The sequence below is a fragment of the Bos taurus genome, chromosome 15 (genome assembly GCF_002263795.3).
Source record: "Bos taurus isolate L1 Dominette 01449 registration number 42190680 breed Hereford chromosome 15, ARS-UCD2.0, whole genome shotgun sequence".
NCBI classification, from domain to species: Eukaryota; Metazoa; Chordata; class Mammalia; order Artiodactyla; family Bovidae; genus Bos; species Bos taurus.
The window spans coordinates 73,972,543-74,043,833 of NC_037342.1; the positions used below are offsets into that span (position 1 = coordinate 73,972,543).

General features: G+C 45.7%; 1 protein-coding gene across 5 annotated transcripts; it reads left to right on the forward strand.

Moving 5' to 3' along the window:
- Positions 1–3,040: 3,040 nt before the first annotated feature.
- Positions 3,041–44,557, forward strand: ALKBH3 (alkB homolog 3, alpha-ketoglutarate dependent dioxygenase). Of its 5 annotated transcripts, none has more exons than XM_005216455.5 (10): positions 3,041–3,207; positions 4,826–4,971; positions 5,071–5,174; positions 5,984–6,018; positions 8,368–8,415; positions 15,493–15,596; positions 17,181–17,269; positions 26,199–26,408; positions 43,369–43,467; positions 44,199–44,557. In XM_005216455.5, the coding sequence occupies exons 2-10, from the start codon at positions 4,893–4,895 to the stop codon at positions 44,289–44,291; spliced, it is 861 nt and encodes a 286-aa protein (XP_005216512.1). In that variant the 5' UTR covers positions 3,041–3,207; positions 4,826–4,892; the 3' UTR covers positions 44,292–44,557.
- The last annotated feature ends 26,734 nt before the right edge of the window (positions 44,558–71,291 follow it).

A 71,291-nucleotide genomic window follows, 5' to 3' on the forward strand; every position in this document is an offset into this window, starting at 1 on the left:
AGGGGTAAAGGAAAACTCTAATATATAGCCACTACCTACCTTGATGTTGAGGAGAACACGAAGCCAGGCACAAATACGGAAGCACTCCCAACCCATCAGGAAGCACAGACCGGCGCTGTATTTTTCATGTTGTCTGCTCCAGCTGAGGGTTTTAGGGGGCTTTTAAGCAGAGGATGACCAGGCTCCTCACACACAGGAGGTCAAACTGCTGCCATTGCCAAGGGAGGCTCAGGGTGGCTTGGGAGTTCCATATGGTCAATTTTACCTGGGTCCAAGCAGATGTTCCCTATTTCAAGTTTTGGGATCCCATTTCTTCCAGTTGAAGATGATGTCAACTTCACAAGAGTTAACAAGGCTGTAAATTCAACTAATTCAGTGCAGAGAGATGCCAATCACATCAGGCTACCATGTACTGAAGAGCTAGCTAAGAGAAGCACCCTGGAATCGGGGGAAAGAGCTCCTTCTCATTCTAATGTTCCTCCAGCATCCTCTACTGATGAAGCTTAACACTGGGCCAAATGGCAAGAAAGAAACGTTCCAGTATTGCAAGCACGGCAGAAAGGATTGGGGCTGAGATCAACACTGGTGACTGGCAATGCACCCCTACCTTTATTGTCTCTCCCATGGTCTCCACTACCACCCACAAAAACAAAAACACAAATACTGCAAATAGAAATGAGGAAACCCAGGATGCCAACAGCCATCAAGAACATCTTTTGAAAGCTATATACTCACATGTATCTAGGGTGACCTACCATCTGTTTGCCCAGGGCTCTTTGCCCAGCTTTAGCACTTAAAGTCCTGCATCCTAGGGGCACCCCTCAGTCCCAGAAAACCTGGAACATATTTGTCACCCTACATGCATCCCAAAGGTTTTCAAACATTCTGTGCATCAGAATTGCCTTGGGCACTTGGTAAAAATACAGGTGATTCTATTAAATCTGTTAAAGGTTATTTTGGGTGCAAGCAGACCATGGAGTGATTTTTAAGAACTTTTACTTAGAGGACAGTCCAGGACTTCTTTCCATTCTAAAACCACAATCATTGAAAAGAAAGAAATGACACCCTTTGGGATTAGAGGCAAGGTTCCTGAGCCAGAAGAAGACACTGACAAGTTGTTTATTGACAGGGCTGTCACTTCAATTGCATCTGGTTCTTTTTGACCCTATGGACTATAGACCGCCAGGCTCCTCTGTCCATGCAATTCTCCAGGCAAGAATACTGGAGCAGTTTGCCATTTCCTTCTCCAGGGGATCTTCCTGACCCAGGGATCAGACCCACATGTCTCATGTCTCCTGCACTGGCAGGCGGGTTCTTTACCACTAAGAACCTTAGTTTATGGGTAAACTAATGGCATCTGGTCCCATCATTTCATGGGAAATAGATGGGGAAACAGCAGAAACAGTGTCAGACTTTATTTTTTGGGGCTCCAAAATCACTACAGATGGTGACTGCAGCCATGAAATTAAAAGACGCTTACTCCTTGGAAGAAAAGTTATGACCAACCTAGATAGCATATTCAAAAGCAGAGACATTACTTTGCCAACAAAGGTCTGTCTAGTCAAGGCTATGGTTTTTCCTGTGGTCATGTATGGATGTGAGAGTTGGACTGTGAAAAAGGCTGAGTGCCGAAGAATTGATGCTTTTGAACTGTGGTGTTGGAGAAGACTCTTGAGAGTCCTTTGGACTACAAGGAGATCCAACCAGTCCTTTCTGAAGGAGATCAGCCCTGGGATTTCTTTGGAAGGAATGATGCTAAAGCTGAAACTCCAGTACTTTGACCACCTCATGCGAAGAGTTGACTCACTGGAAAAGACTTTGATGCTGGGAGAGTTTGGGGGCAAGAGGAGAAGGGGATGACAGAGGATGAGATGGCTGGATGGCATCACTGACCTGATGGACATGAGTCTGGGTGAACTCCCTGGGTGAACTCCGGGAGTTGGTGATGGACAGGGAGGCCTGGCGTGCTGCAATTCATGGGGTTGCAAAGAGTCGGACACGACTGATCGACTGATCTGACTGATCTGATCTGAAGCCTTAGTTTATGGGATGGGGGGAAAGATAAAAATTATAGCCTGCCCCTACCACTTTTCTCTCCTCTCAGTTCAAGGATAAATCCTTTCTCCTTCAATGTCATAAAGTATAATAAACAGTAACGGATGCTGTGAAATTAGATTTGATAGTAGCAGCAATGTAGGGTTGTTGATGGGGTATACTGAGCTTCCAGCAGGTTAAGCACTATATAACACAAAGTTCATTTAAATACTTCCACCGTATAACTTGCACCGGGTGTAGTTAATTTAGCACTATTTCTGCTATTTTCACACTGTAAGATACATGATTTAACACGGCCACTTAAAGATGTGTCTCAAGAACTCAGAATTGAAGACACTTAACATTTATTTTCTATTGTGTTTCCAGGCATCGTGCTAAATTCTGTAAATACATTATCTCATGTAATCCTCCCGACAGAAAAGCTATGCCCATTTCATAAAAAAAGCAGGGTACCCGACCGAGATTATACACCAAGTAAAAATGTGCATAGCGTGAAACTCAGATCTCTTCTCTCAAGCAAACTTTGTTTGCAAATAGGGCGCGGTCCTATTCTCAGTGCTATGACAGAAGTCTGCACCGGCTGCAGGGAAAACAAACGAGGTGCATCTCAGACTCTCAGTGGAGTTCAGGATAAAAGTCAAACCCTGTTGCTCCGTGCATCATGACTAGGTTCCCCAACGCCTTCGCCCTTCCGCTGGGGCTCGGTCGCTCTTCCGGCACGGACCAAAGAAGCGGGCGCTTGGATGTCTCTTGTCTTTGCTTAGGGGTGTGGGACTTCGGCCGAGGAAACGTCTTCATCCCCACCATCGCCACAGCCGACCCTTAACAGGGCTCCACCGCACCCTCAATCTCTGTGCTACCCTAGAACCCCGGCGCTGCCGTCTTCACCGTCAGAGACACGGCCCTTTCGGCTCGAGGGACACCGAGCCGCCCGGACATCCGGGCTGTGGCTCCGGAAGAGGCGGTGGCGGCGGCGGCGCGTGACGTCAGGGGACGTGCCTGCCGCCGTGGGCCTGCGGTTGGGAAGTGCTGGTGTCAGGCCGGGGTTCGGAGACCCCCACATACCGCCGGCGGCAGAACAGGCCCGAGGCAGCCCGGGGTTTGCTTTAGGAAGAGCGGCTTTAAAACCTGCGCGCCCGGCTCCTCTGGCAGGTGCGGCCTCCCGGCCTGTCGCTGCGACTTGTGGGGACCTTCCTGAGGTCCCTTCTTCAGGGGACTTCAGTCAGGGCCTCCCGGGGGTGGGGCGGAACGGGTCTAAAATGAAGTTGCTTAAGCCTTATTGAGAGGACCAGGCTCTCTCACCTTCGAGCATCGCTTAATTCTCACTCGGACCATGAGAGAGGTATTGGCTCCTCTGTTGACAGAGGAGGAAACTGACTCGGAAAGGGGAAGGCATTTGCCTCAGGCCACGCCGCTGGGAAGGGTCAGATTCGGATTCAAAGCGAGTCCTTTGGCTGCCGCAGGAGCGCTCGCTCTTGGCCTTGGAAGCGCAGTTCTCGTGCTTAATTCGGGTAAAGAATCTCGGCGTGGAAGGTAGGAGTTAGTTAATAGTTTCCGAGACTCCGCAGATTTCTGGAATCTGTATTTTCAGCAGCCGTGCGGTGCACATAACACATCGCTGCCCTGTGAACACAGCAAGAATGATAGCTGGTTTTAAGGCCTCAACTGAGAGAAAATATCATACGAGAGCTTCCTCTACAAATCATGTGGAACTGGAGAGTAGATACTTGTTGTGCCGTTAACTCTGTGGGCAGATGGCAGCCTCTGTCCTCTGCCCACTTATTAAATAAGAAAACTTACATGCTTACCACTTGGGAGAATTTGTTAAACATACAGGTTCCCAGGACCAGCTTAGTTCTCCTGAATCAGAAAGTCTGGGAGTGGGGCTGGGAATTTGTAGGCTAAACAAGCTATTAAAAAGAGCCTGTTAACCTTTGAGAACTTTGGAGTGAAGTTGTCTTGGACCTATGAGAAAATGGACTGTAAGTCCGTACGTGCCCCCAACGTTCCCGTTTCGTTTGTTTGGTTTTGTTTTGCGGATGTGTATGCTCTGTATTTGATGTGGGCTAGACTTTTATTGGCAAAAATGTCAAATTAATATTACTGGTCATTATGGTGTGGATTTTTTACTTAAGACCGGAATGTGGTAAAATTTGAACGTTAATTACCTGTTGATTTCCTGAGTGACACTGGGTGAACCACTTAACCTCGTGGCCCTTACATATCTGTTTATCATCACCTTCTACAATGCTTGTTTCAATGACAGACACGTGTATCCATCCAACATCAAATCTTCTGAGACGGGCCATAGGTGTTTTTAACAAGCTTCAAGGGAAGTTTGATGGAGCCTGTGATGATGGAGTATGGAAATGCCCGGGGAAACTGCGTTTTAGCCTATTTCTGAATCTTCATGGAGGTGGCATATCACAGTTCCGTCATGTTGTCATCTTGGGGGACCAATAAGAGTAATGTGGTTCATGGGAGATCCTGGTTATAGAATTTCTTAGTATCTACTTTCTTGTGAATGAAGTGAAAGCACCGCGGTAAGCTAAATCATTAAAAGATAAGCATTAAAAGCAGCATCCCCAAGTAACTTAGTAGGCTCCTGATTGAGATGTTGTGATCTCAGAGTTGATTTTATGTAGACGCACTGATTGCTATTGAGTCATCTCATCTACTTGAAAGGATTATAGTCAAAGCTTGGTAGTCAAAGCTTTCACAACCCCAACTTAAAGCATCTTTTTTTTTTTTTTTCTTTCTCTTTAAACAGATACCATTGTGTAGTTTGAATCAGGAATGAAATTTTCTGAAAGCTAAGAGTAGAAGTCTTGGTCAGCATGGAGGACAAAAGACGGCGAGCCCGAGTGCAGGGAGCCTGGGCTGGTCCTGCTAAGAGCCAGGCCACTGCTCAGCCAGGCAAGGACCTGTGGGGATCTCCTGTTTTTGTGTGTATATGTGTGTGGACCAGTATCCTCTTTTAATTGATGTTAAGGTTTGAATCTTGTCTCTTTTCAGCTCCCACTGCTGAGAACAATCTCCAACAGAGACCTGGTAAAGCCTGGATGAACAAGGAGCAGCATCTGTCTGACAGACAGTTTGTGTTCAAAGAACCCCAGGAGGTAAATTCTTGTTTCTTCTTCAACAGTGACAAAGATTTATTTATAAAAGCAACAGTCACATGGTAGACACTCAAATAAATAGTGATTGAATAAGCTCACTAATAGAGAACTGAAAGGCCTGTAATAATAATGAAATGTGGAGTATTAGTTTCTTAGTATGTCTGAGAATTCTTAGTAGTCTTCCCCCAATTTATAGGCATTTTTAATTCCCTTTTTTTTTTGGCCAAGGAGATGTACTGTGACGAGAGGTTATACCATGACTGGAGTTTGCATTAGTTATCTAAGTTCTAACAGTCGTAAAAATGCTAGTGTATCAAGTATCTGTGGAATTGGATTGAAATTTTAGCTATTGCATTGCTTAATCTTGCTGGGAAAAATGTAAGAAACGGGGAAGAGTTGCTGTTTTTAATAACATGGGAAAAAGGCGCTAAAAATCAGGTATCTTGCTATAGTAACGATTGCATAAATAATGATTAAAACCTCCTATTTCCTAGTATGTCTTCTGTTTTTAAAAATCCCTTGGAAAGAATGTTTTTGTTTTTGTTTTTGTTTTTCAGAATGCTTACTGCTAGGAAAACATATTAATTCTAGTTTTGTCATCCTTTACTGCCTACTAGTCACTCTGGAGTAGTTCTAAGAAGAGTAGAACCAGAAGTTTCTGGTGGGATACTAAGAGCTTAGAATAAAACAGGGATAGTTTTAAACCTGCTTTATTTTAACTAGGAATGAGAGGATACCATAATTCTGCAAGGAAACCTCCCTGAGGATTAGGAATCATTCAGAAATAATATCTGACTGTTTCTCTGCAGGGGGTACGCAGAGCCCCAGAGCCACGAGTGATTGAGTAAGTACACTGCTGCCCTCCTGGGACCGTTGCCTACAGTGAATGGAGAGCCCCAGATCTTTCCCTTGGCCTGGTGTTTCCATCTGGAAAAGATAATGGTCAATTAGTGTCTTAAATTTTAAGCTGGGATATCCCTGTCTCAGATATCTTTAAACCTGGTCTTTTGAGAAGCCTTTCCGAATTTGCTGATGGTGTGGAAAATGCAACCAGATATCTGTTCCCTAAACTCTGACTGGTGTAGATTTCCTGGCTCTGTTTGACTAACATATATACAGATAGCAGCTAAAATATCTCTTAGGTAAAGACACAGAGGAATTTTTTTCCTGAGTCATTGAAACATGATTCTTCAAAAAACCTTTTAGTATCAATTTACTAGCAGTGCTATGAAAACTGCTAGAAATCTAGAAGCTTTTACAGTTCATTTATTAAAACCACAGAATTGTTCCAGAGCAATTAAATGATAATAAACATTTCTCTTATATTGATCTGTGTCTAAAAATATTCTTTTTCAAAATGATGAAAGATGCTTTGATTTCTCTTGTCCTGCTTCTCAATTTCCATCTAATGCAGATAAATTATCTGTAGAAAGCATGCTTTTATTTTAGCAAATTAACATTAAATGTGTACTGTTGCTCATGAGCAAGTATTCAGCTGTTTGGCTATTTGCAGGTCAACTTGTATATCTTAGAAAAGTTTGAAACTAACACAAGTATCATCATATTTTCAGAGAGGGTGTATAGTTATGGCCTGGCCACTAGTCAGCTATGTAACTAGTCCTTAGGTAAGTTATTATTGTCTCTCTGGACTTGTGTTTCCTTGCCTGTAATATTAAGGGATTGGACTATATAATCACTTAAGACCCAGTCTGGTAGCTTTAACAGTCTTTGTTTTGCAAATACAAATGTGATACTGCCTCCATCGATGGTAAGGAAAAGAAACAAAGCCAAGAAACCTGTTAAGCTACAAATGGGACATTCAGGTTGAAAAAAAGGGACAATTGTGAATTTCCCAGACAGAGACAAAAAATGATGGTACGCATTCCTACTTGACCATAGGGTTTGTTAATTCTGTTTATCTAAAATTAGCTATGCTAGATTTTTTTAATAGCCAGAAATATCCCTCATATTTGGAATGAACCATTTTCTAAATATGGCCCAAAATATAGCACTGAGAATATGAGCACTCTAGGCAATTTTATAGCCGACTAATATTTTGAAACATGCTATGTGTTTATGATAATAACTGCCTACATTTTGACTCAGAGTGGCTTATACATCCACCTAAGGGCCCAGGTCAGAGATTATGAACTGCTAAGTCACCTGGAAAAGGATGACGTAAATACTATCCCTTTATATTATTCTCCATAGCTTATCTCCGTGAGAAGCGTCTGACACAGCTATCTGGATGGAAACACCTGTCCAGTCTGGATCACATTTCTTACCATGACGTGCCCTTCTGTGACAGTTTTGTACTTTCATATATTGGGTTAAGTTCAATAAACTTTTTACTGTTCATTTGTTGTGTGCTAGGCACTAGGAGACAGAAAAGTCGCCCATTCCAGCCCTTCAGCAGCTCATAGTCTAGTAAATGAAATAGACATGTAGTCTGACAAATTGTGATCCTGACTATCTTGGAACAGTATACTTCTAGGTGAGGTGCAGTGGTCACAGAGGATGAGATATGTAACATTATTTGACTGGATCACAGGTTAGGAAAGGCTTAGACAAAGTGATACTGAGCTGAGATTTTGAAGGATGAATTAGAATTTTCCACTGGACCAAAGCTGGGGGCAAGTTGGATTGGGGGTGCTAGATAGTGGGGACACATGCCAGCATGTAGAAAAGCATGGGATCAGACACATGGTGGTGTATTCAGGAGATTCCAAGCAGTAATTACCCTGGAGGATGCTGAGTCTGTGGCAACTTCTAGGAGGTGGAGCTCTATCATGAGGACCTTCTACTTTTGTTCCGTGTATCTCTATTCCAGGCTCCAAGGGGATGCTCAATTTGGCACCCCTTTGTGTGATAGATTCCTATGCCACATCAACCTGAATTATGGGTGAAATATGAAGGTACAGAATAAGAATTTACTTTATTGTGGCCTTTGCCTTCATGGCCTGATTTTGTTAGGATTCTATACCCAAGGCCAGTAATGGTTACCACCATCTTACCCTTTATCTCAGCGGTAGAAGAAGGTGGGGCTATATTTCCCTCATCGTGCACCCTCATCGGGAAGTGGTTTTGGTGAGCTGGAACTTTGTGCACTCCGAAGGACAACTCTTCCTTCCACTACATGCAGTATGTTGTTTACCTTGGTACTAATAAGTCTTTGTTTTCTTGGTTTCTTTAGAAAAGAGGGTGTGTATGAAATCAGCATGTCACCCACAGGCATATCTAGGTAAGTGAATTCTCACTAGAAAGGGACTATAATTAATCACTTACTTCAAGTCTTTTGAAATATTTAGAATGTTTTCCTTGTAGAATGTTAACCTTGATTAAAGTAGGTAACATCTGCCCCTTAAATTCCTGGAGAGCAAATATGTAGTAATACCTCCTTTTATACTAGCTTCAAAACATTTTCATAACCTCTCTGTCAGGTATAGTGTAACTATTACTTCTCCAGTTTTTCATGTGAGGAAATGAGGTCCAGGGAGATTCAATACTTTGTCCTGGGGCTACGTAGTAGTTTAACATTAAAGTTGAGTCTGGTCTCAACTTCTGTGCTGTGAGTGCTATATTATTGTTAGATTGTCGTAGTTGTTCAGTCACTAAGTCAGGTCCGACTCTTTAGAACCCATGGACTGTAGCATGCCGGGCTCCTTTGTCTTCCACTGTTTCCCGGAGTTTGCTCAGACTCATGTCTGTTGAGCTAGCGATGCTGTCTAACCATCTCATCCTCTGCCACCTGCTTTTCCTTTTGCCTTCAGTCTTTCCCAGTATCAGGGTCCCTTCCAACAAGTCAGCTCTTCACATCACATGGCCAAAGTATTGGAGCTTCAACTTCCGCGTCAGTCCTCCCAATGAATATTCAGGAATGATTTCCTTTAGAATTGACTGGTTTGATCTTTTCATTCCAAGGGACTCTCAAGAGTCTTCTCCAGCCTCACAATTTGAAAGGATCAGTTCTTTGGTGCTCAGCTTTGTCTGTGGTCCAGCTCTCACATCTGTAATGAGTACTGGAAAAACCATAGCTTTGACTGTATGGACCTTTGTCAGCAAAGTCGTAGTCCTGCTTTCTAATATGCTGTTTAGGTTTGTCATAGCTTTCCTTCCAAGGAGCCAGCGTCTTATAATTTCATGGCTACAGTCACCATCTGCAGTGATTTTTGGAGTCCAAGAAAAAAAATCTGTTACTGCTTCCGCTTTTTCCCCTTCTATTTGCCATGAAGTGATGAGACCAGATGCCATGATCTTAGTCTTTTGAATGTTGAGTTTCAATCCAGCTTTTTCACTCTCCTCTTTCACCTTCACCAAGAGGCCCTTTAGTTCCTCTTCACTTTCTGCCAGTAGAGTGGTATCATCTGCATATCCGAAGTTGTTGATATTTCTTGTGGCAATCTTAATTCCAGCTTGAGCTTCATCCAGCCCAACATTTCACCTGTTGTACTCTTAATAAGCAGGGTGACAATATACAGCCTTGATGTACTCCTTTCCCAATTTCGAACCAGTCCATTGTTCCATGTCTGGTTCTAACTGTTGCTTCTTGATCCCCATACAGGTTTCTCAGGAGACAGGTAAGGTGGTCTGGTACTCCCATCTCTTAAAGAATTTTCCACAGTTCGTTGTAATCCACAGAGTCACAGGCTTTAGCAAGCATAATCAGTGAATCAGAGGTAGATATTTTTCTGGAATTCCCTTGCTTTCTCCATGATCCAGCGAATGTTGGCAATTTGATCTCTGGTTCCTCTGCCTCTTCGAGACCCAGCTTGTACATCTGGACGTTCTTAGTTCATGTACTGCTGAAGCCTACTTGAAAGATTTTGAGTATAATGTTGTTGTTATCATGTGAAATGAGTGCAATTGTATGATAGTTTGAACATTCTTTGACATTGCCCTTCTTTGGGATTGGAATGAAAACTGACCTTTTCCAGTCCTGTGGTCACTGCTGAGTTTTCCAAATTTGCTGACATACTGAGTGAAGCACTTTAACAGCATCATCTTTTAGGATTTTAAACGGCTCAGCTGAAATTCCATCACCTGCACTAGCTTTGTTTGCAGTAATGCTTCCTAAGGCCCACTTGACTTCATACTCCAGCATGTCTGGCTCTAGGTGAATGACCACACCATCATGGTTATCCTGGTCATTAAGACCTTTTTTATATAGTTCTTCTGGGTATTCTTGCCACCTCTTCTTAATCTCTGCTGCTTCTGTTAGATCCTTACTGTTTCTGTCCTTTCTTGTACCCATCTTTGTATGAAATGTTCCCTTGGTATCTCAATTTTCTTGAAGAGATCTGTAGTCTTTCCCCTTCTATTGTTGTCCTCTCTTTCTTTGCACTGTTCGTTGAAGAAGGCCTTCTTATCTCTCCTTGCTGTTCTCTGGAACTCTGCATTCAGTTAGGTGTGTTTTCGCCTTTCTCCCTTGCCTTTTGCTTCTCTTCTTTCCTCAGCTGTTTGTAAAGCCTCCTCAGACAACCACTGCCTTCTTGCATTTCTTTTTCTTTGGATGGTTTTGGTCACCACCTACTATATAAAGTCCGTAGCTCTGCAGGCACTGTGTCTACCAGATCTAACGCCTTGAATCTATTCTTCACTCCACTGTACAATCATAAGGGGTTTGACATAGGTCATACCTGAATGGTATAGTGGTTTTCACTACTATCTTCAATTTAAGCCTGAATTTTGCAATAAGGAGCTCATGATCTGAGCCACAGTCAGCTCCAGGTCTTGTTTTTGCTAACTGTATAGAGTTTCTCCATCTTCAGCTGTAAAGAACATAATCTGATTTCAGTTTTGACCATCTGGTGAGGTCCATGTGTAAAGTCCTCTTTGGGGTTGTTAGAAAAGGGTGTTTGCTATGACCAGCGTGTTCTCTTGACAAAACTAATAGCCTTTGCCCTGCTTCGTTTTGTACTCTAAGGCCAAACTTGCCTGTTATTTTAGGTATTTTTTGTGGACTTCCCTGGTAGCTCAGCTGGTAAAGAATCTGCCTGCAATGCAGGAGACCCCAGTTTGATTCCTGGGTTGGGAAGATCTGCTGGAGAAGGGATAGGCTCTCCACTCCAGTATTCTTGGGCTTCCCTGGTGGCTCAGCTGATAAGCATCTGCCTGCAGTGAGGGAGACCTGAGTTTGATCCCTGGGTTGGGAAGATCTCCTGGAGAAGGGAAAGACTGCCCACTTCAGTATTCTGGCCTGGAGGATTCCATGGACTATATAGTCCATAGGGTCACAAAAAGTTGGACACGGCTGACTGACTTTCACTTTCACTTTTGGGTATTTCTTGACTTCCTACATTTGCATTTCAATCCCCTATGATGAAAAGAACATCTTTTTTGTGTGTTAGTTCTAGAAGGTGTTATAGATCTTCATAGAACCAGTCAACTTCAGCTTCTTCGGCATCAATTGTTGGGGCATAGACTTGGATGACTGTATTGTTGAATGGTTTGCCTTGGAAATGAACCAAGATCATTCTGTCATTTTTGAGGTTGGACTCAAGTACTGCATTTGGGACTCTTCTGTTGACTGTGAGGGCTACTTCACTTCTTCTAAACGATTCTTGTCCACAGTAGTAGATATAATGATCATCTGAACTAAATTCACCTGTTCATGAATTTAATTCATTGTAGTTCACTGATCCATTTTGGTTCACTGATCTGTAAGATGTCAGTGTTCAGTCTTACTATCTCCAGCTTGACCATGTCCAGTATACCTTGATTCATGGATCTAACATTCCAGGTTCCTATGAAATACCATTCTTTATATCATTGGACTTTACTTTCCCCACCAGACACATCCGCAACTGAGTGACATTTCTGCTTTTGCCCAACCAGTTCATTCTCTCTGGAGCTATTAGTAATTGCCCTCTGCTCTTCTCCAGGAGCATATTGGATACCTTCAGACCTGGGCAGGGGGAGGGGGCTCATCTTCTGGTGTCCTATCTTTTTGTCTTTTCATACTGCTCATTGGGTTCCTGCAGCAAGAATGCTAGGGTGGGTTGCCGTTTCCTCCTCCAGTGTACCATGTTTTGTCACAACTCTTCACTATGTCCTATCTGCTTGGGTGGCCCTGCACAGCATGGCTTATGGCTTCATTGAGTTACACAAACCCCTTCACCATGACAAGACTGTGATCACGAAGGGGATTGCTTATTATTGTATGCATTATTATGTTAATCCTGCATTATTATATATAATATATGTTAAGTTATATTGTATTGCTATATAAAGGTAGATTTCAATAACATTAAAGCATATGCGGTTTAGGGTATGTTAGGCGGTAGTAATTATTTCATTTTGAAAGCATCACCTTAGTGCATGTTCAGTTCAGATCAGTCACTCAGTCATGTCCGACTCTTTGAGACCCCATGAATCGCAGCACGCCAGACCTCCCTGTCCATCACCAACTCCCAGAGTTCACCCAGACTCACGTCCATCAAGTCAGTGATGCCATCCAGCCATCTCATCCTCTGTCGTCCCCTTCTCCTCCTGCCCCCAGTCCCTCCCAGAGTCTTTTCCAATGAGTCAGCTCTTCGCATGAGATGGTCAAAGTACTGGAGTTTCAGCTTTAGCATCATTCCTTCCAAAGAAATCCCAGGGCTGATCTCCTTCAGAATGGACTGGTTGGATCTCCTTGCAGTCCAAGGGACTCTCAAGAGTCTTCTCCAACACCACAGTTCAAAAGCATCAATTCTTCAGTGCTCGGCCTTCCTCACAGTCCAACTCTCACATCCATACATGACCACAGGAAAAACCATAGCCTTGACTAGATGAACCTTTGTTGGCAAAGTAATGTCTCTGCTTTTGAATATGCTATCTAGGTTGGTCATAACTTTCCTTCCAAGGAGTAAGCATCTTTTAATTTCATGGCTGCAGTCACCATCTGCAGTGATTTTGGAGCCCAGAAAAATAAAGTCTGACACTGTTTCCACTGTTTCCCCATCTATTTCCCATGAAGTGATGGGACCAGATGCTATGATCTTCATTTTCTGAATGTTGAGCTTTAAGCCAACTTTTTCACTCTCCACTTTCACTTTCATCAAGAGGCTTTTGAGTTCCTCTTCACTTTCTGCCATAAGGGTGGTGTCATCTGCATATCTGAGGTTATTGGTATTTCTCCCGGCAATCTTGATTCCAGCTTGTGCTTCTTCCAGCCCAGCGTTTCTCATGATGTACTCTGCATAGAAGTTAAATAAGCAGGGTGACAATATATAGCCTTGACATACTCCTTTTCCTATTTGGAACCAGTCTGTTGTTCCATGTCCAGTTCTAACTGTTGCTTCCTGACCTGCATACAGGTTTCTCAAGAGGCAGGTCAGGTGGTCTGGTATTCCCATCTCTTGAAGAATTTTCCACAGTTTATTGTGATCCACAAAGTCAAAGGCTTTGGCATAGTCAATAAAGCAGAAATAGATGTTTTTCTGGAACTCTCTTGCTTTTTCGATGATCCAGCAGATGTTGGCAATTTGATCTCTGGTTCCTCTGCCTTTTCTAAAACCAGCTTGAACATCTGGAAGTTCACAGTTGACGTATTGCTGAAGCCTGGCTTGGAGAATTTTGAGCATTACTTTACTAGCATGTGAGATGAGTGCAATTGTGCGGTAGTTTGAGCATTCTTTGGCATTGCCTTTCTTTGGGATTGGAATGAAAACTGACCTTTTCCATGTTACTGTAAATTAATGAGATGTTTAAATAAATCAGAATTTATGTCTAAGTGAATTGCTTAGAAAGAGTTGCTTTTGGATTTGCAAGTCTCTATAGTTAGTCCAGTGGCACTGCCATTGTTACAACCCTTTTCAGAACTTCCGTTTTCAGAACTTCCCTTTTAGAGCAAGTTTAATAGTCACACAAGAAAACCAGTTGCATTCTTTTTGTTACATGTCATTGTTAACCTGGTATGGCTTCAGGTGAGCTTTGGCTCTTTAAAATATCAACTCACCGTATGTGTAAGCCAAATTATTATGCTTTACACTGAAAATGGATATAGTGCTGTATGTCCATTATATCTCAGTAAAACTGGAAAAAATAATAATTCAGATCAAACATTGTAAATTGTACAGCTGGTTAAAATTAATAAATTCCTTGTTAAACTGTTAAAAAAAAAAATCAAACGTACCTTCAAAGAGTGAAATTTTATTACCAGCAAGGCTGTTGAAGAGCATGTTCCTATCTTTCAGAACATTTCTTAAGAAAGTTATTCAGAAATCCAAATGCATTGTTAAAATGAAATAGTATATTAGGGACATTGAAATCAAAACCACAATGATATACCACTTTATATTCACTAGAATTTCCACAGTCAAAAAGACAGTAATAAGTGTTATTATAAGAGAGAATGTGGAAAAACTAGAGCCTTCCTGTATTCCTGGTGGAATGTAAAATAGTACAATCCACTTAAAAAAAGTTTGGTGGTTTCTTAAAAAGTTAAGCATACCTTTATCATATGACCCAGCAGTTTCAGGCTTAGGTATCTTATTCAAGAGAAATGAAAACATACATCCATACAAAGACTTGTGTGTGAAGGTTCATAGCAGCATTCAAAACAGACAGAAGCAGAAACAATTCAAATCTCCATCAGCGGGTGAATGGACAGACAAAAGGTGTTATGTCTAATAATGGGATATTTTATTCCACCATAAAAAGAAATGTTGCTTTGATAATGTGGTACCACATGGGTAAACCTTGAAGACATTACACTACGTTGAATTTTACAGTATATTATATTATACCTCAGTAAAGGAGAGGAAAAAAAAGATATCCAAAACAATTCTGAGCTGACTTGGCATTGTTGAAATAAGTGTATATTCAGTGAAATAAAAAATCCTCTTTTGGATATCTTTAGTTTGTTATAGTTATGAATGATTGCTTTCCCTACGATTGGCATAGTCCCGGAAGACTCTCAATTGTTACAGTAACACAGGGCTAAGCATTTTATTATTCTGCTTTTCACAGTGATGCTGTCAGGTGAGATCATCTTTGTGTTACAGATGAGAAAAGCCAAGGTTCCGAGAGGTTAAGTAACCTGTCCAAGGTTTCACAGCTCAGCAGTGCTGGGGTAGTATTTGAACCATGTCTGTGAAAGCCATCATGTACCTCCTCATCCTTCATTGCCTGTTTTATTGCCTGTCTTAACTTGGCAGAGATTGGTTTTTCATCTGGAGCATCATGATCTGGGTGATATCACCTTCTGGGGGTGTGGTAAGATGATTTCATCTACCCATGAAAGGAAGCTTCGTCCAGATTCATTTACTCTGCTGATGGTTGGAGTCCACCCCATCTTCTGTGTTCTTTAGTTAGTAACTGTTCTTTCTGCATCCAGGGTGTGTTTGTGTCCTGGCTTTGTTGACTTGAAAGAGGCCGACTCAGTGTTTGAACAGCTTTGTCGGGATGTTCCCTGGAAGCAGAGGACTGGCATCAGAGACGGTAAGTGGATATCTTGGGATCACAGTTGTTGGTGTTTGGCCCTCCTTTCCAGATTGTTTTCCAGTACCCTTGCTTCTTGGCATCGCAGCCAGACTTACACAGATTTTCAAAGCCTAACTGGAACCCAAGCATGGGCAGGAACTCGCCAAAGGGGACAGGGAAGCGTGTTCCTTGCAGAAGACACAGCACGTGGTTCTCAGTGTGTGGCGGAAGGTGGGCCTTCAAGGAGAGGAAGGAAGTTTGGTTTGGCTGAGCTGTGGTTGACATGCTTATCTCCTTTGGTGTTTGATCACTGTTCATTACTTCAGACAGTGCCAGCTTCCCTCTTTCTTCATAGAAGCTTCCAGAACTTATTTTTTTCTGATTCTGTTCAGCATACATTCTTTTTATCATCTTTTTATTGTCACTCTAGTTTCACTAGAAGTCTCCTTTAGCTCCAGCATTTGTAGTCTTCTCCTGAGCTTGTCAAGATGACCTGGCTTGGAGTGGGTACCACACAAGCAACAGTACCTGCTATACCAAAGGTGGTCACTAGGGGGTGTCGGTGCTCTAGCATAGACTCTTTCTTTTTTTTTCCTGGCACATTGAGTGATTTTAAATTTTCTGTGGAGAAAGAGGCAAAGTATACTGGCATCACTTTTGTAACAGGCATCATAAGGAGAGTCGGCTCTTTGAGGGCAGGCTTCTAATTCCCAGCAATTTCTATAGCAGGGCTTTCGGTGACAGACTTGGCTTCAATTGCTGGCTCTTTCAAAGTGATTGTTTATTTTAGACAAATGATAGTTAAATAATTTTCTGATTCTTAATTTTTCTGATCAAGAAAATAGAGCTAATAATAATACCTATCTTGCAAGGTTGTTGTGATAATTAAATGAGACAGTGCCTAATAACATACTTAACAGAATGCTTGGCACATAGTAAGCCTTCCGTGAATAGTATAAAGCCTTCCATGAATGTTAACTGCTTTTATTATTATTGTTATTGTTGTGGTGGTTGAAGTCAATTGTAGGGAAAAATAGCAAATCTGCGGGTAGCTGCTTCTCTAATTATAAAGTGGACATCAAAAACTTCTGACTAAAATTAACTATGTGCTGTGGTGGGTCAGAGCACCTTTTTCTTTATTTGGAATTAAAAGGGCTTAGATAGTGGTGGCACGTGGGTGAACAGTTGGTTTTGTTTCCTGTATGGACGTTCATGCCACAATTTCCTGCCTACCAGGGTTCAGACTCCATGTCCTGCATCTTAGACCCTCCCTAATGTGAATCCTTCTGTCCTGCGGTGTGACTCCTTCACTCTGGTTTGTGTCACCACTAACACAAATGGGTCACACCCATTCTCACCCCAGAGCTGCACCCGTACTGGTTCTGCCATATACCCTCTCTTGCCATCCTTTTAGCTGTCCCCATGCCACTCCTGAAGTCCCGTGCCCTTTATGAAGGTGGAACCTTGGGTCAGAGCCCATCCTGCCTCTTCCTTTGTATTTCTCATAGCTCCTTATCCATTACTAGGCAGGGTGTTGGCACTCGGTAGGTACACCTAAAATAGCATTGAACCCTTTCAAAGGCCCTGTATTTTCTTTCTTAGATGTAACTTACCAGCAACCAAGACTTACAGCATGGTATGGAGAACTTCCTTACACTTATTCAAGAATCACTATGGAACCAAATCCTCACGTATGTTGGAATGTTGTTATTGGTATGGTTTTATAGACGATATACTGTGACTGTAGAGTACTGTGAAATAACAATAAATGACCTTGCAGAGCTGTGCGGTGGATCCTAGTTCAAAAAATCCTCCGAGTTCAAACACTGAGTCTTTGTGCTTATCACCATTGGTGTGCTTTTGATCCACAGATGAAGTCAGAGGATGAGGAAAAAACTGGAACTAGAGTAAACTAGAGCCAGACGCAAGGATTTCAGAGAAATGAATGGTCTCTTTTCCTGATCTCCCCCTTCCCCAAGCTTTTCCGCCATAGCCCTTGTGTGTCTCCTGGTACGTATTTGCTCTGGTCCCAAATCCTTACGACTGACCAGTGAAGTCAGAATGTTTGCTTCCATGTCTCAGGCTCTTTTCCCATTTGTGAGAAAAATCTGTTGCTTTTCTTGTTGACTTTGTATTCATTCTGTGGCTGCAGTTCTCATATTTATCATTGCTTTGGTTTGTCTCTGCTGCTTCTTGTGTTTTTAAAAATGTCCATGAAAGACGAAGTATAATGTATAAATTAAGCTTATCCGGATGATGGAATTAAGATCCAAGAAATAGCTCTCTGTTTAGTCCTTGGAATTTTGCCTTTGGCAAATAATAATATGGTTTTTGTGGGTTTTGTTTTTGTTTTTTTGAAGGAGACTTTGAAGAAAATGGAGTTTTTGCTTATGGCATTGGAATAAAGAGAAATGTGACACATTTAGAACTCCTAGTAATTTCTTATCATAAACTAGCATTTTACTAAAATGTTCAGGGATAAAATATTGACTGAAGGGAACATGACTTTTTCACATGAAGAGATGGATGGGTGCTCTGGTTTCTAAGGCTGCATTTAGAATGTAACCCAGGGAAGTACTGAGAGACCCTTTAAATCTGAAATTGACTTGAAAACATGAGGAGAATTGAGCTAGGCCAGTCCAGCATAAACTGCTGGCTATGTTTCTGTCAGAATTAGTGTATCTTCTTGTCAACAGTTATAGCAGAGAAGTTGAGGATTAAATAGCCTGTGGGAAAGAAGTTCTTTCATTCTAGCTAATCTTTCGGAACAGGATTTCTCAACCTTGGTATCGCCGATGTTTCAAGCACAATAACTCTTTGTTGTTCGCTTGTCCTGTGCATTGTAGGATGGTTAGCAGTATCTGTGACTTCTGCCCCCTAGATGCCAGAGGCACCCCCTACCCAGTCAAGGCAACCAAAAATGATTCTGGACGTTGCTAAACATCTGTGGGGCTTCCAAATTGACCTTGCTTGAGAACCACTGCTTTAGATTAAACGTAAGACATGTAAGGTCTGCTGAGATACAGTGACCACTTATGCTTGGGGACATTTTGTCACCTCTTCAAAAGAATTGTTTAAATGACAACGCTTTTCTTATATCATAAGTAATATGTGTTTATTACTGAAAATTTAGAAACTGCAGATAAATATGAAGAATATTAAAATTTTGGATAGTGCTTCCATCTGATGATTTGGTTCTAGTCTTTTTTTTCTTTTTAAGCAAATATATGTAGAGAATTTTTCTATAAAAATAAAATCAGTTATTCATATACTACATTTAATTTTGCTGTATTATTAACATATTCTAGTATAATGTCATATTAGAATTCTTTAATTTGAATTTGACTGGCTCATAACTTTGTATTTATTGCTAATAGATTTAGTTTGTATACCATCTGGAACAAAATCAAAACAGACGTCACTTTCTCAGATTTTTTAAGGGATGATTCCCTAATGTGTATATATGTGTTGGGGATATTAGTTTAATTTTAAAGTTATTTTTACCTCAAGCTTAGTATTCCATAGCACAGGAGGAGGTTCAATCATAGGTACTTAAACATCTTTTAGTCTTTTTTTTGGCAGCACTGGGTTTTCATTGCGGCATGCAGGCTCTCTCTAGTTGCAGCATAGTGGGGGCTTCTCTGGTTGCGACTTGCAGGCTTCCGTCATTGTGGAGCATGGGTGGGTGGCTTCTAGAACGCATGGGGTCAGTAGTTGCTGCTTGTGGGCTCGCTAGTTGCCCCGCGGCATGTGGGATCTTATCCCCCAACCAGGGATCAAATCCATGTTCCCTACACTGGAAGGTGGATTCTTAACCAGTGGACCACTAGGGAAGTCCCTCTTAGTCTTTTTTCCAAGCTAAATCTTATATGAATCCACTGTGTGGAAATAAAAGAGGACCCACACTGTCTGGTATTCCCACCAGCTTGACCTCTCCTCCTTTCTTCTCCTGTGGTCCCAGAGGCGTCTCTGTGGTACCTGGGTCTCTGCAAAACACTGTTTGATGTCCACCAAATAGGTCCTTGTATTTTCTCATACTCTTTTCCTCAAATGTCTTTTAAGGATAGAATGTCTTCACTGAACAGTGAGATGACGCTGGATTTTAATTTAGACTTTCAGTTCTGCGGGATCTGTATATAGCGTATTGGTTGGAGAGTCTAAATTAATCCCCTAGTTCATTATTCCTTGTTTTCTCCTTTTCTACTTACTTCACCACCAAAAATAACCAAGAAAAAAAAATATATTCACTTAGAAACATAATGCAGACTTGGTGTTAGCTCAGTCCCTAAGCAAGTCAAGGAAGTGCTAATTAGTTTCTCAGTTACATTGCTGAAAAGCTATCATCCTCCTTTATGTTCTTGTGTTTCTTGTTAAGTGTATGATTCTAGCATCTGATCTTTATCCCCATGAAGATAAGCTGCTTCTTGTTGTCATTCAGTCATGGCCGATTCTTTGCGACCGCATGGACTGGAGCATTCTAGGCCTCCCTGTCCCTCACCACCTCCCAGAGTTCACCCAAGTTCATGTCATTGAATCAGTGATTCTGTCCAACCATCTCATCTTCTGCTGCCCTCTTCTCCTTTTGCCTTCAGTCTTTCCCAGTATCGAGGTTCCCAGGTGGTCCTAGTGGTAAAGAATGGCCTGCCAATGCAGGAGACTTAAGATACACAGGTTCAATCCCTGGGTTGGGAAGATCCCCTAGAGAAGGAAATGGCAACCCACTGTAGTATTCTTGCCTGGAGAATCCCATGGACAGAGGAGCTTGGTGGGCTATAGTTCATGGGGTCACAAAAAGAGTCAGATATGACTTAGGGACTAAACTGTTATCTATAGCCCTTGAGAAAGAACTAAATATCCTTGACTATGCTTAATGACTACTAATGACTTTCCCCGCATCAGGGTCTTTTCCAGTGAGTCAGCTGTTCACATCAGGTGGCCAAAGTATTGTAGCTTCTGCTTCAGCATTCGTCCATCCAATGAGTATTCAGGTTTGATTTCCCTTAGGATTGACTGGTTTGATCTCCTTGCAGTCCAAGGGACTCTCAAGAATTTTCTCCAGCACCACAATTTGAAAACATCAATTCTTCCGCATTCAGCCTTCCTTATGGTCCAACTTTCACATCCATATATGACTACTGGAGAAATCATAGCTTTAAATATACAGACCTTTGTCAGCAAAGTTAATATGCTGTCTAGGTTTGTCATAGCCTTCCTTCCAAGAAGCAAGTGTCTTCTAATTTCATGGCTGCAGTTACCATCTAGTGATTTTGGAGTCCAAGAAGAGAAAATCTGTCACTGCTTCCACTTTTTCTTCTTCTGTTTGCCATGAAGTGATGGGACCAGATGCCATGATCTTAGTTTTCTGAATGTTGAGTTTAAAGCCAGCTTTTTCACTCTCCTCTTTCACTTTCATCAAGAGGCTCTTTAGTGCCTCTACATTTTCTGCCATTAGACAGTTATCATCTACATATCTGAGGTTGTTGATATTTCTCCCAGCAATCTTGATTCCAGCTTGAGCTTCATCCAGCCTGGCATTTCACATAATGTACTCTGCATATAAATTAAATAAAGAGTGACAATATACAGCCTTGTCGTACTCCTTTCCCAATTTCAAACCAGTCAGTTGTTCCATGAAAGTGTTACTCCTTGACCCACATACAGGTTAAAGATGGCTTAAAGCCATAAAATAAATAGGAAATACAGCTTGATAACATTATTATGGAATTTCACTCTTGAACGTCGGTTAGTTTAATAACATTTATTTAATGATCTAAGTTTTGTTTGTTGTTATTGTAGTTCTTAAAATCCTCTGCCTTAGAGGAGCTGAATAGATATTTTTCCAAAGAAGACATACAAATGGATAATGGTGGTGGTGTTGGTGGTTTAGTTGCTAAGTCGTGTCTGACTCTTGTGATCCCGTAGGCTGTGGCCTGCCAGACTTCTCTGTCCATGGGATTCTCCAGGCAAGAATACTGAATTGGGTTGCCATGTCCTTCTCCAGGACAAATGGACAATAGTCACGTGATAAGATGCTCAGCATCACTAATTAGGGAAATGCAAATCAAAACCATAGTAAGGTATCATCACCTCATACCTGCTAGAAAGGCAATTATCAAAAAGGCAAGAAATAACAAGTGCTGGTGAGGATATGGAGAAAAGAGAGCTTTCATACCCTGTTGATGGGAATTTAATTGGTGCAGCCATTATGGAAATTTCTCAAAAAATTAAAAATAGAGATACCGTATGATCCAGCTATCCCACTTCTGGTTATTTATCCAAAGAATATGCAAACACTAATTTGAAATATATGTGCACCCCTGTGTTCATCACAGCATTTTTCCTAATAACCAAGATACGGAAACAACCTAAGTGCCCATCAACAGGTGAATGGATAAAGAAGATGTGGGGGCGTGTGTGTGTCTATATATATGTTGTTGTTCAGTCGCTAGATCGTGTCCAACTCTATGCAGCCCCATGGACTGCAGCACACCAGGCTTCCCTATCCTCCACTGTCTCCCAGAGTTTGTTCAAGTTCATATCCATTGAGTTGGTGATGCTATCTAACCACCTTATCCCCTACTGCCCTCTTCTCCTTTTGCCTTCATTCTTTACCAGCATCAGGGTCTTTTCCAGTGAGTTGGCTCTTCGAATCAGGTGGCCAAATTATTGGAGCTTCAGCTTTAGCATCAGTCCTTTCAATGAATATTCAGGGCTGATTTCCTTCAGGATGGACTGGTTTGATCTCCTCACAGTCCAACGGACTTTCCAGAGTCTTCTCCAGCACCACAGTTTGAAAGCATCAGTTCTTTGGTGCTCAACCTTCTTCATGGTCCAACTCTCTTATATTTATAAATGGACTACTACTCAGCCATTTAAAAAAAGATGAAATCTTACCTTTTGTGAGACCACGGATGGACCTTGAAGATATTATGTTAAATAAGTCAGGTGGAGAGGGACAGATTCTGTATGATTTTATTTATGTGTGGAATATAAAAAATCAATAATATAAATGAACAAACCAAACATGTAGGTACAAGGAGCAGAGTAGTGGTTACCGAAGGGGAGGGGAAAGAATGGAGGGCACAACAGGTGGAGGTCACCTGTGTGGTGACGGATGGAAACTGAGTGTTTGGTGGAGCTGAACGTGCTGTATGGTTGGAGAAGGACATGGCAACCCACTCCAGTATTCTTGCCTGGAGAATCCCATGGACAGAGGGGCCTGGCGGGCTACAGTCCTTAGTGTCACAAAGAGTTGGACACGACTGAGCGACTGAGCACACACGCATATGCATGGTAGAAATATGATGTTATAAACCAGTGTTGCTTCAGTAAAATAAAGAAAATCCTCTGCTAAGAATGTAATGCCTCTATCCGTAACACGGAATGCCAGCTTTTAACATGATTTCCACAAGACAGTGAAGCTGATTCCCACATATGCTTCCTGGAAGTTTTACCTGATAATAGTCGTGGTATATACCTAAGAATGATATTGTGCTTTCCTTTGCTGAACATACATTTCTTCACTTCAAAACACAGAACATGAACGCTGAAGGGGTTCTCTGAAGTGGCAGTTCTTTTTTTTTAATAATTTAAAATATTTATTTATTTTTGGCTGTGCTGGGTCTTTGTTGCTGCGCAGGCTCTCCTCTAGTTTCGGAGAGTGGGGGCTTCTCTCTGGTTGCGGCACACAGGCTTCTCACTGTGGCGGCATCTCTTGCTGCAGAGCTCGGCTCTCGGGTGCATGGGCTGCAGGAGTTGCGGCTCCTGGGCTTAGAGCACAGGCTCAGTGGCTTGTGGCACATGGGCCTAGTTGTTCTGCAGCCTGTGGGATCGTCCTGGACCAGGGGTCGAACCCACATCCCCTACATTGGCAGGCAGATTCTTTGCCACTGAGCCACCAGGGAAACCCTAGAGTGGCAGTCCTTAAAGTAGAATCTGTGGATCCCTGGAGGGAGTCCACGAAATTCTTTTTGGGAATCCACAGGGTCAAAATTATTTTTATGAGATTACTAAGACTAGGTGACATTTTTCACTGTGTTGAGTTTTCACTATACAAAAACAATGGTGACTAAAATTGTGGTGCCTTGGGGTCGCTAAGAGTCGGACACAACTGAGCGACTTCACTTTCACTTTTCACTTTCATCATTGGAGAAAGAAATGGCAACCCACTCCAGTGTTCTTGGCTGGAGAATCCCAGGGATGGGGGAGCCTCGTGTGCTGCCTTCTATGGGGTCGCACAGAGTCGGACACGACTGAAGCGACTTAGCAGCAGCAGCAGCAGCAGTATGAATCAAGGCATTGCCACCAGACTGTACTAGTAATCATTGTTTTCTTTACCACGTGCACTTCCAGTAAAAAAAAAAAAAAAAAGATGGTTTCATTCAAGGGTGTCCTTTGAAGAAGTGATAAGCGTTGTTTTATTAAATCTTGATCTTTTAAAATTGTTTCATGAAATGGAAAGTATGCATAAGGCATTTCTGCTACAAGTGATTTATGATGGTTATGTGTGATTGTTTACGGTAGAAGCTGAACTGGCTACTTTTATCCTGGACCATTTTACTTGGAAGAGCAGCTGGTGCACACACACTATTCAGACTTGAGTATTCAGCAGACGTTTTCTCATAAGTGAGTGAAGTGTCACTTCTAGGAAAACAATGGACAGGATTTAATAAAAGTTTGATACTAATAAAAGTTGAGGTTTCAAGGAAATGTGAGGAATTCTGGGAAAACTCGTATCCTTCCCATTACTTAGCTTTTTCTGAAGAGATCAGTGGTAATGTTAATGGAGATGACTTTTTTATGGTGTATAATGAAACACGTCAGTAGTAAGAGGATCTACATGACTCAGTGAGCCAGTATTTTCCAAATGACCAGTGCTTGATGTTACAGAATCATGCAAGATTAAAAGATCCATTCAAAGTGCAAGTTGGACCAATGGATTTAGATGTAATAATATAAAAAGTGTGTTGATGTTGTTTCAGATTCCACATTGCCTCTAACCTTTAAGAAATCAGTACAGTTGAGCTTTGGTTTAATAGCAAAGAATATCTACGGTTATTTGAAAAGATTTTTTTCTTCCTTTTTCAAACTACATGTCTGTGTGAAGGCAGTTTTCTTTGTATGTGTCAACAAAAACATTTTAACAGGTTGAATGCAGAAGCAGATATTAGAACCAACTCTCTTCTGTTAAATCAGACATTGAAGAGATTTGCAAAAGAGTGCCACTCTTCTCACTAATTTTTTTGTATTGGAAAAAAGCTAATTTTCATAAAATACTACTTGGGTTAGCATGTAATGGGGTTGTTATTTTTTAAACGAATTAACCAAAAATTAAAAATTTTTTAGTTTTAATTTTTAATATGGTAGCTGTCACAGCTATAACTCAAACAAGTAGAAGTTCTTTGGGGTCCTCAGTAATGTTTTTTGGCTGTGCTACGTAGCTTGCAGCATCTTAGTTCCCCAACCAAGGGTTGAACCCGGGCCCTCAGTAGTGAACATGCTGAGTCCTAACCTCTGGACTGCCAGGGAGTTCCCTCCTCAGTCATCTTTGGTAGTGGAGCGAGAAGCCCTGTCCTACAGGAAGCTTCCGTAAAGCACTTGAGGTTCCTTGGAAGGCAAGACACACAGAATTCTAACCAGAACCATAAGAGCTGCACTGATTATAGCTCCCTAGTGCAACCTAAGGTCAAGGGTCACAGTTTCCTAAAGCATGTATGGCAAGATGGTGAGTTCTGAATATAAACTACAGATGTGAACTCGGTGCTCAGGAGGCAGGGCTGTGGACTGTTTAAATCTTTTGTGGTTCACAGCCATTTCATGACTCCCATTCTGTAGATGTTTTTCCCCTCTGGGTTCTGGTCTTAGGAAGTTTGCCACTCTAGAAATATTAAATATCCTTTCAAAGAGCAATTTTGCCACTTGTGATAAAATGGGAATGGAATCCTGGTGGCTCAGACGGTAAAGAATGTGCCTGCAATGCAGGAGACCTGGGTTTGAGCCCTGGGTCAGGAAGATCCCCTGGAAAAGGGCATGGCAACCCACTCCAGTATTCTTGCCTGGAGAAATCCCCATCGACAGAGGAGCCTGGCGGGCTACAGTCCATGGGGTCACAGAGTCAGACACAACTGAGTGACTATACACAGCACAGGAATGGAACAGAGGGCCACCCCGAAGGAGAGCTCTTTCACCCTCAGACTTCAGTCTTTATCTGCCGACTCCTGATGGCTCATCAGCTGTGGTGACAAAGCAGGCTTCCTGCTCCACATGCCACCTCCATGCCTTACTGAGGCGACCGCCCAGAGTGTACTGACAGTTACTTCTCTGGAGGGTCATACATTTAACATGGAAAGGATGAGATGGGAGGATAGGCCTGGTCTTCATGACATTGCAACACCAAATTTAGCACCTTAATAAAATCGCAGAGGTCAGCTTGCTTCAGAATAGACATAATGGGAGAGAATGCGACTTCTCTTCTGGCCTTACTACGTTTCAGATGGTTTGCTTATTCCAAGCCCCTGTTTATAGCGTGACTGATTTTGCACTTTCTGTTTTTCCCTGTGACTGCCACCTTGTATCTCATGTGAACTGTCTCTGCCCCTTCTCTTGACCTGTTGATTGCAGTGGCATCCTGTGCTGCTCATGCTGAAGAACCAAATTGAAGAGAACACTGGCCACAGCTTCAACTCCTTGCTTTGCAATCTTTACCGAAATGAGAAGGACAGCGTGGACTGGCACAGCGATGATGAACCTTCACTGGGGAGGTGCCCCATCATTGCTTCACTCAGTTTTGGTGCCACACGCATGTTTGAGATGAGAAAGAAGCCCCCACCAGTGAGTAGTCCCTTTATTTATTTTCTGTTCCTTCCGCTCTCTAATAATCTGTGGGAAAAAAAGCTGGGCTCCTAAAAGGCTCCTATTTTCAGATTTAGGGGATTGGAGTATGTGTCTGGTTGATGAAATGTTTTCAACTGATGGCTTATATCCTGTGGATAGCTTTTGACTTCCAAAGAAGCCATTCATTCATTTCTGCAACAGAAATTGCCTGCCATGTGCCAGGTGTCAGAGGCTTATTTTCATTGGTGGAAAGGACAGACACAGTCACCATCCTCATGGAAATGGGGGTAGACAGACATTATTCATTACTCAAGTAATTGGAAGGCAGAGCTCGAGTGAGTAGGGGCAAGAAGGGAAAGGAAGGAGGCTCAGGGAAGATAACCTTCTTCAGGAGCCTTTATTTTAACTAAGTGTTCTTCATGGCAGTGTTGCTTGTCCTCTTTGAAAGGAAGTACTGCAGTCCATCCTAAAGGAGATCAGTCCTGGGTGTTCATTGGAAGCACTGATGTTGAAGCTGAAACTCCAATACTTTGGCCATCTGATGCGAAGAGCTGACTCATTGGAAAAGACCCTGATGCTGGGAAAGATTGAGGGCAGGAGGAGAAGGGGACAGCAGAGGATGAGATGGTTGGATGGCATCACCGACTCAATGGACATGGGTTTGGGTGGACTCCGGGAGTTGGTGATGGACAGGGAGGCCTGGGGTGCTGCGATTCATGGGGTCACAAAGAGTCGGACACAGCTGAGCGACTGAACTGAACCACACTCATCCCAATTCCTTCTTAGCCAGTTCCTAAAATCCAGATGAACGGTACCTCTTTCAGAGAGGAAGTTCCAGCCAGGTGACTAGACAAGCAGTGACTAAACTGTAGAATAACTTCAGTTGTCCAGCCCAGCTCTTACTATATTTTAATACATTGGAGGGGTATGAGGGCTCTTTGTGTTTTTTTTTGTTTGTTTTAATCAAGAAGTGTAGAACTTTAGGACTGAAATAGATAGAAAAATACTAGGAACTCTAAGAAAAGAGCAAAGCTCTACCAAATTATCTTATTTCCAGGATTTGCGTGTGGGTGTTTTTTTTAAACCAAGGCTCCCAGTCATTTAGCTTATAACATTAAACCAGACACAGTCAGTGTGGACGGCCTACAGGGCTGTGTTTTGAGTATGACCTAATCCAGACCACGTAATTATCAGGCAGTCAGTGCTTGTGTCTGTTCTTCATCAGATATACTTCTTGGGCTGTTTTCCTGACATGTTTTTGGGTTTCCAAACATGGTATTTTGAAGCATATTGTGTTGTTTTGCACTTAACTCCATTAAGCACCTTTCCTTGGCATATCTTCCATCGATGGGGTTGTATTTGCTTTTGTTTACACAGAAGCTTTGGTCTGTGTTGGCGGGGATCGAGGGTAGTTGTCAGTTGCCAGTGACTTCCTGAGTGAACTTGCTCCCTGGGCACTCTGACTAGCTTCACAGTCTCAGTGTACCAGGGAGAACTGCCTAAGAAGCAGGCTCCCCAGCCTTTGCCATGTTCCTTTCAGGCACAGTTAGCTTTTATATGCAGGCTTCCACCTGATTAAATCCTACGTTCGCACATGTGAGGAGTTCATCCCGCCCTTCCTAAGTCCTCTGTTGTGTGAATGGCAGAGAAACACCAGGTGTCTTATTTTAAAGTTCAGACCCTCAAGCCAGACGTACGGAACACCACCTTTTTGCCAGGCCTGGTCTTGGGAGCTGGGATTATAGCCATGAGTAAGTGAGATGAAGTCATCCTTCCCCTCCTGGAGCTGATGATCTGGCCCCTGTTAGTGCTCTGTCTCCCTTCCACGGTTATCCTTCCAGCTTTCTGAGTGGACAGCAAACTCTGGTGGATCCAGGATAATCTTTGGTGTAAGCCGAGTCTCTGGTTCTTTGCAGTGACTTTCTTTGTTGCCAGGTATTTAAGTTTTCAGTTACCGTTTTTCTCTACACGTACATTTACCACCACCACCACCATTACCCTTTTTAAAAAACATTTTTTGGCCTATTTCCAGATTTTAAGGTTAAGAATTCCCGAAGCATGCTTTGTAGGATAATTAGTTTTACTGTACAAGCAATTTCCAACTGTTAAGCGTTACTCATTGGAAGGACTGATGTTGATGCTGAAACTCCAATATTTGATGCAAAGTACCTGATTCGAAGGGCTGACTCATTTGAAAAGACCCTGATGCTGGGAAAGATTGAAGGCGGGAGCAGAAGGGGATGGCAGAGGATGGGATGGTTGGATGGCATCACCGACTCAATGGACATGAGTTTGAGCAAGCTCCAGGAGTTGGTGATAGACAGGGAAGCCTGGTGTGCTGCAGTCCACGGGGTTGCAAAGAGTCAGACATGACTGAGTGACTGAACTGAACTGAAGCATTAACAGTGTTCTGGTGCCCAGAATACCTCTATTCCTTTTCCCCTCTAGGCAGCTGAAGGTCATTTTCTCATATGAGAACATATTCATGGTGATCAAGAATTATTTCTTGGAAATATAATTCAGTTATATTATAGGTTAATGGGTGGATAGAAAATGTAACTACCACTTAGCATTGTGTCTGAGGGCAACCATTTGGAACAAAATCTCTAAGAGGGACACTGACCATACTTACTGAAACTTTGTCTTCTCAAGGCTTCTTAGAGTCTATTTTGATGAACAAGAGTGAAAACACAGGCTGTGAAACACTGAAAATGTGATTAAATCCCTTTAATTGTCTGTCAATAGCAGGGGAATTTGCACTATAACTGTAGTAGCTGATATGATGAAAATACCTATCTGATAAGTAAGAAAATTTGTCTGAGATCTTGAAACAAAGTTAACTGAGGTAACAGATATGGGAAGAAATACAAATATGTCAGTATGTTGCTGCTGCTGCTAAGTGGCTTAGTCCTGTCAGACTCTGTGCTACCCCATAGATAGCAGCCCACCAGGCTCCCCCGTCCCTGGGATTCTCCAGGCAAGAACACTGGAGTGGGTTGCCATTTCCTTCTCCAATGCATGAAAGTGAAAAGTGAAAGTGAAGTCACACAGTCGTGTCCGACTCTTTGCGACCCCATGGACTGCAGCCTACCAGGCTCCTCCGCCCATGGGATTTTCCAGGCAAGAGTACTAGAGTGGGTGCCATTGCCTTCTCCGTCAGTATGTTACGTTACTGATTAATAAGTTGTTGCTTCTGGCATGGTCTTAACTGTGATTGAATTTGATGCAGTTGTATATTCCTTCAATTCTGACTTTTGTTTAAGATGGGGAAATTGAAGGCTAATATATTTGAAATTATAATCATGCATTAGTGAATACAGTTTTAAAATTACTTCCCCTCCCCCGCCACCTCCCCGCCTTGCCCCTCTCCAAGAACCTATAAACTCCATTCTTGGATAAACAAAACCCAGGTTTAAACTTTTGGAAAAATTTCTTCAAGTTTCTTTAACAGATTTAAAACATCTTGGGCTTCACAAATCTAGCTAAACTTGAACTACAGAAGCCTTTCTCTGGGTTGACATCTTTGGGATTGTATCTTAGGGCACATCATCTTTACCTTATCCCTTTTCTGAAGGATTGAAAGGAAAATGGTTATTGCAAATCTGTCTACTTTTCTTCCTTAACTATGGTGATAGCTTTGAGAACATGACTCATGATTCATATAACTCAAGCTAAAAGCATAAAATAAAAAGTGTAATTCAAGTTAGTCTTCTGTGTGGAATTTGTAGGAGTCTGACTTTCTGTAGCTCCTAGGAACCTGTCGCGCTATGCCACTAAAGATTGTAATTTTCATGTCTGTCAACAAGACATTTGGAATGTGCTGGAGATCGTGGGAGGGCATCTTTTTCAAGAGCCAGTTAGTTTTAACCTATCAAAGGAGAAGTTAATACCTGTTTGACTTGAGTCAAAGTTTCTCACCTAAAGCTGACATAGAGGAATCATGAGATTTCCTGTATTTGATTCAAGTATGCAGATTTGAGACAGAAAAGCATCTGTTCGGGGCCACTTTCAAAGGGAATTAGCCTTTTTTTTTTTTTTTTTTTTTAACATTCAAACTCCCCCACCCCTGCGGCAGCTGTCTGTTTTGCAGTCTGGCACCTTGAGTAGTTCTCTGTAGCCGCTGATCTTCTGAAAGCTGCCCCAGTTCCACACATTGCATTCCTAACAATTTCTCACTGTGCTGAGATGGTAAGGAGATCTTTGTTTCCCTAAGCATCAGTGTCCCTCTGATTCATGCAGTTGGCTCAGGCGGCTTCACGCATGCATCATCCCTAGGATTAAACATTCACTCCTCTAAGATGCCAATCCTTGATCCTCATCTCCCTGTCCAAGTCTGTCAACTCTGCTCATTTGTTTTGATTTTATAGTCAATTACCACTTCCTTTAATGATAATAAGCTACTTGGAGACATGGTAGCCTTTCCTTCATTCACCCATCCCTTGTTTTGTTAATTCAGTTAAACCTGAGTGAACAGCATTGTATCTATCTTCTGTCCAATATCAGAATATACTATCTTAAGACAAAAGTAAAGCTTACCAACTATACCTCTGTAGACATTTTTTTTTAAGAAACCAAAAACCTCTTTTATTCTCCCAAGGTGGGCTCATTAAAGCTTTTCTACGTTTGTGTCCCAAACCCAGTTGTACTTTTCAGGCTGCGTCGTGTCCCTGTTATAAAGATTAGTCTGGTTCTTTTCCCAGTATAGCTTTAATTCTATACTGAAAAACAGGCTGGAAAAGGAACTACAAAAGCCATTTGGCAGGCTGCTATCTCTCTGTCGGTTACCATAGAAACAGTGATGGCTGAGTTGGGGGGGGGTGAGTATTAGATAATAGGAAGTTTGTGATGCACTGGAGGTTTAGATGCCAAAAGCCTTGTTTTCTAGCAAATTACCCATGCATAAGCACTATCCTTTATCAGCTGAATCCTGAAAATGTGAGGGGCTTCTATCTACCTCAAGATGATTGAGTTGAGGCAAGTTGGGAAATTTCTCCAACCATTCCTTTCTCTAGCACCTTCTGAAGAATGAGAGCTCTGTTCATAATACCAAAAGAGATGTTTGTAAAACCACTTGTGATGGGAGAGGTTGAGAGTTGCCAGTGCATTCGAGTTCCTAGTACCTCCCTGTTTACACACTACTGGGAAGAGTGGGATATAAAAAGGTCATTTTAATCATAAATATCAGTATTTTTTCCAGGGCTTTAGAAGAATTGAGGATATTGGAATCCAAAATAATATAAGCTGACTAGCTTAAATTTGAAAATCGGGTAAAGTAGACTGTGCAGTGTTTCGTGGGGTGGCGACCGAGCCGCGGCCTCAGCCACCACGTCCACTGCTGCGCTCCCAGGCGTCCATACTTCTTCTTAGTCCATCTTCTGATTACTGCATCTGGTCTGAGAAATTACAAGAAGCACTCGAAAGGAACTGTTGATAACCATCATCTTTTTAATACAGTCCCTAATGGAATTTAAAATATCAGGTTTCGTTTCCTGTTTCTGTTACTGATGCCTGTAAAAAGCACTTATCTGCTTCATTTATACTCATTCCATTTTTGTAAATGGGGACGATAATTGGGAGCAACTTTATGGGAGTAATAGGAAAGTTTTCCCATGAAAGGCACTACGAAGGTTGTGAATTTTTAAGCTGTTATAAATGGTGGATGCTACAGTGACTTTTCAGATGTGGAAATTGAAAAAGAAAAGGAACGGCAGTGAGGCTAACCTCCAGGGTTGCCTCACCCTGTGAATGGCATTCATTGAGGGGGTGCAGGGGAGACTCGGGGAGGGTCAAGTGGCCTGTGGATCAGGAATGGAGGTTGAGTTTTTGAGCTCCTGTCTTTAGGGTCATGCAGTGTTTTGGAGAGAGTGAGTGAGTGAGTGGGGGATAAATTGGTGCATGTGTAAGTGGATAAAGATAAGTAGTCCTGGTAGGACCTCAGTTCTCTACAGACGAGCTCTTTGGGGAGTTGGGATCGTCATTTGCTTCTTTGGGGGCTGTCTCAGGCTAGAGTCTGTGTCCTGACTGCCACTGGGAATAACTAATCTTTGCAAAGAACCTCCCGGTTTTGCCACTGAGAGCACTTTTAATCTTGGGAGAACAGCATTTTCCAAAGTGATTTGTCAAATTCGTGTGTGTCCTAACTAGGTATGAGGTCTGCTTGCAAACTTTTTTAAAACCTTGCCTTACTGGTAGTTTTCCCCCCCCTCCACTTTGCCATGCTCTGAAAAACTATTCCTGAGCCTTCTGGTAATTTTCTTTCACAAGCCACATTTTCCTGGTGGATGACTGCTTAGCTGAGGCAGAAAAGAGCTTACTGAGTTTGAGGAAGGAGAAAGAGGCCCAACAGAGGAGCAGAGTGAGCAAGTGCAGAGAGGGGCATGTGATGAGATGGAAGGGGTGGGCGGGGCCAGATCACACAAGGACTCAGGATCCTCAGGAAGGAGTGGGTTTTAAGTACATCAGGAAGCCATTGAAATGTGTTAGGCGGAAGAGTGACATGATCTGATTGAAATTTTACAAGGTCAGTTGCTACTGCGTGGAGCTCAGACTAGACAAGAGCAAGAGTGGGAGCCAGGAGACCAATTAAGAGATTGTTATACCTCCTGGGACCAAGGCAGAGAAGGAGAGAGGTGGACAGCTTCAATGACATGAGCTCAAAGGAGCAAGCATTTTTAAGACATGCCTGGGAATTATGGTCTGAAGGTGTTAATGAGGAGTATCCGCTCACTCTGTCGATGTGAGACATGATCACCTTCCACAGGAGAGAGAGTTTTTGAGAGTTTGGAGTCTTCTGGAGAGAGCTAGGTTTTGATTAGGACAAGGAGGTAGAGGGAACCTTCAGAGCACGAGGTTGAGGATCTGGGGGCGTTTACTCATCCCTGAATGAGAATTCCAGCAGACCCAGTGGCAGGGCCAGAGATGGGTGTGGGGGATTGTGTTTAATCAGGTTATGTCCAGGGATGGTTTGGGAATAAGTGTTCTGATGTAATGGATGACTGGAGAACCCTGCACTTTTCCTGGTAACTAGGGTCAGCTGGATGTCAGGCTTCATGGAATTTGTCCTGTACGCTCTTCGAGGAAGGAGAGCATTTATTTCTGGTGCTGCAGTCTTGAGTAGAAGCTCTTTCAAAATAGCAATTCCTTTAAGTTGCATTTCTTGGAAATATTATATCACCAAGAACAGCATCTTCATTACATTAAATCTTCTGGTTTTAAATGCACATTTAGTATAGCTAGAGTGACTATAACAGTAAGAGTAAAGCCAACCTTGTTTTTGCTTAATTCAGTAACTTTTCAACCCTCCTACCTCCAACACTCTATCAGCAACAGACACTGGTGACAGGTGTTGCAGTGTAAACTGCATTTGCCTCTTACGATCACTGGATGTGCCTGTCTGGGCTGGCCGACTGCACGTGCCAGGCCCTCGTGCCTAGTGTTCTCACTCACCTCACTGGAACCTTCCCTGCCAAATCCACGTCAAAAATCAGGAAAAGAGTTTGATAAAAGCCCAAATATTTCTGTGTGGCAAGTGAGTTCAAAACTGTTTCGAACGGATAACCTCAAGTCACTTTAAATCTATGGTTTCCCGAGGGTTTCCCTGGTGTCCAGTGGTTAAGACTCTGGTGTTCCCACTGCAGTGGGCACAGGCTCAGTCCCTGGTCCGGGAACTAAGGTCCTGCATGCTGCATGGCGAAGCCTAAAAAAAAGTCTATGCTATCCCATCTAGTTTCCTACTTTATCAGATCTTATTTCAAAACCAGCTGCTGCTTTTTTTAAAGTAATGTTTTTCAGATCATGTTGAAGATGCCATCTCTGAAAGTGTTTGGTCTGAGTCAGCAGACTAGCTGTGGAGATGACTTTGTGGGGTCCTAGCTTTATTTTGTTTCCATAATTTCCATAACTAATATGTTTTGTTTATGTCAAATTTAAAAAATATATTACCACTATGAACAACGGGGTCCAGCTGTGTTCTTATATTGGCATTGTAGAAACAACTTTACAGTCCAAATATAGCTGCAGACTTTGATAATCCATCAGTCTGTCTAGAAGCCAGCCAGGTTCTCAAGGGCAAGGCCACACCGTAGTTTGATTGGGAACACAAGCTGGAAAGAAAAGACTGAAAGAGAGAAGAGGAGACATTTTGGCATGGTCCTAACTCAGGAAGCAGGGCCAGCGAAGGGACACTTGGCTCCAGCAGTCTAAGCAGCTGTAGCACATGCTGGCATTTAGTTTTCAATTATCATTTTAATCTGCAGTAAAGCCTTAACCATACTTGTCAAGCAGCTCGACTATGTATCTGATTCTTGGACCAGAGAGCAAGGGAAATTCCTATTCTGTCTGTTACCATCTTGTGAAAACCCTTTGCTTGATTCTGCAGACGCTCCAACATCTTGGTTTTTTCTTGATTTTTGAAGCACAGATTCTGGGATCAGTTGTCTGCATCTGCAGGTTCCCTTTCCTACAGCTTAACTCACTTTTGGAAGCTGCTCTCTAGCTCCATCTCACCGTGATACGGCGATACGGTGATACCATCGTCCTGAAGAGCAAGTAGTCTGACCTTTCCTCAGTTGTCACTGTCTTCCTCCTTGTGATGCTGCTCACCAGCATCCAGCATCTCTCTCCCTGAAACTCAGCCGTCGGTTAGCTGCCCTTTCTTGCTCCTCCTGGCTTCTGAAATACTGTATTATCTTAGCTGTTCTCACACTTTTCTCACTGCTACATTTCTGCCTCCTTCGGTGTTTTTTTCCCTTTACATTCAACCCCTTTAAATATGGATATTCAGGATTGTCTTTGATTCTGTCATCTTTGTCTACATAACTTTTAAGGAAATTATAAAATAGGAGTAGATTGTAAATGCCATGTAGGCAAGGTCCATTTCTGTCTCCTTTATCGTTACATCCCCAGCGTTTAGCACTGTGTGTATATGTGTATTTTGATTGAATACATAAATGGATTTCATTTATTGTTATGGCTTCAACCATTTCTTCTTTGGTGGAGCAACTTGTGAATCTCAATTCCAGCTTTGACTTTTATCTCACAGTCTAGTCATCACTTTGTCATGAGACATTTCTACTTACAACAGCACATGACTTGTAACCTGAAATTGTAGATTTACTGTTATTCTCTCAGAAAACTCCACAATTCTACCTGCTCATAAGTAGCATTATGTTCATGATGTCACTACTCTCTTGGACAGGTTTAATCGTAAATTATTTTCAGTTCTTCCCCATTCTCTCATTTCAATTGTTTTAGTTCCAAATCTTCTTAATTCTTTCTTGAAAGGTCTGAAAAACTCATCCTTCTAACAGTGGCTTCATTTCAGGCTCTCTTTACCACATGCCTAAAATACTAAAATGCCTTTTTCCACTCTGATATCCGTAATTCTAAACTCTTCTCCTTCAGTTCTGATAACCAGATGCCAGATATTTTCAGGAACAGTTTATTTTCTCTATTTGTTCTTTCTTCTCTTTCCTCCTGCTCACGAATATTAATTGAGCACCCACTATGTGTCGGGCACAATGCTCAACTCTGGAGAAATAGCAGTAAACGTGGCAGACACGGACTGTGCCCTCCTGGATGTCACGGGAGCTGGAGAACTGTTGATTCAATGGAGAGGCGTAATTACGACTTGCAGTTATGGCTCTGAATTTAGATTTTACTCCAAGCGCAATGGGAATAAATGAGGTTGTGACATGCTCTGGTTTATATTTTAAAAAGAACACTCTGGCTGCTGTGTGAAGAATAATTCAGGGAGAGGCAAGAATAGGAGACTAAAAGGTTGTTCAGTGTTTTTACTGGGAGACTGCTGATTTGCACTCAGATGGTGGCAGTGAGGAGGAACACAGTAGATGAATTTGAGGTGTATTTTTGAGGGTGAACCAGGTTTCTGGCTCAAGCGGTTGGTAGATGGAGGTGCTATTTACTCAGATGGAAGAGGAGCAGGGGTTTGCATTTTGTTTTGCTCTTGTTTAGGGAGGATTGTAAAGGAATCAAGAGATCCTTCTTCTACATGCTAGATTCAAGATTCTTGAGGCTCCCAAATTGGCTATGGCGTCAGGGCTTCAGATGACAGGCCTGTGCTAGAGGTGTCATTTGGGAATTGTCAGGATAACAACAGTAACGACGGTGAAGGGACAGTGATGAACAGCGGGTGCCTAGTATGGAGTCTGTGCCCGGCTCCGCTCTCAGTGCTTCCCTGGCAGCCTCCGGGAATCTTAAGAAGTCAATGCTGCTGGCATCTGCATCGCACAGGTGAGGTGGCTGAGGCCCTGTGTTAAGGCACTTGCTCCACATGGCATGGACAATCGGTTGTTGAACTGAGTTGAAACTAATAATCTAGATAGTATGTAAAGCTATGGAATTGCCCATTATCAATTCAGAGCAGAAGAATAGAGAAAGAGGAGCAGAAAGCCAAGACTGAGCTCGCTGCTTTCATCAGTTTGTTTTCCAGCTTAGAAGTCTTTACTTGCTCCTGCTGGAGCACAGGGTATAAACTGTAAACTCTCCCAGCCAGATTTCAGATCTTCGCCACATCTATGCCCAGCTGACTTTGATTCCCTGTGTGATTGCACCATACTGCTGACTTAGCTCTTTGCTCCTTAGACGTGCTGTCCGCCTTCTCACTGGGCTTCCTGGGTGGCGCTAGTGGTAAAGAACCCGCCTGCCAATGCAGGAGACGTAAAAGACACAGGTTCGACTCCTGGGTCAGGAAGATCCCCTGGAGGAGTGCCTAGCAACCCACCCCAGTATTCTTGCCTGAAAAATTCCATGGACAGAGGAACCTGGTGGGCCCCAGTCCACAGGGTTGCGAAGAGCTGGACATGACTGAACCGACTTAGCACACATACACACCATGAACTTAAGTCCTCTCCAGCCTTCAAGGGCTCCTGTAGCCTTGAAGCCTTTCAGTGAACAAAGTAATAATAGTTACTGCATGTCAGGTGCTTCCTGAGCTTTGGAAATGAGAAACAGATAGCAGGCTTCTACTTTGTTTTGACCTTTCTGTTCATTTGTTTTCTTATTATAAGCATCTTATTAATAAAAAGATGGAAGAATTTCTAGGTAAGTAGCTTATCCAGGAGATCAGAGATGACTTGGAAAACCAGATGTCTCACTCACTATTGACTAAGATCATTAATTTGGAAGCATATTTTGCATCCATGGCCTTTTCTGATTGTGTTGGGATCACTGAGATTAAGAATACGATACTTGAAGCAGCGTATGTGTACTGAGCTTTGTTTCAGACACTGTCACGTGGAATGGCAAAGGGTCGTCAAAGAAGCTGGGCAGGTGACATCTGGGCTTGCTTGGGAGCTTACGTGGGATGGCCAGAGGTGAGCATAAGAGAAGGAGTTGTGATGGGTCCACCAGCAGCTCAGTTGGGCAGCTCTTAAGCAGAAACTGGTCCTCAGACTTGTGTATATACTTCCCAGTATTTTTAAAGAAACCAAGTTAGTTGGCAAAATTTATAACTCAGGAGAGATCACATAAAAATCGCATTTATCAGCTTCCCTAGAAAATCCAGAAGATCAGGCAACACCCGGGGAATAACGAGGAAGCGGCAGAGGGTACACAAGTCCCGGGCTGCCTGGTGTCCATGGTCCCCACTCCCCGCTGTGTTGCACCTGCCCCACGCCGCTTGCTTATGTCACCTGCTGGTAATTGTGACCCTTACAGAAGAGACAGGGGCCGTGTCGTTCAGACAGGAAGTATTACAGGATTTCAGAAGAAAGAAAGCACTTTGGAGAGCACAGTAAGGTGGAAAAAAAAAAATACAGACTTTAAAACCAGGCAGGTCTTAGTTCAAATATTTGCCTCCATGTCTCCTGCCAGCCTTTTGCCTTAGAAATGTACTTTCCCTCCAGCTTCCTTTGCTTATAATAAAATGAAGAATATCACGTCCCCTGCAGGGTTGTGGTAAGAATTAGCAGTGCTGGGTACATACGGTCCCTAACATGCCTGGCATTTTAGCAGCTTACACCATGGTTGATGGTGTCCAGAAAGTCTAGCGGGATGACTTGGTTTAAGTACCTGGAAATTGTTAGGAAAAAACACTTGGACCCAGGGGAGTGGGGAGCCAACTCTAGGTGGATTAAAGAGTTAAATCTAAAAAGTACAGAATTTTTTTTTAACTGAAAGGAAATGCAGTTGTATATTTAGGTTTCCTGAGAATGGGAAAAAGGCTTTCTAAGCATAAAAACCATGAAGGGGAATCAAAGAAAGATCAGCAGAGTTGATTGTAAAAGTTTTTGACTGTTCTGTGTTAAACATCATAAATACAGTCAAAAGTCAAATAGCAAGTAAGAAAAATATTTACAGAAAATATAACAAAGGGGAAATATCTTACTATATATGGTTGCAGATCAATAAAAACGTGAACATCCTGTAGAAAAATGGACAAAAGACAGGAACAGAGTTTGCAGTAGAAGAAATGCAAACAGCAGATAAGCATATGAGAAAATGGTGAACTTGGTTAGTAATTAAAGAACTTTATGTCTGAAGAATGAGCTGCCATTTCTCCCTAAACTTTTTTCATCATTGTCAATTGATAATGTTCCATATTGGTGATGTGCTCAGAAGGTAGGTACTATCATACTTTCCAGATGGAGTTATAAATTGCCACAATCTGCTTAAAGCAGTTTGATACTATAAATCAAAGTGCCTTTAAGTTCATGCCCTTAGACCCAGTTTTTCCATTTTAAAGGATTTATTCTAGGGACTTCCAGTGGTTAAGACTCTGCGGTCCCAATGTAGGGGCATGAGTTTGATCCCTGGTCTGGGAACTAAGAACCCACATGCCGCACAGCATGGCCAAAAAAGAGAAAAGAATATAGCCTAGAAATACACTCAGAGATGTTTTGCCCAAAATCTACTTGCAGTAGCTTTTTCTTTTTCCTTTTTTTTTTTTTAAAAAGTATTAGTGGTATATTAAAATCTATTTCCAACCACGCGTACCTCACTGCTGTATCCTCAGCACAGTGCCTGACATATCCAGGTGGTCAAAAAATAGTTTATGAGTTTAAAGGAGGAAGGATATGTTCATGCAAAGGAATATTATATAACCATTTTAAAGAAATACTGTACATCTAAGATGTAGGAAATGCTCACAGGACAGTGTTAAAAATGAGTGCACGATTGTATGTATAGAATATTCCCTGTGTTTGTGTTGTACGAATTCTGGATGATGGGATTAAAGGTGATTTTTATTTCTTCTTGGTGCTTTTCTTCAGTCATTCAGGACATATTTATTGATATATGTGATAGGCGTTGAGCATATTTCAAAAGGGAAAGACAGCATCGTCTTCCCCTCATGGAGTTTATCAGAGATCAAAAAGGCAGACATTGAACAGGTAATTACAAGCGTATCATTTACTCTAGTGAACTTTTATAGTAGGGAAAAAAACTATGCCAATGATGGTTTTTAAGCACTGATGTTTGTAATTTCTAAGACACCTTTTTAGGACAAGAAAGCCATAATTACAGGAAAGATCTACATCGATCTCATACAGTGTGAAGATTTCCTTTCCAAGGGAATGAAGAATGTTTAGATTTCTTATCTGTTGGGTGGTGTGTAATGATATGACAATAAATACATCCAGGCTTTTTTTTTCCCCCTAAATAGCATTTTTCTAAAGGAAACTGCATAGACTCAGATCTTGGTAAGAGTTGTGAAACTTTGGGAAATCCTAGCATTCATTGAAAAGTATAATTAAGCATTCAAATGAATTGGCTATGGTTGAGGAGGAAGTGAGAATGTTGATTAGCATTAATGTGAAAAAAAATTTTTTTTCTTTTTCTTTTTCCATCTACTTGTGAGTTTTCAAGTGTGTGGGAAACCAAGAATATCAGTAGCAAAACCCACCCTGTAGACTGACTCTGGCCCTACAAGTTTCTTTGAATGGGGATCAGGAATGGAAAATTTTATCCTAAGCCAGGGCTTTTTAGAGGATGTGTTTTGTTTTGTTTTGCAGAAAGACCTGAGTAAATCAAAAGGGTTTCAGAGCCATGTTTGGGTAACAACCGTGCTTAATAGCCGTGAGCTTGCTCCTCTAAACAGTCAGACCCAGGCTTCCACTGTCACTTATCCATTTATCAACTGAGCTCTTATGCTCAGCCACGTGAGCTCCTCTGGCCCTTTATCTGATTCCTTGGTGGAAAAAGTCTCTGTGGATCTTGGTTGCGTTGAAGGGTGGCTGTGTGGTCTCTTGCTGCCCCAGTCTCAGGAGAGGGAAGCGTCTGTGAGCCCAGTGCTGCCTTGGTAGAATCCCCTGTCCTCTATCCCATCTGTGTCCTTCTGCGAATTATGGGGGGCTTCCCTGGTGGCTTAGTCAAGAATCCTCCTGCAGTGCAGGAGACCTGGGTTCAATCCCTGGGTCGGGAAGTTCCCCTGTGAAGGAAACGAGGAATGCATTTGCTGAGCCAAGGTTGTTTGAAGGAACAAATGACGAGCAGCAGAGTAATGACATCACCTCTCCCTATGGATGTGCTGGTGTTACCATCTCCTTCCAGGACAGATCAAGGTAGCTCCCTGCCAAGAAAAGGCTCACCCTCTTTTGCTATTTGGTACAACTAAGGGTTATACTGGATGTGATGTGTTTCAAACCACCCTGAGGCTTTCTCTCATTTGAAGAACTCAGATCTTAGAATTGGAGAGGGACACGTGGCTCTGCTGAGCATCACATTCAGTCCGTGCTGATATACCCCTCCTGGGTTTGGAATCCTCTCTCCCTGCTTCGTGTTTCCAGATAGGGTTACAGTGCTCACCTCTTCTCTTCCGCTGGCCTTAGCACCTCCTCCTCCCCAATAATGACTTTTTTTTTTCCACATTTGGAGAAGTGTTAAGGAGTTCCATTTATTTGGAGCACAGGGTGCTCGTGAAAGGGATGTAGGAGATGAAGCTAAAGAGAAGGAAGCAGGCAGGTCATCAAGGGCCTTGGGTGCCAGGCTAATGGATTTGAACTCCATCCTGAAACCTTTGGGATGTCATTAATGTATTTTAAGCAAGGGAGGGGAATTCTGAGATCAGATTTGCATTTTATTACAGTGGCTCTGACAGAGAAACCCTGGATTAGAAAGTGCTGACTCTTGACTCTCCTAACTTCTTCTCCAAATCACTCCTTAGACCTGCCCTCTGGTCTCACAGACCTGTGTATGCATGATGGGCCTTGGCTTCTTGGCCTCTGGCTGTCGCATATACAACTCCTTCTTCCTAGGACATGCTTTTCTTTCTTAGTGTTTTGTTTTTTTAAATTAAGTGTAGTTGATGTACAGTATTATCTCAGTAATGCTTTAATGTTCTAGGAGATCATCTCAGACTTGTCTTCCTGTTGTGTTAAGTGTCTTTCCTGTCTGCTGTACTCTCCTGTCCCAGTGCTCGATTTATAGATTAAAGCCCCGATGTACTTCTGGGTTACACAGAGGGCAGCAGCAGTTCTGTCTGTAGCTGTGTTGAACCTTGATCTGGTGACTGACTGACTTACAGCCTAAATCAAGGAGCCTTGGACCCTCTGATCATGAGCAGCGCACTGCCTTCTGATATCTTTTCTTCAGTAGGACGTACATCTATCTGCAGTCCTTTTTTCAGAGAGCACCCTTTTGCTTTTCTGAGCTGGAACTGCAGACAAGGTCACCTTCCCAGTCCTCTGTGGTTGGCTGGGGCTCAGAGGTAAATGTTTTGGTGCTTGCTACTGGAAAGCAGAAGGTGGCAGACACAAAATCAGTCACTGAGACTGAAAGTTATTTCAAACATTGCTTGTGTCTTCTGCTTATGAAAGTTATGACAGTGCTTGACAAAGTCACTGCCAAGGGTTGGGGCCTGGAATCTAGACTGTTTATAAAAGTTCATTATTGTTTTGGTTTTGATTTTCCTGGGGGAAATCATTGTAAACAGTTACATTCTCAGAAGCACCCCTGCAATGATAAACATAAACACAGCATTGCAGCGAAATCAGTCCTGCAGTAATTTAAATGTAATCTCTTGCATTGGAAGTGAAGCGGATGAATGGATGGGCCTGCTCAGAATGGAGTGAAGTCAGGACACTCGGGTCTGTCCCAGTCTCAGCTCTCCACGTGCTCTCTCTTGCGTGAGTAAGGAAGTTGTTTAATGTGCCCCTAGCGGTGCCGGAGGAGTGACACCGCCTGTGGGCCGTATCGCAGCCCGTGCTGGGAAGCTACATTACGATGTTGTCCGTGAATTGACTTTGAGCTCTGGAAGAAAGGGCAGTGTAAATATGGGCATCTGTATTCTAGGTGCTCACAAGTTGCCATCCTTTCTCAAAGGCTTACACAGCCAGGCTCAGTTTAGCAACACTGTTCTGGTCATGGCAGAGTCCCCTTCTTTGAGAAAATCTGGCTGTTGACTGTTCTGGAAAGAAATGAGAATGTATCTCCAAAATACCAAAGTAGCTACAGGGAGAGTTATGATCAGTTTTAACATAGATATTAATTAGTGAATTAGCATAAACTGTGAAAGGTGGTCAAAGCTCATCACACCACATCTTGTTTGAAAGCCTGTTCTCCTAACACTATGTCAAAACACAGGGCGCAGAATAAGGCAGATGTAAAGAATTATTGTATAAATGACTTTGAATTCCTTCATAGGCCAGAATGTACTTTTCTGCAGTTTGGATGCTGATAATATGAATACTAATAGCTATTACACTGTACCTAGTACCCGCTGGGCTCCAGGTGATTCACACATGCATCAGCTGAGGCTCACAGCAGCACTGTGAGGCAGGTAATACCACATCTTCCTTTTACAGATGAGTAAATTCAGGCACAGAGAGGTGAAATAACCTGCCCACGGCCAGCCAGCTGCCAAGTGACAGAGCTGGTAAATGAAGCCCTGCCGCCTGGCTGAGGTGGAGTTGCCATTTCTCTGACCAGTGTCGTGTTCTGTTGCATCTTGATCACACAAGCGAAAAAAAAAAAATTCAGTGCCATGAATGCTGTTTTCTAGGAAGACAATGGAGACTACACGTATGTGGAGAGAGTGAAGATACCCTTGGATCATGGGACCCTGTTAATCATGGAAGGGGCCACGCAGGCAGACTGGCAGGTGAGGACGTGCGGTTAACACGAACTCGCTGTCCTGGGGAGGCAGTTTGCTGACAGGCTCACGATGATTAATTTCTGTATTAAATGTGGTGATAGCAAGTTGCTTTTATAAGGAGCACGAGGCAGTAAACTGACCTCATTTCCAAGAAGTTTTGATACTGCTGACAGAACGGCCCTCTCGAGCAGCATTGTCCAGTGGAACTTCCTGTGATGAAGGAAGTGTTCTGTATCTGTGCAGCCCAGTGCACTCGCCACCAGACATGTGACTCTTGATCCCTTGAGATATGCCTGGAGTGCTGAAGAACTGCATTTTCAATTAAGCTAGAGCTTCAGGCAGCCAGTGGCTCTCATATGGGGCTGCATAGCTCCGCAGCTTCGGCCAAGCCATTTTTAAGGTGTGCAAATTAATGTAAGAATACCTAGCATGGGAGAGCACCTTGTGCCTCTCTGTGGTCTCAGTCATTTGTGTGTTGTCTTTTGAGCTTTGGAGAAATGGCAGGAGGCCGCGAGGAAGAACAGCACTTAGAAGAAAATGAAAAGATCTCCCTGTGAGGGTGGGGGTGGGGAGTTGTTTCTGAGAAGACGACCTTTCTCCACAAGACTTTGAAGAGCTATTGCTGCTCATTGAAGGGAGATAAAATTGAAATATGTTTGTGTCCTCATAAGTTTTAAATGGCTTTGGAATAAAAGTGTAAGTGTGTTTATGTCAGAGTTATTCATATTTCCATTTAGCATCGAGTGCCCAAAGAGTACCACTCCAGAGAACCAAGAATAAACTTGACCTTTCGGACAGTTTATCCTGACCCTCGAGGGGCGCACTGGTGATGTGAGATCCTGGAGAGAGAAGCCTCGCTGAGACTGAGCAAACCTTCCTCCATGAAGACACTTCCGGAGGCTGGTCCAGCTGCTCTCGTGGCTGTCTGGAGGATGAGGATGGGATTTGCTTTCCAGCTCGGAGTCCTATTAAATGACAGCCTGCAGTTCGTGTTCAAAATACATTTACTGTGAGAACACTAATCCCTAATCACATTGTGAAATCACATATTTTCTTTAGGCAGATTAAAAACCGCTGTGGCTGTGTTTACCAATGATTTTGCCCATAAGCCGTTTTCCCCCCTCCTCGCTGCCATCTCCGGTTTTGGTTGAAGAAATATGAATGGACTTTGCCTCCGGGGGAGGGTAAATCCACATCTTTGCTCCTTGTGCCTGCAGCAGAGTGGAGATAGTAATACACACCAGTGACTCGGGAGCCTTCCGCAGGCAGACAGCTGCTGCAACCCAAACAGAGTTTTGTTGAAGTCTGCCTCGACTCCTGAACATGTTGGCTTGTGTGCTATGGTAATGGAAAGCTGCGTACTCTGGGAGCACTTTATTTAACCGAGTCTCCTTGCCTGTCCATTTCCTGGGAGACATGCAGACAGGTTTCAGGCCTCTGAGTGAAAAGCAGAGGTGGTATTCTCCAGTGTATCTCCAAGCTGCCCCTGGACTCCTCGTAATACAAGAGGAAACTGTCCTCTCAAAGGGAGGAGGAATTGAGTGATGTCATGAGAAATTTCAGCTGAAAAGCGGCAAATGCCCTGCTAGTGGCAGCTGTTCCACGTAGATTAGTTTCCCCCTGGAGAATTACTTGAGTCACTTAAACCCAAGCCAGATAGAAGCGGGAGCCGTCCTGCAGGGAACAGACTCAGTTACCTTAATAGTGCTTTTCCCTGTAGAGTTCAGGAGCCCCGTGACTAAGGCTTTCTTCTGACTCAGTGTTGTCTTCTGTACACACTCCCGAGATTCAAGGGTTAGTCTCTGATGTCACCAAGGTTCCCAAAACAGACAAAGCGGCTGCCCCTTGTTGCATCATAAAAGCACGTGTCTTCCAGATCCCTAGACTTAGGAGCAGCATGCTGGATCAGTCCAAACCAAGACAGAGAAAACCAGAGAGAAGGAGGATGGATTTAAACGGCTGAAAGTAGGGCGAGGGAGTTAGAGTTTCCCTCGTGCCCCATGGGGAAAATTTACCCAGCCTTCGTGCTTTTTGGTCTTGTTTCCATTCCATGCTGTAAGATTGATGAGCCCCAGGATCACGATAAGAGGCCAGAGGCAGATGAATGCCTTGCCTTGCCAGGCGCTTTTCTGTCGAGCTCTATGACTTCTTGAACCAGAGTCTCTTCTTTTAAATGTTGTTTCCTGTGTGTAGCTCCTTTGTCTAAAAAATACCAAATGTTTTATAAAATCTGAGTGTCACAGTAAGCCTTCCTGTGAGAGAGATACAAATTACCACAACAAAAAAACAAAGCCTATTTAATTCCTAGCTTTCCTGCAGTTCACACACACACAACCTGGCCAGGGAGGTGCCGCCAGCTTTGGCTGTGATTTGGATGCGTGACCCCGGGGAAATTCCTCTTCCATTCCCACAAGTGAAAGAGCCAGGAGATGACTCCAAGTCTTGTTACCACATCCCTCCCAATTCGGGCCGTGCATTGCGTCAGCTGCAGATTTGATCTCTTCCCTCATCACGGCCATGTCTGTCAGGGAAACATGTTCCTGACCGCCTGGCCCACTACCTGGGTTTCTTCTTCTGAGAGCAGCGGTCTGAGGTTTTGTTTCTGGCTCTCCGATGGCAGAACAGCCACTCTTCCTACTACTAAGGTAATGTCCTTTCTGAAATGTCGAGGAGGTGGTCGCTGTAGAGTAAAAGGGCCCTGGCAAAGGATACCCGTGCTCGGAGACTGCACCAACCTGTTGCTGTGTCTTGCTGATTGTAGATCTTAACTAACAATTCAGGCCAAAGCTCTTTTTGCCAGCATTACTTGTTAAAGTTGAGGGGACAAATAAAGCAGCTGTAGCATGAAGGGAAAAACAAGTGTGGTTTTTTAGCTGCCCTGTTTTTGAGCTTTAATAACCTGCCAGGACAATTTAGTAACCATGCTAGGAACTTCCCTGGTGGCTCAGACAGTAAAGAATCTGCCTGCAATGCAGGAGACCTCGGTTCAATCCCTGGGTCAGGAAGATCCCTGAAGGAGGAAATGCCTGGGAAATCCCACGGACAGAGGAGCCAGTGGGCTGCAGTCCATGGGGTCGCAAAGAGTCAGACACGACTGAGCAACTAACATGGGAGCTTCTTATACATAATCCCTAACCCTCCCTGAAGCCATGCCAGAACCAGCTGCTGTTCCCATTGTAGAGATGAGGCAACCGAGTCTCCAAGAGGTGAAGTCATTTCATGGGACTTGTGAATGGCAGAACCAGAACATAAAGGACAGGCTAATCCCCTAACTGCTTCTCCTGCCATGCAGAATTTAGGCAGAATCGTCTAGTGGGCACCTCTGGGCCCAAGCCTCAGGGCTTGCCCCTGCAGGGCTGGCAGCCCAAGCTCACCTCAGTGCCCTGCTGGCTGGGCTGACTGCCATGCCAGCCTGTTGGTCCCCTGGCTCTCCTGTGCACCAGGGCAGATGTCTGCACCTCCTTAACACTGGCATCTCCTAGTCAGAAACTCTGCTGCCAACTGGGCTAGAACTGTCCATTTTAACAGAGGAGGCTCATTGTGGGGGGATACAATCCATTTTATGATGAATTAGACAAATTCTCCTCCAGCCTTCCTGGCAGGTGAATGAGAACATGTTTCCTGACCAATCCAAGCAACCTTTCTGTCATAGGCGGGTGGTCCCTTCTTCCCTCCATTCTTACCTGTGAGTCCATTTTGGGACCCTAATGCCTAGATTCAGCATCAGGCTCCCTCATGATGCTGGCCAGCACCACGACTCCGATCAGTCAGCAGAAAGCCCAAGAAGCAGGGCAGACTGCACACTGAAAACATGGACCACAGGCAGCTTGCCCCAAAGCAGGCCTCGGAGCAGTCTGACACTTACCTCAGGGCCCTTCATATTGAAATCAGGTTCCAAGTGGTTGTCAGCTAAACCACCAACTCATGTGGCATTAATGATTCCTATAAGTTGGGGTCACAGCTCATTAATTAACCTGCTATTTTCTTGTGACACACTCCCTGCTGCCTCCATGGCTGGCATGACCTGCCCTCCGCGAGTGGCAGACCTGTCTAGGCCTGGCCAGTAAGTGGCACCATCTCCTGGACCGTGTCATGGCAACCCCAGAAGAGTTAAGTGGGCCCTGCAGTGAGCAGAAGACTAGTTGGAGGGCTTCGGAGAAAGCCCTGACACGTGATGGGTCCCTGCCCCACTGGGAATATTTCTTCCTTGAGTTCTGGCAGCTTTTACTTGGCTGCAGAATATCTGAGACCCATTTGCCTTTTCTGGTCATAAACACTTGTAGTGTTGAATCTGGAGTCTTGATTGCTTTATTTTCTTAACTATTTCTTTGAAAAAGCTGAATGTTTCCATAGTGATGCATTCTTTTGGTTGAAATCTTTACATGTGTGTGATTCCACCCACATGCTCTCCTCAGAGGGACCTAGTCTATAACTGTCCCCTGATCCCACCCTCCCATTTTCTCCTTTTCAAGGAACCCCTGTACGAGAGCCCTGTTAGTTTTGTGCTGTTGAAATCTGCTCTTAGATACAGTGATTCCTGTGTCAGGGGGTCAGAAAGGAAATTATCTTGATGTTTATTCATGAGAGTGGAACACAGGCTAATGGTGCCTTTTCCAGCTGGCTTGGTGCTCCTGTGCCAAATTAGAAAAGCCTTTCTCAGCCTGTGGCCAGAGCCCCATGCTGGGCTGGGCCTTCAGCATAACTTAGGTAGTGTTTCTGTAGCCAGCATTACCCAAAAGAGCGTTTTCTCAGATGAGCAAGCTTGGAGCTGACCAGGGCCTGTGTGACACTGTCATCATCGCAGTTCTTTAGATGACACTCTCATGATCGCTCTCACTGCCCTCTGTGTAATGGTGATATCATTACACCAATGATAGAAAGGAGAACGGTCCCTGTTCTCATGTGGGCTCCACAAGTGTGGACGTGCTCAGGCAGGATCCTGGCCTCTGACCCCACTCATTTTTAACTCTGGACACAAATGCTAGGTTTCTAAAAGGGAAGGAAAGGTGAAAGCCAGAAGGAAGCATTGAGTATTTACTGGACCTATTACACACCTGCTCAGTCGTGTCCCACTCTTCATGACCCCATGGACTGTAGTCCACAGGCTCCCGTGTCCATGGGATTCTCCAGGCGAGAATGCTGGAGTGGGTTGCCGTTTTCTCCTCCAGGGGGTCTCCTGACCCAGAGATAGATCCTGCATCTGCATTGCAGGCTGATTTTTTTTTTTTTTTTTACCGCTGAGTTACCACAAAATTTGATTGCTTGCTGCTGCTGCTAAGTCGCTTCAGTTGTGTCCGACTCTGTGTGACCCCATAGACGGCAGCCCAACAGGCTCCTCTGTCCCTGGGATTCTCCAGGCAAGAATTCGGAAGTGGGTTGCCATTTCTTTCTCCAATGCATGAAAGTGAAAAGTGAAAGTGAAGTCGCTCAGTCGTGTCCAACTCTTAGCGACCCCATGGACTATAGCCTACCAGGCTCCTCCGTCCATGGGATTCTCCAGGCAAGAGTACTGGAGTGGGGTGCCATTGCCTTCTCTGAATTTGATTGCTTAGTTTTTTTTAAACAGATGAGGAAACAGGTACTAGAGGGTAGCTCAGATCCTGAGATTGGGTATCCCTGGTGTTTGGGGTGGTCTCTGCACCCCCACCGCCACGCATCCCCCATCCCCGTGCCCCCTCTCCCCATGCTGGGCTGGGGCTGGAGGAACTACGCATTCTCAGCCTCTTCACCAGCCGGCAAAACCTTGGGTCTGTGCCTGGAACCACGAAGCTTCTTCCCCTGGAGAGGGGGGGTGAGCAGGAGGAAGTGGTGGGCCAGGCGCAGGGCTCTCGAGGGCCGCGTGATCGGGTTGCAATTAGCCGCCCACTGCAGGAAGGGTGTGGGCGAGCGCTGTGACAAGCGCCTGCCGCCTGCCGAGCCGCACCTCTGATGCTCCAGGCGCCCCTGGGAAGGAAGGCGAGCGGCAGCCTGCAGGAGCAGCCTTGCCTTTCTCAGAAGCTGTGGCAGGAAGGCCCTCCCCGGGAGGCTCTGCCTGCGAGGTCCCTCCCTGCTCCCCCTGCCCCCATCTGCACGTGGATGGGACCATCTGGGAAGGGAATCCACACCCTCCAAAAAGCCATTCTGGGTGGAGGGCTGTATCCTCTCTTCCTGGAGAAGGTTTGTGGGGCGGGTGGGCGGATGAAGGATGCCCTGGGGGCCTTCCTAACTCTGGCCCAGACCATTGAGGCCAGCTGAGCATCCAGCCAGATCTCAGGAGAGTCCTGGAGAGGAGGAGGGCCCCCTGGAAGGGTCTCCCCCAGGCCCTTGTTGCTTAGAGAACGCTTTGCTGGAATGTTTTCTCTGAAAATGTATCAAGGGATTAGGCAATAATTTTTTCCCTGCACTCTGTCTCTGATGGTAGCTGTTAGCCCCTCTTCACCTGGTGTGAAGATGGAAAGGAGGACAGTTAGCCTAGAGGCAAAAATTGGGGGTAGAGGAGTGGGGGAGTGGATGAAGAGGAGTCTGAATGTGTGGCTTCCCTTTGCGACCCTACCGGGCCCCCAGTCTGCCTCCTGGAGGCCTCCTCTGCCTGCGGGGAGAGGGGGCAGAGAGAAGGGCTGGTGCAGTCTTCCACACCTTGCCCCTTGTCTTCGGCAGTCCTGCGAGGGTGGTTAGGAACCACTGTCCCTATTGGACAGATGCTCCTCTGACGGCCACCCAGGGCCATGTTGGCAGAACCAGCGTAAACACCCACAGGTGCCTAGGCCAGTGTCCTTTGCATCTCTCTGGGGTTCTCTGACCTCTTCTGAGATTCCCAGCTAAAAGCAGAACCTGGTGACAAGAGGGAACCTGGGCACAGACAGCCCCAGAAGGTCGCAGTGCCTGCCCCTCCGAAGGGGCAGCCCTCGGAGGACTGATATGGATGGTCTCCCATGTCACACCAGCCAGGTGTCTGGGTACGTGGCAATGATCCCTGCTGCAGCTCCAGGTAGCATCCTGCTGCCGAAAACAGAGCAAGCCGAGCTCTGCACCAGTGGCTCCAGGGAGTTGGCTGGACAACTTCAGGCAAGACTGCCTCAGAGTCACCTTTGCATCGGGCCCATGCCCCGCTGAGTGTCATTGTGTTGCCTGGGAGGGTGGAATTAGGAAAGAGCTTTGACACACCGGGGGCTTCCCTTGTAGCTCAGCTAGTAAAGAATCTGCCTGCAATGCAGGAGACCTGGGTTCGATCCCTGGGTTGGGAAGATCCCCTGGAGGAGGAAATGGCAACCCACTCCAGTACTCTGGCCTGGAGAATTTTGTGGACTGTATAGTCCACGGGGTGGCAGAGTCGGACACGACTGAGCTACTTTCACTTTCACTTTGACACACCCTCTGTGTCCCAGCCTCCACTTCTGTCAGACACACTGCAGAGCCATTGCTGGTTGAACTTGAGCCAGGCTGATGTGGCCTTGAATCCCATCTCTCCTTCCCAGTGAGCCAGCTTGGACCCCGTCCATCAGCCCCCGAGCCTCAGTCTCCTCACCTGTGAAATGGACATCGTAGCAGCCACCTCTCCGAGGTCTTGTGAGGGGTGAGATCCTGAATGTGACGTGCCCGATAGTCATGTGCCTAGCCTAACCCTAATTGCTTTAAGTAGAACGTTCCACATGCCCTGCTAGCCCCGACCCTAACCCCTGTGCTGGGCGGGCAGTCCCACTGTAACTGACAGATGACCCTGCGACCCTGCCTTTCCCCTTGCCAGGGTGCCTAGGTGCCTGCATCTCTGCTGCAGTCAGCGAGGGGAGGCCCAGAGCCTTCGGGGAGGAAGGGCAAAAGGGAAATTGTGCACAAGGAGGCCGATCCTGTTAGGGTCCAGCTGCACCTACTGGTGTCTCCTGGGACGGTCTTTAGCCCAAGCCGAAGAGCCCTCCCAGACGCTGAAGTGGCCTTGCATCGAGGCTCTTGGCAGCCTCACCACATGCTCCCCAGGTAATGGGTCTCCTGATGCCCCCGGCGCTGGCCTGGTTCCCCCGCCTCCCCCCGCACCCCCGCCCCACCCCCGGGTCAGTTCCTGATGTTTCCCAGCCTGGTGAGCAAGTCACAGGTCAGTGTGACGCACCCCACCAGTCACATTGTCTGCTTATCCTTGCAGGCCATTTCTGGGTTCTGTACAGAACGCCTTGGCCTGGAAGCGTAAACAAGATTACCAGGCAGTCTCGAATCAGGAATTCTGCTCAAGACAGGGCTTTTATGCCCAGAAATTGTGTGTTAGCTGCAGTGGGGAGCATATAAAAGGGAGACACGATTCTTCCTATTACAGACAGAAGTAAACCAGAGTGGCTTTTATTTTCTCCTTCAAAATTAGTTTTTATTCCTAACTACAAAAGGAGTATGTGTTCTTGGTAAGAAATGTCAAAGAAAGATACAAGGAAAAAAAAGAAAATCTTTTCTGACTTTACGCTGGAGTTGACAGCTCTTCACATTTTGTAGTGGATTTTTTTCTCTACATATTTGTATCCTTGGAAAAAAAGAAAAGCAACTTCATACTGACCCCTCGTGTGTTTTTCTACTTATTTTGTAAATTGCTGTGTGACATTAACTGTTGTTCCCTAAGGAGTGACAGCATAAAATTGTAGAGATAGATATATCATTATATAACAAGTCTGCTGTCTTAGATAATTCAGTCATTGTTGACGTTGGAGTTGTTTTCGCTATTTGTAACCATTCTATTGCTTTTGGAAGTCATGAGAATGGATGGTGGAGTGGTGCTCTTCTGGCTAAGAGCCTAGAATTTGGCCTCAATCAGACCTCAATTCAAATAATAAAAGAAGGGGACTTCCCTGGTGGTCCAGTGGCTAAGACTCTGCACTCCCAATGGAGGGGGCCTGGGTTTGATCCCTGGTCAGGGAACTAGATCGCCCATGCTGCAGCTAAGGCACAGGCAAGGAAAGAAAGGAAATGTTTGTTCAAACAGGAAAAAATAGCCCCAAATAATAAGAGAAGATAGAAGTAACATTTTTATATTGTGCCTGAATATTGTGCCAGGCACTGTTAAGTGCTTTACATATATTAACACATGACTTGTAAATCCACAAAACAGGCCATAGACTAGGCATTATTTTTACCTCCATTTTACAATTGATGAAACTAAAGCATTAATCCTCCACTTATGCAGCCATCCTGTGGTGAAACCTTTGTGCACATGTATGTTTCTTAGCATACATTCCTGAAAGTGGGGTCCTGGCCCAGATTCAGAAGGCTATACATATTTTTAAGGCCTTGAATACATAATGTATTCCAAGTGGCTCAGTGGTAAAGAATATATCTACCAGTGCAGGAGACACATGAGATTTGGGTTCGATCCCTGGGTCGGGAAGATCCCCTGGAGTAGGTAAATGGCAACCTACTCCAGTATTCTTGCCTGAAAAATTCCATGGACAGAGGACCCCGTACAGCCTATGGGGTTACAAAGAATCGGACACGACTGAGCAACTGAGCACGCATACATAATGTAAATGGCTTTCCAGAAAGGTTGCCCCAACTTCTCCTACCAACAGTGTGTTTGTGTGTATTTGAGAAAGTCATGCCATGCTTTGAGCAACAATAATGTGCCAGGCCAGTGTTCTAGCAAGTTTCTGTCTGTGAAAGAGAGACTGTCCTGTGCCCGGCAGAGAGCAAGCAAGCACTCAGTACGTTTTAGCATTGTTGTCACATGATGTGTCATTTATTGAGTAAACAAGCCACATACTTGAAGAACCTCAATAACAAGGTGAATGTGGAATGAGGGGTCCTGACAGGGAGTACGCCAGGCGTTGGACGACTATGGGATGTAATTTGGGATAGTAGTCTTGGAAGGCTTCTCGGTAGAGGGGGCACCTGGAGAATGAGCGATAACCTGAAGGCTCATGAACGGTGGAGCCCTAGGTGGCTTGTGTCCAGGGCTCAGGTAGGGAGTGTTGAGCTGGAAGAGAGACAGTGAGAGAGGAAGATGGGCCCAAATCAGGTCTGGGAGCTGCCCCAGGCAGAAGGCTTTGGTGGTGCGGAGCCTCTGAGCACTGAGACTTTTAGGAAGTATGTTTATCAGGAGGGAGCAAGGGGATGGGGCTGGAGTTGGGGAGACCTGTGGGAGACCAGGGCGGCGGCCCAGGCAGAGGGGCCTGGGTGTGCTGCCCGGTAGATACTCTGGGAGCAGTGAGGAGAAAATATGTCTGGTTTCTTGGTGCCTCGAGTGCTGCAGCGTAAGAAAAACAGACATAAGAAAAAAATGACCTCATGGCGGGACTCAGCCATGAGGTCAACATGTCTGCCAGAGCTGGACGGGAGACCTTGGCTTCTATCCACGGCCACAGTCAGACTCCTGATGCCCCCTCACCAAGTCCAGGCCTCAGGGCGCTCTGTTCAAGGAGACAGCACAGCAGGCTCTGACCCACCAGCTGCCCCGAGAGTCACTGCCAAGCCCGCTGCTCTGGCGCAGGGGGAGCCGGGGAGGTGGGCCTCGGGCCAGCTTCCAGCAGGGGGCGCTGGACCTTCCGGGCGTCCCTCCCTCCCAGGCAGGGACCCAGGAGCCAAGCGGTACACGCACTCTTCTGTTCCATTGCCCCAAGGATCCTGGATGGGGCGGGATGACAGTGTGGAGGACAGCGAGCATCTCCTACCTTAGCGCCAGTGAGGAAAGGAGCGCTCCAACCCCAGGAGGGAAAAACATCGGACATGTTCTCTGAGGCCCCCTTATTACTCCTCCTGCAGAGGACACGCGTCTCTAACGGGGGGGACGGGGAGCCCCTTTCCTGCCCGCTTGCAGATCTATGACCCCTGCTTGGATCCTTGGGGGAAAGGCTGCTAGGAATGGGCCAGGCAGGGGGGTGTCCAGGTGTCAGCTCCAGCGCCATCTCTGCCTGGGTCTAGAGCTAGCCCCTCCGTTTCTTGCTGTGCGGCCTTTGGCAAACTTCCTGACCTGTCAACAGGGTTGTTAATGAATATTGGGTTCCTGTGAATATCGAGTGTGACAGTGTAACTGTCTCCGTCTGGGTGGCTGTCATCATCAAATAATGGAGATGGGATGAAGGTCCTCCACCCTGCGGGCTGGGGCCGACCTCACTGTGATGGAGACGGAGGGACTTCTGTGTAGATGGGTCTAGGAGCAGGCCTTGGGGGAGAGAGGGCCCAGCATGGCCAAGAGAGGCAGGGGAGAGTCTGTACAGAGGCCACTGTTGGGGCAGGTGGGAGGAAGCATGGAAAGGGACCCGATTCTGGGGTGTTCCCAGGGCTTCTCTTGTGGCTCAGCTGGTAAAAGAATCTGCCTGCAATGCGGGAGACCTGGATTCGATCCCTGGGTTGGAAACACCCGCAGGAGAAGGGAAAGGCTACCCACTCCAGTATTCTGGCCTGGAGAATTCCTTGAACTATACAGTCCATGGGGTCTCAAAGAGTCAGACACAAATGAGCGACTTTCACTTCACTTCACTTCCACGGAGCAGGGTGGGGAGGGAAAGGAGACAGGGAAAGAGACTGAGAAGGGACAGTGAGAGGAAGGAGAATGTTCTGTTACAGCCCCTCCCCATCACCTCACTCCCAACCCCCACCCCAGTGCCTCAGTGCAAAGCACTGGATTCTTCCCACTCTAGCCTGGGAGCAACCTGGGGCAAGAGTTGGAGAGGCTGATTGTGTTTAAGGCCAAAAGGTGAGTAAGGAGGGATGCTCTGAAAGGTGGCCCCCGGGGGCTGGGGCATCGCAGCATCAGGACTTACTGAGTCTTGTCTGTCTCTGGCCCCCAGGCCAAAGCCCTTTCCCACACTTAGCTCCAGTTTTCCATCTGAAGAATACAGGGTTGAACCAATTCAATTTTTTGTAGCTGTTTTGACCACAATTCATGGTTAAAAAAAGAAAAAGGTTTACACACACATTTAACTAAAGCTTCATGGAACAATCCTTTATTACACTTCTGTCCTCTGATGTTTTCTGTTGTGCATCATTAAAAAATGCTGGTCATGGCCCTCCTTGCTCTGAACACTGACCCAGCTCATCTGGAAGGTTCCTTCCTGCTCTGGCAGCCAAAAGTTCTGTTCCATTTCCTCTGGCCTCATGACCCCCATCAGCCAAGCCTTTGTGGTTTCCTTCCTCATATCTTCAAACAGTAACCTCAGATGCAGGAGAGGGCCCCTGGACGGACAGCGCTGATGTGAGTCCCCCCCACCCCACCTCCGTGGGAGGTCCTGGCGCGCCCACTGTCTGGCTGGGCACTGCCTGCTCTGTGTCTGTGGGTGGGGAGAGTTGCTGGTGCCATCACCACGGGAAGAGGAGTGGGTGTGAATGGCATCTGCACCTCTCTCCCCACCCCACCCGACTGCTGCCCGGGGCCAGAGGACACCGTCTTCTCTCTGGAAAAGATGTTGGGAAGTGGAACCTGGCTCCTAGATGGAATTCCAGGCTCTTTCCCTCTTCACCCTGCACCCGGCTCACCCTGAACTGCTCTCTGAAGGTCCAGGAGTCCCCATCGTGGGAGCTGCTGATGGATGAGATGAGCTTTGGGCTGACAGACCTGGGTGCAAACCTTAGCTCCATCTCTGCCTGGCTGTGTGACCTTGGGAAAGTTCCCTAACGTCTCTGAGCTTGTTTCCTCAGCTAACTCTTGGAGATGGCAACCCCTGTCTTGGAGGATAAGCTTAAGGGTGAGATGATAGGTAGAGTGCTTTGTGTTGGTGCCCGGCATGAGGAAAACTCAGTCCTTTTAAATCCCATCCTCTTGGTGTCTCTGTGAGGGACTGGCTGGAGAAATGGCAGCTATTGCTGCCCTAAGGAAAGAAAGGGGAGATGCCTTCCAGGGTCAGCTACAGGAGGGGCGACATTGGAGAGAGGCTGCCTTAAGGTGGTGGTCCTGGGAGTGACTCCCCAGCCCCCAAGAGTGCAGAGTCAAGGGTGCAGCAGGCATCTCGTGTCCACTGGGTGGCCTGAGACAGTATCTGAGGAGGAACACAGGCAGGGGCTGGGGAGAACGGACTTTCTGGGCCGCCAGAGTGGGTCAGGAGCTTCTCACAAGGCTGACGCTGTGTGTCAGCTCAAGGCCAGGCTCACCGCACACCACACCATGGGACTTCGTTCCAGTCCTCGTTCTTTGGAATCCATTTTAAAATTCACCCTCCTGCAGGGCAAGAAGGGATTCTCATAGTATGTTCTCTTGGAATAGTCTGCTTTGATCCTCATAACTGCCATCTGGGGTAAAGGAGTGCCACCTGCCCTCAATATGCCAGCAAATTTGGAAAACTCAGCAGTGGCCACAGGACCAGAAAAGGTCAGTTTTCATTCCAATCCCAAAGAAAGGCAATGCCAAAGAATGCTCAAACTACCGCACAATTGCACTCATCTCACATGCTAGTAAAGTAATGCTCAAAATTCTCCAAGCCAGGCTTCAGCAATATGTGAACTGTGAACTTCCATATGTTCAAGCTGGTTTTAGAAAAGGCAGAGGAACCAGAGATCAAATATCCAACATCCGCTGGATCATGGAAAAAGCAAGAGAGTTCCAGAAAAACATCTATTTCTGCTTTATTAACTATGCCAAAGCCTTTGACTGTGTGGATCACAATAAACTGTGGAAAATTCTTCAAGAGATGGGAATACCAGACCACCTGATCTGCCTCTTGAGAAACCTGTATGCAGGTCAGGAAGCAACAGTTAGAACTGGACATGGAACAACAGACTGGTTCCAAATAGGAAAAGGAGTACGTCAAGGCTGTATATTGTCACCCTGCTTATTTAACTTCTATGCAGAGTACATCATGAGAAACGCTGGGCTGGAAGAAGCACAAGCTGGAATCAAGATTGCCAGGAGAAATATCAATAACCTCAGATATGCAGATGACACCACCCTTATGGCAGAAAGTGAAGAGGAACTAAAAAGCCTCTTGATGAAGGTGAAAGAGGAGAGTGAAAAAGTTGGCTTAAAGCTCAACATTCAGAAAACGAAGATCATGGCATCCGGTCTCATCACTTCATGGGAAATAGATGGGGAAACATTGGAAACAGTGTCAGACTTTATTTTTCTGGGCTCCAAAATCACTGCAGATGGTGACTGCAGCCATGAAATTAAAAGACGCTTACTCCTTGGAAGGAAAGTTATGACCAACCTAGATAGCATATTCAAAAGCAGAGACGTTACTTTGCCAACAAAGGTCCGTCTAGTCAAGGCTATGGTTTTTCCTGTGGTCATGTATGGATGTGAGAGTTGGACTGTGAAGAAAGCTGAGTGCCGAAGAATTGATGCTTTTTGAACTGTGGTGTTGGAGAAGACTCTTGAGAGTCCCTTGGACTTCGAGGAGATCCAACCAGTCCATTCTGAAGGAGATCAGCCCTGGGATTTCTTTGGAAGGAATGACGCTAAAGCTGAAACTCCAGTACTTTGGCCACCTCATGCAAAGAGTTGACTCATTGGAAAAGACTCTGATGCTGGGAGGGATTGGGGGCAGGAGGAGAAGGGGACGACAGAGGATGAGATGGCTGGATGGCATCACTGACTCGATGGACGTGAGTCTGAGTGAACTCCGGGAGTTGGTGATGGACAGGGAGGCCTGGCGTGCTACGATTCATGGGGTCGCAAAGAGTCAGACACGACTGAGCGACTGAACTGAACTGAACTGGGGTAAAGGATGTGCTGTGCTGTGCTTAGTCACTCAGTCGTGTCCAACTCTTTGCGACCCCATGGACTGTAGCCTGCCAGGCTTCTCTGTCAATGGAATTGTCTGGACAAGAATACTGGAGTGGGTTGCCATGCCCTTCTCCAGAGAATCTTCCCAACCCAGGGCTCGAACTCAGGTCTCTCGTATTGCAGGTGGATTCTTTACCATCTGTTCCACCAAGGAAGCCCAAGAATACTGGAGTCAGTAGCCTATCCCTTCTCCAGGGGATCTTCCCAACCCAGGAGTCGAATCAGGGTTTTCTGCATTGCAGGCAGATTCTTTACCAGCTGAGCCACCAGGGAAGCCCAGGTAGAGATGGGGCAGGCCTAAGTCTTCCATATTCACAGGGTAGGAAGAAGTTTCTAGCAGACCCTGGAAACAGTGTCTAAGCAGGCTGTCTTGACGGGTTGTTCGCATGTCCCCCCTGACGTCACCCGTTGCTGAGGCAGTATGCACGTCTTCCTTGCAGGTTGTCTCCAAAGCCCATCTCACTTTGTTTTCGGTGCCATCCCACGGTGATAACTGTTGAAAGGTCCACATCTTGGCTCAGATCCGACTTATCATGGCTCTGAGCCTCACTGGAGATAGGCACGAGGGTACCTCTGTTTTCCGGGACTGCTGTTCCCAGGCAGCTGCTTCTCAGAACATGGAAATCCGTTCCTCTCAGGGCTCCTGGGTGCACTGGCTCTTGATTGCTGTAGACCCTGGGGCTCTGCCACCCGAGGTGACTTGCCCAGGGGCACACAGCTCCAACAGCAGAGGTTAGGGGCCCTTCACAAGGCTGCCATATGCAGCTGGGACTTGACACTGCCTGGGGAAACCTCTGACCCCCTTACCTCTGTGCTCCTGGCCAGCTTCTGCTGCCCTCTGCTCTGTTTTGCCAATAACCAGAGAATCTCCTTCCAAGGCAGTGGCTGGCTCTTTAACCTTGGAACATAAATAAGTTGCTGGGGCTTGTTTGAGGGGGCACATGGGGCTGGCTCGTGGTTCAATAGAGGCTGTGAAATTTCTCAGGATCCGAGGCTGCCAGCGCAGTTTTATGCTTACTAGCTGGAGGGATGTCTCGGGGCCTCAGTGTCCCTGCCTTCACTGCCTTCAAGGGCAGTGCCCACTGGACCCATTGTGGAGAACCTGTCCTCACAGAGGGCAGCGATGCTGGGCTAAAGTTCAGGACTGGGTTCTGTCCTTATGCTGCCACTGCCTTGCTGCTTGCTGTGTGACCTTGGTCTAGTTTCCTCCCCTCTCTGAGCCTCTGTTCTCATCTCAAAAGATGGCAAAGATAGCAGCGCTTTGCTGAGGTCACAGAGGGGAGACTACTTGGCCAAGCTCTGAGGCCACAGATTGTGCATTATTTCATCATTAGCCACGGAGCGATTCCCAGCCCTATGGGCCCAGGGGAGGCTACGCTTAGGCCTGCAAGAAAGCATGTGTGTGTGGCGGGGGACACTGCTCTGGTGCTCCAGTGGCTAAGAATCCAAGCTCCCAAGGCAGGGGCCTGAGTGTGATCCCTGGTCAGGGAACTAGATCCCCAATGCTGCAACTAAGCGTTCACACGCCACAACTCAAGATCCCACCTGCTGCCACGAAGATTAAAGATTCTGTGTGCCAGAACCAAGACCCAGTGCAACCAAATAAACGTTAAAAAAAAGAAAAGCGCGTGGGAAGGACTAAGCCACACACCCTGGGCTGCCAAAGCTGTGTCAGGTAGCAAGCCCCCAGCAGGGAAGTGCGTTCCCATTATTCACATCAGCGTAGCCGGGCCCCACAACCTGGGCAAAATCCTTGGGAGGTTTCCCTGGGCTCCGGCTCTCCGAGTGCCCAAGACTCTCCCCGTCCCCAACTCCAGGCTGGTGTTCCCTGGGGCTCATCCTGGGAGTCGGGGTTGTCAGGGTGCCTCCCCCGGCTGGGCCAGGCCTGCTGTGCCAGCTCGGGCAGCCGGCCTGCCAGCAGCTGGTATGCCATTGCCCTATGTACAGTGAGGCCCAGATTAGACAGTGAGCTCATCGAGACGTGAACAGGGCTGCTGGGGCGGGGACACTGGCGGCTGAAGATCTGACTTGGGGATATCACTGGGGATCTCCCTGGACCCTCTCCCTTCCTCTCTCTGTCTCGTGGACTCTCTGCCTCTCTCTCTCCCCATCTCCTATGCACACACCCAACACCCTCTCCCGTAGAGCTTGCTGGGGATTGTCATGGCAACCCTCCAGTGAAATTATCAAGTCACTCTTATGCTCACAATCGTACCAGACCAAGTGCTAATTCTGAGTGAGGCAGAAGCAGCTGGTAGGATGCTGAAGCCACGGGCTTTGTGCAGAGGGCCCTCTGCGGGGTAAAAAGGGCCGCAGTGGTCCAGGAGGCAGGACCACCTGGGGAAGGCCCTGTCACTAGCCTGCCACAGCTGACTCCTCCCCGCCCCAGTGCCACATTCATCCACCTCCATCACCCATCTCCACCTGGATTCATGTACACACACACACAAGTGAACAAGTATTAGTTGAGCCAAAATACACCCAGAGTACAGACTGACCCAAACAGCAACATCTGGAATAACCATGATCTCAGTCAGCACTTAGAGGCCCAAGATCCCCCCTGGAGAGACTTCTGGCTGAGCCTGAGGGCACAACCAGCTGACCCAGGCTTCTAGCCGGCGATGGGTCTCTGCCAGTGCCACAGGAAGGGGCCAGGCCCTCTTGTCAGGAAGCAGAGAAGGGACCTGTGACCAGCACTGCCCTGACCTGGTCCTTCCCACCTTTCTGTGTAGACCCTGTGGCTCCCTGCCTCTCTGCATCCCAGGACAGACACAGCATCCCTGGGCCCTTTTGATCTGGATCAGGTACCGCGGGCTCCATTGGATACGAAGCCCTGCTAATAGCTGAAGAACTGGTGGTTGCTATTTTTAAACCCTGGCTCTGCCCAAAAGCCAGAGTGTGGGTGGGGATGGTGGAGGAGGTGATGGCACAAGCCCCTCCCCAGGCTGCTGCCATCTTCCTCCCCATCTGCTTCCCCAGCAGCTCCCTCCCTGGGGGGCAGCTTTCCCCCTGCAGCCTTAGCCCTGGCTGCTTGCCACGCTCTGGCCCCAGAGCAAGCATCTCCCTCCTGCAGCTGGGTCCCCTCATCGGCACTTCCTTCTGAGGATTCTAGACTATCAGAGCTGGAGGGGTCCCCAGCAAAGCAGAGTCTGGCCTCTTCACTTCAGATGGGGAAACAGGCTCAGAGATGGGAAGCGGTGGTTTCCAGGCCACAGGATACGTGGAGGATGGAGCTGAGGCTGCAACCTGGGCTTCTGACTTCTCCAGTGCTGTTCCCATGGCATCAAAGGGATGGTGTTTGGAATGGATAGCTAGTGGGGACCCACTGTATAGTGCAGGGAACTTGGCTCAACATTCTCTAGCAACCCAACTGGGGAAAGAATTTGAAAAAGAATAGATACATGTATATGTAAGCAAAGAAACAGAATTTCAAATAGAAAAAAATCCCTAAAACTGAAAAAGGGTGGGGGGGATGATGAGATGGGGGAATGGCAAGATGGGGTGTTGCAAACCATGAGCACTGATTTCTGAGTCCGGCAGACCTGGCTTGAGTGCCGGCTTCAGCACTTTAACACCAAAGGTGACCCCAGTCAGCTGCCAAGTGCCTTCAGCCCTCATCTGTAAGATGGAGTGAGAGCAAGGTCCCCCTCGAGGCGTGCTGTGCGGATGACTTGATAAGGCACGCGAAGAGCTCTGCTTGCACATTGTAAGTGTTGCCCCGGGTGAGTCTCTCTCCCCGCGTGCAGTCCCGGGGTGCAGGCCTGCTGAGGAGAGGGGCCACCTGTGTTCCAGGGTGGCTGGGGAGGCAACCTAGCCTGTCCTGGGAAGGCAGGCTACACCGACAAGCGCAAATACTTGAGAAGGCCTTGCAGAGAGTGGTACAGAGCAACTGAGCAGGGCCCTTGAATCGGGTAGGCAGGAAGGCCACTGTGAGGAAGCTGCCTCAGAGCTGAGATCTCCACAGGGCAGGGACACAGACGGCGTGGCCCCAGCCTCTCAGTAAGTTCAGGTGGAGCCTGGCTAGGCCCCGTCTCTACTCCCTTTCCCATCATCTCCCTCCTTCTAGAAGCATCCTTCTCCCGGATTCTGACCCATTCTCCTGCTGTCCACACTATTACCCTGATGGACGTTGGTGCTCTGAATCCTTGACTGATTCACACTCCTCTCCATGTTGGCTCATCTGAGCCCCTCTCTGTCTGGAAGGCGGGTTTCTACCCATTTCCCTATCTACACCCCGATGACTCCTAAACTGCCCCCATCCGCCCCCCACCCTCCTCTAAGTTCCAGAGTCCCACTTGACTTCTCTGCCTGATGTCTAATGGCTCTCCTGGTTGGGATAATTCAAGTCAGTGTAAGAGAGACTCCAACATAGAGTAGTTTAAAAGTGTCCAGTTGATGGCTCTCTCACAAAATAGCTCCACAAGAAGTGTTTCGGGTCAGTAGAGAGCTCCAATCCACAGGGTCATTTGGGGACCCGGGCTGATTTGGCACTGTGGTCTTTAACACGAAACCTCTAGGGCTTACAGCCAATATGAGGGGAGGAACACGGAAGTCCCGGGCGGGATTTTCCCCTTAAGCAAGTGAGACTGGAGTCTGACTTCTGCTCACAATTCCCCAAATGAAAGCTCAGACCTGTGACTCGGACGAGCAGCAAGGGGGATTCCTGCCCTGGTGGTGGAGGAGGTGCTCTGAAGGGCAGCCCCTCTGTGTCTCCCTGGCCCCTAGCTTTGCCCTTGGCTGTTCTCTGTGGCTCTCGATTGCCACCCCACAGGACGTTGAAAGTCTTTCCTCCTTGGGTGCTTTTTTTTTTTTAAGGCTGGGACCATCATGGGCTCTTCAAGTCTGGTCTTGCAATTTTGTTGATGATAACAGTCCCTTCAAAAATGTAGCAGGCTTCATTCAGGTCCTTCTGCTTAGTCATTCCATGTGCAGTAACCATACCCCAGGTTCTGTTCTTTTTTTTAAACTTTTTATTTTGTTTTGGAGTATAGCCAATTAACAATGTTGTGATAGCTTCAAGGGAACAGCGAAAGGATTCAGCCATACATACACATGTATCCCTTCTCCCAAGTTCTGTTCTTCATGGAGTTTTTGTCTGTGTTGCCCAACCTGTCTCTTTCTCTCCCATTTTAAATGAAAGTTACCCTAAGGACATCTGAAATAACAGACCTGGAGGGATGACAATGCAACCCCCCTAATATAATACTTTGCCGCAAGTGTGATTCTGTTATTCGGCTTCCTGTTTGTTGTAATAGACAGGCTTTGAGAAAGGCTCTGAGCCCTGAGGTCTAATCACCTGTCATTTGGACAAAACCCAATTGGTTTTTCCAACCCTGAGGATAGGATGATTTTCCACATTATCTCCTTTTCTGTCCATCTCTCATTGTAAACGAAACTAGCCAATCTCTTGTAATATCTTGCTAAAGGCAACATTGAGAAGCCAACACATGCAAATGGTTTTGGCTCTTTCTAACCTTAGCTCAGTTGGTAAAGAATCTGCCTGCAATGTAAGAGACCCCAGTTTGATTCCTGGGTTGGGAGGATCTGCTGGAAAAGGGGTAGGCCACCCATTCCAACATTCCTGGGCTTCTCTTGTGGCTCAGTTGGTAAAGAATCTGCCCACAATTCAGGAGACCTGGGTTCAATCCCGGGTTGGGAAGATCCCCTGGAGAAGGGAAAGGCTACCCACTCCAGTATTCTGGCCTGGAGAATTCCATGGACTGTATAGTCCATGGGGTCACAAAGAGCCAGACACAACTGAGCGACGTTCACTTCACTTCAACCATTTTTTCTAGAATTAGATGCTCAAGTAGGCATGTGGTCTGCCTTCCAAATTACCACAGGTAATGTTTTTTATTAAATGTTTTGTCACAGCATAAGAAGGGTCGGAGAAGGCAATGACAACCGACTCCAGTACTCTTGCCTGGAAAATCCCATGGGAGGAACCTGGTAGGCTGCAGTCCACGGGGTCTCTAAGAGTCGGACACGATTGAGTAGCTGCAATTTCAATTTTCACTTTCATGCATTGCAGAAGGAAATGGCAACCCACTCCAGCGTTCTTGCCTGGAGAATTCCAGAGACAGGGTAGCCTGATGGGCTGCTGTCTATGGGGTCACACAGAGTCAGACATGACTGAAGCCACTTGGCAGCAGCAGCAGCTGCAAGAAGGGTCACCGGTTTTCCATTCTCCAATATTTGTTTCCATGTTACTCACCACCTGTTGGCCACGCCAGTGCCACATGTTTTAAGATTTTTATACATGGCACCTTTCCATATCTGGTGCCAATTTATGTATCAGAGGATTGCTAAGCTGCTGTTAAAAGGACTCCAAAATACAGTGGCTTTAGGACTAGAGAAATGAATTTTTCTCTCACATGCTGCTGCTAAGTCGCTTCAGTCGTGTCCGACTCTGTGGGACCCCATAGATGGCAGCCCACCAGGCTCCCCCATCCCTGGGATTCTCCAGGCAAGAACACTGGAGTGGGTTGCCATTTCCTTCTCCAATGCATGAAAGTGAAAAGTGAAAGTGAAGTCACTCAGTCGTGTCCAACCCTCAGTGACGCCATGGACTGCAGCCTACCAGGCTCTTCCATCCATGGGATTTTCCAGGCAAGAGTACTGGAGTGGGGCGCCATTGACTCCAAAATACAGTGGCTTTAGGATTAGAGAAATGAATTTTTCTCTCGCATAGTACAGTTCTTTAAAAAAAATTTTTTTTTTTTAAATTTTTACTGGAGGAAGGCACGGCAACCCACTCCAGTATTCTTGCTGGGGGTCTCCCCATGGGCAGAGGAACTTGGTGGGCTACAGTCCATGGGGTCAAAAAGAGTCGGACACGACTGAGTGACTAAGCACACAGCACATTTATTTTAATTGAAGGATAATTGCTTTATAATATTGTCTTGGTTTCTGTCATACATGACATATATCAGCCACAGGTATACATTTGTCCCCTCCCTCTTGAAACTTCCTCCCACCCCTCTGGGTTGTCACAGAGCGCCGGGTTGGGCTCCCTGAGTCACACAGCCAATTCTCCCTGGCTGTCTGTTTTCCGTATGGTACGGTATGTGTTTCCACGCTATGCTCTCCATTCGTCCCACCCTATTCTTCCTGCTCTGTGTCCACAAGCCTGTTCTCTATGTCTGAATATCCATTGCTGCCCTGAAAATAGGTTCATCAGTACTATCTTCCTAGATTCCGTGCACGCGTGCTCAGTCGCTTCAGTCCTGTCCGACTCTTTGCGACACTGTGGACTGTGGCCCACCAGGCTCCTCTGTCCATACAAGAACACTGGAGTGGGTTGCCACGCCCTCCTCCAGGGGAATCTTCCCGACCCGGGGATGGAATTTGAGTCTGCCTGCATCTACTGCATTGCAGGTGGATTCTTTACGCATCGAGCCACCTGGGAAGCCCTTCTAGATTCCATATATATATGCGTTGCTGCTGCTAAGTCACTTCAGTCGTGTCCGATTCTGTGCGACCCCATAGACGGCAGCTCACTAGGCTCCCCTGTCCCTGGGATTCTCCAGGCAAGAGTACTGGAGTGGGTTGCCATTGCCTTCTCCATATATATGCATTAATACACGATATTTGTTTTTCTCTGAATTATTTCATTTTGTATAACAACATTTGTTTCTCTCTTTCTGACTACACTTTGTATATCAGGCTCTAGGTTCATCCACCTCATTAGAACTGACTCAAATGCATTCCTTTTAATAGCTGAGTAATATTCCACTGTGTACATGTACCACAACTTCTTTATCCATTCATCTGTTGATGGACATCTAGGTTGCTTCCATGTCCTCACTGTTGTAAATAGTGCTGCAAGGAATCTTGGGGTGCATGTGTCTTTTTCAGTGTAGTTTCCTCAGGGTACATGCCCAGTAGCGGGATTTCTGGGTCACATGGTGGTTTTAGTCCTAGTTTTTTAAGGGATCTCCATACTGTTCCCCGTGATGGCTGTATCAGTTTACATCCCCACCAGTGCAAGAGGGTTCCCTTTTCTCCACACCCCCTCCCACATTTATTGTTTGTAGACTTTCTGATAATGGCCATTTGGACTGGTGTGAGATGATGCCTCATCGTAGTTTTGATTTGCAGCTGTCTGAGGAGGCCTTACAAATAGCTGTGAAAAGAAGAGAAGCGAAAAGCAAAGGAGAAAAGGACAGATATAAGCATCTGAATGCAGAGTTCCAAAGAATAGCAAGAAGAGATAAGAAAGCCATCCTCAGTGATCAATGCAAAGAAATAGAGGAAAACACAGAATGGGAAAGACTAGAGATCTCTTCAAGAAAATTAGAGATACCAAGGGAACATTTCATGCAAAGATGAGCTCGATAAAGGACAGAAATTGTATGGACCTAACAGAAGCAGAAGATATTAAGAAGAGATGGCAAGAATACACAGAAGAACTGTACAAAAAAGATCTTCACAACCCAGATAATCACCATGGTGTGATCACTGACCTAGAGCCAGACATCCTGGAATGTGAAGTCAAGTGGGCCTTAGAAAGCATCACTATGAACAAAGCTAGTGGAGGTGATGGAATTCCAGTTGAGCTATTCCAAATCCTGAAAGATGATGCTGTGAAAGTGCTGCACTCAATATGCCAGCACATTTGGAAAACTCAGCAGTGGCCACAGGACTGGAAAAGGTCAGTTTTCATTCCAATCCCAAAGAAAGGCAATGCCAAAGAATGCTCAAACTACCGCACAATTGCACTCATCTCACACGCTAGTAAAGTAATGCTCAAAATTCTCCAAGCCAGGCTTTAGCAATGTGTGAATCGTGAACTTCCTGATGTTCAAGCTGGTTTTAGAAAAGGCAGAGATCAAATTGCCAACATCCACTGGATCATGGAAAAAGCAAGAGAGTTCCAGAAAAACATCTATTTCTGCTTTATTGACTATGCCAAAGCCTTTGACTGTGTGGATCACAATAAACTGTGGAAAATTCTTCAAGAGATGGGAATACCAGACCACCTGATCTGCTTCTTGAGAAATTTGTATGCAGGTCAGGAAGCAACAGTTAGAACTGGAATGGAACAACAGACTGGTTCCAAATGGGAAAAGGAATTCATCAAGGCTGTATATTGTCACCCTGCTTATTTAACTTCTATGCAGAGTACATCATGAGAAATGCTGGACTGGAAGAAACCCAAGCTGGAATCAAGATTGCAGGGGGAAATACCAATAACCTCAGATATGCAGATGACACCACCCTTATGGCAGAAAGTGAAGAGGAACTAAAAAGCCTCTTGATGAAGGTGAAAGAGGAGAGTGAAAAAGTTGGCTTAAAGATCAACATTCAGAAAACGAAGATCATGGCATCCAGTCCCATCACTTTATGGGAAATAGATGAGGAAACATTGGAAACAGTGTCAGACTTTATTTTTTTGGGCTCCAAAATCACTGCAGATGGTGATTGCAGCCATGAAATTGAAAGATGCTTACTCCTTGGAAGGAAAGTTATGACCATCCTAGATAGCATATTCAAAAGCAGAGACATTACTTTGCCAACAAAGGTCCGTCTAGTCAAGGCTATGGTTTTTCCTGTGGTCATGTATGGATGTGAGAGTTGGACTGTGAAGAAGGCTGAGCACTGAAGAATTGATGCTTTTGAACTGTGGTGTTGGAGAAGACTCTTGAGAGTCCCTTGGACTGCAAGGAGATCCATCCAGTCCATTCTGAAGGAGATCAGCCCTGGGCTCTCTTCGGAAGGAATGATGCTAAAGCTGAAACTCCAGTACTTTGGCCACCTCATGCGAAGAGTTGACTCGTTGGAAAAGACTCTGATGCTGGGAGGGATTTGGGGCAGGAGGAGAAGGGGACAACAGAGGATGAGATGGCTGGATGGCATCACTGACTCAATGGACGTGAGTCTGAGTGAACTCCGGGAGTTGGTGATGGACAGGGAGGCCTGGCATGCTGCGATTCATGGGGTCGCAAAGAGTTAGACACGACTGAGCGACTGAACTGAACTGAACTGAATAATGAGCGATGATGAATATCTTTTCATGTGTTTATTGGCCATCTGTATGTCTTCTTCAGAGAAAGGTCTAAGTCTTCTGCCCACTTCTTGATTGGGTTGTTTGTTTTTCTGGTGTTGAGTTTCATGAGTTGCTTGTATATTTTGGAGAGCAATCCTTTGTCAGTTGTTTCCTTTGCTGTTATTTTGTCCCGTTCTGAGGGTTGCCTTTTCACCTTGTTTATAGTTTCCTTTGCTGTGCAAAAGCTTTTAAGCTTAATTAGGTCCCATGTGTTTGTTTTTGTTTTCATTTCCATTTCTCTGGGAGGTGGGTCACGGAGGATCCTGCTGTGATTTGTCATAGAGTGTCCTGCCTGTGTTTTCCTCTAAGAGGTTTATAGTTTCTGGTCTGACATTTAGGTCTTTAATCCATTTTGAGTTTATCTTTGTGTCATAATACAATTCTGATATGATCATTTCAGGCCTCACCCCAGTGGGTAATGGATTCTGATGCATAACCTGCAGACCCCACAAGGGCCCTCCCCTCCGAGAGCTTCTCTTCCCTACAACCTGCGTTTGTCCATCAATGGCACCACCATCTAACATTTGTTCAGGCCAAATGCAAAGATGTCAATCTTGATTTCCAGCCCCCTTCCCCAACCCCTCCCTCTCCCTCCAATCCATCAGCAAGTCCTCTCACCTCTATCTTCAGACAAATCCCAGATTTAACCATTTCCCTCCATCTCCATTTTCCTCACTCTCATCCAAGTCTTCCGTGTCTTATATTTGGGGGTCAGGTGATGATCTTCTATGTGGGATCCTTGCTTCTTACCCCACACCCTCTCCAGTAACTCTCCACTCCACAGCCAGAGTAAGCTTTTAACAACACAGATGGGAGCATGTAGCTCCCCTGCACAGAACCCTCCAGCGCCTCACCACTGGCCTTAGGATAAAATGCAACCTCCTGACAGACACACACTGCTGCATATAAAATAGGTGACCCGCAGGGACCTACCGTACAGCCAGAGAACTCTGCTCTGCTCTGTGATGACCTATATGGGAACAGAATCTAAGAAAGAGTGGGTGTATGTATAACTGGTTCACTTTGCTGTGCATCAGACACTAATACAACATTGTTCAATCAGCTGTACTCCAATAAGAATGTTTTTTTGAAGATTTAAGTCCTGCTTTTATTTTTCCCCATCTTAAAATGTATTTTTAATTGGAGGATACTTGCTTTACAATAGTGTGTTGGTTTCTGCCATACATCAGCACAAATCAGCCATAGGTATGCGGATGTCCCTTCTCTCTCAGACCTCCCTCCCACCTCCCACCTCATCCCTCTAGGTTGTTTTTATTTAAAAAAAACAAAAAACAAAAAAACGGCGATCTCCACGGCATGATCATCAAGGCCTTCTGTGACTGCCGTTACTTCTCACGCTCCCTGCCCGCTCTGCTTCAGCCACAAGAGTCTTCTTGCTCTTCCTGGAATACGCTGCACTCTTCACCGCCTCAGTGCCTTGGTGCTCTTCTGTGGGAAACCCTTGCCTCCCGTTTGTCACACCCTGGTTCCTTCTGTCCTCCACGGGGCAAAGAGCCTCATCGGAATGCATAAATGAGGGGTCTTGGGAGCTGAGTCTTCCGGGTTTGAATCTCAGCTCTGCTGCTTACTAGCTGTGTGACCTTGGGGAAAGGTGCTTAGCTCCTCTGTGCCTTGATTTTCCTATCTGTAAATAGGGATAGTAAAAGTACTTGTTATCCAAGGTTGCTGAGAGGATTAAATAAAAGCGATCACATTAAATGAGTTGATGTACAAAAAAGACTCAAGAGCTGTGGCATCTATAAAACACTTGGTAGTGCTATTATTGAGGAGGGCGTGGCAACCCACTCCAGTGTTCTTGCCTGGAGAATCCCCATGGGCAGAGGAGCCTGCTGGGTTATAGTCCATGGGGCTGTAGTCCGACATGCCTGAGCGACTAAGCACAGCACAGCACAGTGCTCTTACTGTCCTGGGGGAGCATCTTAAATACTCTGAGGAGCCTTTCCTGGCCACCGCAGATCCCCGCCCCCACCCCTCCACACCCCCATCTCTCTGTCTGCATCCCTGTCACTCCACCCCCAGTACGTTTCTTGTTTAGGTGTTTATTGTCTACTCTGCCCGCTTCCCTAGACTGTAACTTTCATGAGGGCAAGGACTTTCCTGAGCTGGTATTCTGCAGGTTCTCAATAAATCTTTGTTGAATGGCTATGGAAGGAATGGAGGCCGAAGTCCATTGATTCCCTCCTTTCCCAGCAGCCCTGAGAGCTGGGTGCTGGCACTCCAGGGCCACGTGTCAAAAACAATGCTCAGGGTTTTTTCCTTGGGAGCCTGGGAACCCCAGGCAGGGGGCCTACTTTTAGAAGCCCTGGGGGCATTGGTGGGCACCAACCCTTAGCAGGGGACGATCAGAGCCTGGAGTCTGGAGTGGAGACGGCTCGGTCTATCAGTCTCTAGTGGACTACTGATCCTCTCTGTGCCTCCACTTTCTCATATGTAAAACTGCGAGAATACCAGCTACCTCACAGGGCTGTTAGGGAGATTAAGTGGGATAATATATGTAAAACACAGCTCCCTGCCCGGCTTGGAGTAAAGCTCTCCAGATGGTTAGTTATCATTATTGTTGTTGTCAGTGCCATATCTAAGTGTCATTCTTCTGAGCATGAATGGGGGTGCGCGAGGGACTTGGAGGGTGCAGGTAGTTGAAGACACAGACATAAAGACAATTAGGGGAGAGAAGTGGACTGGAGTCATCAGCTGTGTTTGTATTCATGAGTGCCTCTGTGCGTGTGTTTGTGTGCGCGCGTGGGGAGGAGAGGCGGCATGGATCCAAAGGAGAAATCCGGTCTTTCCTCGGAACTCGGTTTTGGGGAGCCCGAGGGGCCTGGCTTTCCCTGCGGCAAGGAAGACTGGGAAGCTGCCTCCGCCCCGCGCGCGCTCAGCCCAGAACCCGAGGCCAAACAACCGAGCGTCTCGATTGTGTGCTTCTGGGATTAGGCGGCTGGATGGGGCAGGGGTGGGGGGGCTGACTTGCGCCCCCGCGGCCAGCACGCTTGGTCCAGACTTGGGGAATCCCAGGGCGGGCGGGACCGCCTCGCTCCCCGACCGCCCCGCGCCCGGGCCCCGCCGCCCGCTCCGCAGCCTCGGATGCTCCCGAACGCCCGC

Coding starts and splice junctions, on each gene's coding strand:
- ALKBH3 (XM_059874688.1), top strand. CDS start 4,893: ATGGAGGACAAAAGACGGCGAGCCCGAGTGCAGGGAGCCTGGGCTGGT. Junction 6,019..8,367: donor CCAGAGCCACGAGTGATTGA/GTAAGTACACTG, acceptor TGGTTTCTTTAG/AAAAGAGGGTGTGTATGAAA. Junction 17,270..26,198: donor CTATGGAACCAAATCCTCAC/GTATGTTGGAAT, acceptor TGTTGATTGCAG/TGGCATCCTGTGCTGCTCAT.